We start from the raw sequence: 72089 nt of genomic DNA, 5'->3' as shown, positions 1-72089 counted from the left end.
CCTTGTACTGTGTTGGAATACTTAAGGTTGAAGTAACAAAGATCCACTTCTCAAACAATAGAAAGATGGGGGAAAGAAAAATTATATTCAGTAGAGTTGCTGCCTCACAGCGCCAGAGACCCGGGTTCGATCCTGTCCACGGGTGCTGTCTGTACGGAGTTTGTACGTTCTCCCCGTGACCTGCGTGGGTTTTTCTCCGGGTGCTCCGGTTTCCTCCCACACTCCAAAGACGTGCAGGTTTGTAGGTTAATTGGCTTGGTAGAAATGTATAATTGTCCCCTAGTGTGTGTAGGATAGTGTTAGTGTGCGGGGATCCCTGGTCAGTGCGGACTCGGTGGGCCGAAGGGCCTGTTTCTGCGCTACATCTCTAAACTAAATTTCATGTTTAAGAAGAAACTGCAGATGCTGGAAAATCGAAGGTAGACAAAAGTGCTGGAGAAACTCAGCGGGGTGAGGCAGCATCTATGGAGCGAAGGAAATAGGCAACGTTTTGGTTCGAGACTCTTCTTCAGACGGGACCCGAAACGTTGCCTATTTTTATTATTATTATTATTATTAAAGCTTTATTTCAGACACAGGTCCATATAACACATCAAACAGTACAAAGAATTACAAAAATACATTTAAAAATTGCATATTAGCCTAAAATATATATAAGCTATTGCACCAATGCCGTCTTAGCCTAGAAGTGAATCTATAGCAGCTTTTCAGAGGGCTGACTAGGGCTTCAATTATGTGGTTCTCTGACTTGTCCAGGCGACACATAAAACTAAACATCAGCTGTCTTAAGAGTGCCTCACAGGCTGGCACTCTAGTGGACACAAATAATTGACTGGCACTATGCCACCTAGGGACACGAAGTAGCAACCTCATTGCATCATTGTATGCTACCTTGAGCCTCTGCATACTCTTTTTCTTATAATTAGACCACAATTGAGCAGTATATAACGGTGTGATGTAGGTTCTGAACAGGGAACACTTCACAGAGTCAGAGCACATAGAAAACTTCCTTATAAGCATGTTGGCTTGAAGATATATTTTACAGCGCTGTCGGTAAAGGTCTTTGTCATCCTTCCAGTCATCAGATATGACATGACCTAGGTATTTAATTTCCTCACACACAGCAAGAGGACCGTCTGACAAATAAAAGGTTGGAAAAGTTGATTTCCTGTCCTCAGCGCTCCTAACTATCATTATGCGGCTTTTCTTAGCGTTATACTTAATGTCATAATCAAGGCCATACTGAGAGCACACCTTCAGCATCTGCTGCAGCCCAGCACTATATGGACAGAGCAGGACCAGGTCGTCTGCATACATCAGATGATTAACAATAGTGTTGCCCACAAGACAGCCAGTTTTTAGCCTATTTAACTGATTTGACAATTCGTCCATATAGACATTAAATAAAATAGGAGACAAAATTCCTCCTTGCCGCACTCCTTCGCTCCATAGATGCTGCCTCATCCCGCTGAGTTTCTCCAGCATTTTTGTCTACCTAAACTACATTTCAGTCATCTACATCGAACAGCACAGGAACAGGTCCTTCGGCCCACAGTGTCCGTGCCGGCCATGATAATTGAATCTCCTCGGCCTGCATGTCAACCATATCCCTTCATTCACTGCATAACTATGTGCCTATCTAAATCCATCCTCAGCACCACCAATGCATCTGCCTCCATCACCTAACCAGGCAGCGCATTGCAGGCAACCTTCTGTGTAGATAGATAGATGGCCAGAGAGTCATAGAGTGATACAACGTTGAAACAGGCCCTTCGGCCCAACTTGACCACACCGGCCAACATGTCCCAGCTACACTAGTCCCACCTGCCTGCACTTGGTCCATATCCTTCTAAACCTGTCCTATCCATGTGCCTGTCTAACTGTTTCTCAAACGTTGGGATAGTCCCAGCCTCAACGACCTCCTCTAGTAGACAGATGAAAGAATAGATAAATGGATAGATAGAAAAATAAAAAATAAAATAAAATTGTAATTTAATTTTATAAGTGCCCACACATCTCCTCTAAACTCTCACCTTCAAGCAGTGCCCTCCAGTCTTGGGGAAACTGGGGAAACAGTTTCTGACTATCGATGCCCCAGGTCTCTCCTCAGTCCCCGATGCACCAGAGAAAAGGCGGCCACGGTGGCGCAGCGGTAGAGTTGCTGCCTGACAGCGCTTGCAGCGTCGGAGACCCGGGTTCGATCCCGACTACGGGCGCTGTCTGTACGGAGTCTGTACGTTCTCCCCGTGACCCAAGCCGACCATCGACCACCCATTCATACTTGTTCAATGATAAGATGATAGAAACATAGAAAATAGGTGCAGGTGGAGGCCATTCGGCCCTTCGAGCCTGCACCGCCATTCAATATGATCATGGCTGATCATCCAACTCAGTATCCCGTACCTGCCTTCTCTCCATACCCCCTGATCTCTTTAGCCACAAGGGACACATCTAACTCCCTCTTAAATATAGCCAATGAACTGGCCTCAACTACCTTCTGTGGCAGAGAATTCCAGAGATTCACCACTCTCTGTGTGAAAAATGTTTTCCTCATCTCGGTCCTAAAAGATTTCCCCCTTATCCTTAAACTGTGACCCCTTGTAAATTGTCCCTGGTGTGTAGGATCGTGCTAGTGTACAGGGTGATCGCGGGTCGGCACGGACTCGGTGGGCCGAAGGGCCTGTTTCCGCGCTGTATCTCTCAACTGAACTAACGATAGACGCAAAATGCAGGAGTAACTCAGCAGGACAGGCAGCATCTCTGGAGAGAAGGAATGGGTGACGTTTCTGGTCGAGACCCTTCTCAGACTGAAGAAGGGTCTCGACCTGAAACGTCACCCATTCCTTCTCTCCAGAGATGCTGCCTTTCCCGCTGAGTTGCTCCAGCATTTTGTGTCTATCTTTGGTGTGAACCAGCATCTGCAGTTCCCTCCTAATCTAAAGTAAACATGGGTCCATCCTACCCTAATTCCTACCTTTGACTGATTTCTCGAGCTGGGTGGCCGAAATTTCGCAGCATGCGGTTGTATTCTTGTGGAAGTTATACTCTGAATGCATCATCTTCTGAGCGGTGTGGAACGAGAAAATACTCCTTGTACTGTGTTGGAATACTTAAGGTTGAACTAACAAAGATCCACTTCTCAAACAATAGAAAGATGGGGGAAAGAAAAATTATATTCGGTAGAGTTGCTGCCTCACAGCGCCAGAGACCCGGGCTCGATCCTGACTGCGGGCGCTGTCTGTACGGAGTTTGTACGTTCTCCCCGTGACCTGCGTGGGTTTTTCTCCGGGTGCACCGGTTTCCTCCCACACTGCAAAGACGTGCAGGTTTGTAGGTTAATTGGCTTGGTAGAAATGTATAATTGTCCCCTAGTGTGTGTAGGATAGTGTTAGTGTGCGGGGATCCCTGGTCAGTGCGGACTCGGTGGGCCGAAGGGCCTGTTTCTGCGCTACATCTCTAAACTAAATTTCATGTTTAAGAAGAAACTGCAGATGCTGGAAAATCGAAGGTAGACAAAAGTGCTGGAGAAACTCAGCAGGGTGAGGCAGCATCTATGGAGCGAAGGAAATAGGCAACGTTTTGGTTCGAGACTCTTCTTCAGACGGGACCCGAAACGTTGCCTATTTCCTTCGCTCCATAGATGCTGCCTCACCCCGCTGAGTTTCTCCAGCATTTTTGTCTACCTAAACTAAATTTCAGTCATCTACATGGAACAGCACAGGAACAGGTCCTTCGGCCCACAGTGTCCGTGCCGGCCATGATAATTGAATCTCCTCGGCCTGCATGTCAACCATATCCCTTCATTCACTGCATAACCATGTGCCTATCTAAATCCTTCCTCAGCACCACCAATGCATCTGCCTCCATCACCTAACCAGGCAGCGCATTGCAGGCAACCTTCTGTGTAGATAGATAGATGGCCAGAGAGTCATAGAGTGATACAACGTTGAAACAGGCCCTTCGGCCCAACTTGACCACACCGGCCAACATGTCCCAGCTACACTAGTCCCACCTGCCTGCACTTGGTCCATATCCCTCTAAACCTGTCCTATCCATGTGCCTGTCTAATTGTTTCTCAAACGTTGGGATAGCCCCAGCCTCAACGACCTCCTCTAGTAGATAGATGAAAGAATAGATAAATGGATAGATAGAAAAATAAAAAATAAAATAAAATTGTGATTTAATTTTATAAGTGCCCACACATCTCCTCTAAACTCTCACCTTCAAGCAGTGACCTACAGTCTTTGACATTTCCACCCTGGGGAAACAGTTTCTGACTATCGATGCCCCAGGTCTCTCCTCAGTCCCCGATGCTCCAGAGAAAAGGCGGCCACGGTGGCACAGCGGTAGAGTTGCTGCCTGACAGCGCTTGCAGCGTCGGAGACCCGGGTTCGATCCCGACTACGGGTGCTGTCTGTACGGAGTCTGTACGTTCTCCCCGTGACCCAAGCCAACCATCGACCACCCATTCATACTTGTTCAATGATAAGATGATAGAAACATAGAAAATAGGTGCAGGAGGAGGCCATTCAGCCCTTCGAGCCTGCACCGCCATTCAATATGATCATGGCTGATCATCCAACTCAGTATCCTGTACCTGCCTTCTCTCCATACCCCCTGATCCCTTTAGCCACAAGGGACACATCTAACTCCCTCTTAAATATAGCCAATGAACTGTGGCCTCAACTGCCTTCTGTGGCAGAGAATTCCAGAGATTCACCACTCTCTGTGTGAAAAATGTTTTCCTCATCTCGGTCCTAAAAGATTTCCCCCTTATCCTTAAACTGTGACCCCTTGTTCTGGACTTCCCCAACATCAGGAACAATCTTCCTGCATCTAGCCTGTCCAACCCCTTAAGTATTTTGTAAGTTTCTATAAGATCCCCCCTCAATCTTCTAAATTCTAGCGAGTACAAGCCGAGTCTATCCAGTCTTTCTTCATATGAAAGTCCTGATATCCCAGGAATCAGTCTGGTGAACCTTCCCTGTACTCCCTCTATGGCAAGAATGTCTTTCCTCAGATTAAGAGACCAAAACTGTACGCAATACTCCAGGTGTGGTCTCACCAAGACCCTGTACAACTGCAGTAGAACCTCCCTGCTCCTATACTCAAATCCTTTTGCTATGAATGCTAACATACCATTCGCTTTCTTCACTGCCTGCTGCACCTGCATGCCCACTTTCAATGACTGGTGTACCATGACACCCAGGTCTCGCTGCATCTCCCCCTTTCCTAATCGGCCACCATTCAGATAAAAGTCTACTTTCCTGTTTTTGCCAACAAAGTGGATAACCTCACATTTATCCACATTATACTGCATCTGCCAAACATTTGCCCACTCACCCAGATAGTTTGTTGTCACATGCACCTGGGTACTGTGAAATTCTTTGTCATTTCCTGCTGTACACAGATCACATAGAAACATAGAACATAGGTGCGGGAGTAGGCCATTCAGCCAGCACCGCCAATCAATATGATCATGGCAGTTTTCACCCCAGCGGTATGAACATTGACTTCTCCAATTTCAGGTAGTCCCTGCTATCTCCCTCCTTCCCCTCCCCTTCCCAGCTCTCCCACAGCCCACTGTCTCCGCCTCTTCCTTTCTTCTCCCCCCCCCCCCCAACACCAGTCTGAAGAAGGGTCTCGACCCGAAACATCACCTATTCCTTCGCTCCATAGATGCTGCCTCACCCGCTGAGTTTCTCCAGCATTTTTGTCTCCCTACAATATGATCATGGCTGATCCTCCAAAATCAAGTACCCCGTTCCTGCTTTCTCCCCATGTCCCTTGATTCCTTTAGACCCAAGAGCTAAATCGAACTCTCTCTGGAAAAAATCAAGTACGCCGCATATCTGTGGGACAACAATCCCACTTTGGCTTCCGCGCTCTACATCCTTGGGGCAGTTTACAGCAAAGACGCACGTCTCTGAGACGTGGGGGGGGGGGGAACCGGAGCACCCAGAGGCGACCCACACTGGTTCACAGGGGAGAAGGTGCAAACTCCACACAGGCAGCATCCGAGGTCAGGATCGAACCCGGGTATCTGGCGCCATGAGGCAGCGACTCTTATCTTATTTCTGACATGCCGCGTGGCTGTAGGTCCCTTTGGGCCTGTGCTATTTCCAGCTTAGAAAAAGCCTGCCACCGATAAGCGGACTAAAGTAAACAGGGTGTGTAGCCGAGACTTTTAATAGCACAAACATTGACTTAAACAAGGGCATCTAAGCGAATAATGTTCACTGCAATTCCTGTCCACTCCCATTTCCTCCTTCCCCAATCTCCGCTCTCATCCGAAGACACAAAATAAGAATCATAGATATGTTCCATTGAAGAGAGAGGCCCTTCAGCCCATCGAGTCTGCACTAGTTGAGATAGAGCTATCCAGTCTAGTCCTGCCTTCCAGCACAAGGTCTGTAGACGTGGTTTGGTTTTAGTTTAGAGATACAGTGCAGAAACCCCCCCCCGTACACTAGCACTTTCCTACACACACACACTAGACAATAGGTGCAGGAGTAGGCCATTCGGCCCTTCGAGCCAGCACCGCCATTCAATGCGATCATGGCTGATCATCCCCAATCAGTACCCCGTTCCTGCCTTCTCCCCATATTCCCTGACTCCGCTATCTTTAAGAGCCCTATCTAGCTCTCTCTTGAAAACATCCAGAGAACCTGCCTCCACCGCCCTCTGAGGCAGAGAATTCCACAGACTCACCACTCTCTGTGAGAAAAAATGTTTCCTCGTCTCCATTCTAAATGGCTTACCCCTTATTCTTACACTGTGTGGCCCCTGGTTCTGGAAACACTAGGAAAATTTACAATTTTCTACAAACCTGCACGACCCTGGAGCGTGGGAGGAAACCGGTGCACCCGGAGAAAACCCGCGCAGTCACAGGGAGAACGTGCAAACTCCTCACAGACAGCAGCCGTAGTCAGGATCGAACCAGGTCTCTGGCGCTGTGAGGCAGCAACTCTACCGCTGCGCCACAGAGCTCTTGAAGCCTTTGCCCAAGTACTGTTTTTTTTTTTCTTCTTTGAATGATTGAAAGTTTCAGCATTCAAACAGGCCCTTCGGCCCACCGAACCCATGCTGTCCCGTTCACACCAGTTCCATGTTATCCCACATTCACATCCATTTCCTGTGCACACCAGAGGGCAATTTTTACAGAGGGCCGATGAACAGAACCTGTATAAACCTGCACGCCTTTGGAATGTGGGAGGAAACCCAGCTGGTCACAGGAATGAACGTACAAACTCAACGATATTGCACCTAGGTATCGTGAAATTCTGTGTTTTTGCGCAGAATACGCAAGGAGTTGCCACGTATCTGGCGCTGAGCCCCTCATCTCGGTGGCTCCCACAACCTGCCGGGTCCCTCGTTGTTCTTGGTGCCCCCCCCCCCCCCCCACTCCGGGTCCCTCTCCACACGGCCAGTCAATAGACAATAGGTGCAGGAGTAGGCCATTCGGCCCTTCGAGCCAGCACCGCCATTCAATGTGATCATGGCTGATCATCCCCAATCAGTACCCTGTTCCTGCCTTCTCCCCCATACCCCCTGACTGCTATTTTTAAGAACTCTATCTTGAAAGCATCCAGAGAACCTGCCTCCACCGCCCTCTGAGGCAGAGAATTCCACAGACTCACCACTCTCTGTGAGAAAAAGTGTTTCCTCGTCTCCGTTCTAAACGGCTTACTCCTTATTCTTAAACTGTGTGTGGCCCCTGGTTCTGGACTCCCCCAACATCGGGAACATGTTTCCTGCCTCTAGCGTGTCCAAGCCCTTAACAATCATATATGTTTCAATGAGAAACCCTCTCATCCTTCTCATCCATCCTCAGCCCTCCCCCCCTCCCCCACCCTCCTACGGCTCGCCAGCGAGCCCTCCCTCCCCTCTCTGCTCCTTCAGTCTTCAGGTCCCGAGGTCAGGATCGAACCCAGGCCTCCGGCGTTGCAAGGCACCAACTCTACCCACAATGTCGCTGGTGAAGATGGTGGCTCCACCAACCCTTGTGATCTCCAGACCCCTGTGACCTCTGAGGGAAAGATAAGTCCATAAGTCCACAAGTGATAGCAGCAGAATTAGGCCATTCGGCCCCATCAAGTCTACTCCGCCTTTCAAACATGGCCAATCTGTCTCTCCCTCTCAACCCCGATCCTGCCAGATTAAGTCCTTTATCTTCCCTCACTTCTTTCTACCATTTACTTTGGATCTTTGACCTTGGATTTTAACCCCTCTGCTAAGGGAAAGAGATCGTCTATTTGCTCAACCCCAGCCCATTTGTGTTTGGAAACAAAGAACTGCAGATGCTGGTTCATGCACAAGGACGAAAGTGCTGGAGTAACTTGGCAGGTCAGGCAGCATCTCTGGAGAACATGGATCAGTGACGTTTCGGGTCGGGATCTTTCTCCAGACTGATTTTCGGGAGGGGAGAAGAAAGCTAGATAAAGGGACACGCCTCAATTACCTCGGATCCACAAGACAGCAGGTGCTTGAATCAGGAGTAAAGCACAAAGTGCTGGAGGAACTCAGCGGGTCAGGCTGCTTGAACTACCATCTACCTCATTTACGACTCTCAGACTATCTCTAATCGGACATTGCTGTACTATATCTTGCACTAGTTTAGCTTAGAGATACAGCGCAGAAACAGGCCCTTCGGCCGACTGCGTCCGTACTGGCCAGCGATCCCCACACATTAACACTATCCTACACACACATTAGGGACATTTATACCAAGCCAATTAACCTACTAACGTGCACGTCTTTGGAGTGTGGGAGGAAACCGGAACAACTGGAGAAAACCCGCGCAGGCCACGGGGAAAACGTACAAACTCCGTACAGATAGACAATAGACAATAGGTGCAGGAGTAGGCCATTCGGCCCTTCGAGCCAGCACCGCCATTCAATCAGATCATGGCTGATCATCCCCAATCAGTACCCCGTTCCTGCCTTCCCCCCCATATCCCCTGACTCCGCTATCTTTAAGAGCCCTATCTAGCTCTCTCTTGAAAGTATCCAGAGAACCGGCCTCCACCGCCCTCTGAGGCAGAGAATTCCACAGACTCACAACTCTCTGTGTGAAAAAGTGTTTCCTCATCTCCGTTCTAAATGGCTTACCCCTTATTCTTAATACAGTGGCCCCTGGTTCTGGACTCCCCCAACATCGGGAATATGGTTCCTGCCTCTAGTGTGTCCAAACCCTTAATATTCTTATATGCACCTGTAGTCGGGATCGAACCCAGGTCTCTGGAGCTGTGCGGCAGCAACTCTAATGCTGCGCCACCGTGCCACCCTAAGCATTATTCCCTTTATCATGTATCTGCGTTGTAATCTTGCAGTGTCTTTCCGCTGACTGGTTAGCACGCAACAAAGGCTTTTCACTGTACCTCGGTACACGTGACAATAAACTAAACTGAACTAAAGTCTGTTGTGGAACTGGGACTGGACGCTTTGGGTTGGGACCCTTCAGACTGAAACGTTGTTTGTCAATTCCCTCCCTGGACACTGCCTGTCCAGCAGAGTTCCTCTTACACTTTGTGTTTTGCTCAATATAGTCTTCCCCATTCCACAGAAAACTGTCCCGCCCGCCCAAGCTTTCTTCATCGATATACATGTTCCAGTCCAGTCAGTGTTGTCAATTCTCAGCCAGCAGCGCTGTTGAACATTCTCTGCTATCTAATGACCAGAGTTCTGTGCACCATACACCAGTGTGAAAAAAATACCGGTCCCTGTGCCCACACCACCCCCAAACTCCGTCCTGGGACCCCAACAGTCCTTTCAGGTGAGGCAGAGGTTCACTTGCACCTCCTCCAATCTCATAGAAACATAGAAAATAGGTGCAGGAGGAGGCTATTCGGGCCTTCGAGCCAGCACCGCCATTCATTGTGATCATGGCTGATCGTCCCCAATCAATAACCCGTACCTGCCTTCTCCCCATATTCCTTGACTCCACTAGCCCCTAGAGCTCTATCCTCTGTGGCAGGGAATTCCATAAATGCACAACTCTCTGGGTGAAAAAGTTTTTTCTCACCTCAGTCTTAAATGGCCCCCCCCTTTATTCTAAGAATATCTTCAAATAGAATTAAATCAAAACCATATCGGGCCCTACTTGCCAGGAATGAGTGGCGGCCAAGATAGAGAAGGGGAAACTAATTTTGTTCATACTTCTTGGAACTTAGAGTGAAGAAAATAATTATTGCCTTCATCAACATAACAATAACTGCAAGAAATATTTCTGATAAATCTGAAAATAGCAGCTCTTTCTTTCTGTTTATAGTCTATGGTTGCGCCACTTGTGGCTTTAAGTGTTATAATTTGATGCGCTAATTATACCTTCCGATCCTGTTGTTTGTGAAGGTCCATTTTATAAACCAGGACATAATGTCATAGAGTGATACAGTGTGGAAACAGGCCCTTTGTCCCAACTTGCCCGCACCGGCCAACATGTCCCAGCTACACTAGTTCCACCTTGCTGCGTTTGGCCCATATCCCTCCAAACCTGTCCTATCCATTTCTTAAACGTCGCGATTGGCCCCTCCTCTGGCAGCTCGTTCCATACACCCATCACCCTTTGGGTGAAAAAGTTACCCCTCAGGATCCTATTAAATCTTTTCACCTTGAACCCATGTCCTCTGGTCCTCGATTCCCCTACTGTGGGCAAGAGACTCTGTGCGTCTACCCGATCTATTCCTCTCATGGGTTTGTATACACCTCTGTATGATCATTCCTCGTCCTCCGGCGCTGGAAGGAATAGAGTCCCAGCGTGCTCAACCTTTCCGGATATCTAAATATATAGTCATGCACGATTTATTTCCATTCAGAAGGCCATTGGAAGCAGCAACAGCCAACCACTCTCTCGATGAGATCCCATTCCCTCACCTTTCTGCATGGCCGTCCGAAGGGGGGGTGCGTTGGGTGCGACCGCACCCCCTTTTTTCCCCCAGAGTAAGAACAAAAAAAATAAATAAATAAAAAATCGGAAAGATTTAAAAAAAAAAAAAATCGGAAAAAAATCAGCGTTTCCACTTTGGAAACGGCCAGTTCTCCATTCTCCCGTCGTCGAGTGGCCGAATCTGTACCCAGCGGCTGTAACCCCAACACCAGACAGGGCCCCTCACCGCTCCCCTCACCGCCGGGGCCCAAGCATCTCCCGTCCTTACCACCCCCACTGACCCCAGCTGGGCCCACGCCACCCCCGCTGACCCCAGCTGGGCCCACGCTACCCCCGCTGACCCCCGCTGGGCCCACGCCACCCCCACTGACCCCCGCTGGGCCAACGCCACCCCTGCTGATCCCCGCTGGTCCCACGCCACCCCCGCTGGGTCCACGCCACCCCCGCTGGGTCCACGCCACCCCCGCCACCCCCACTGGAAGAAGATTGATAGATTCTTGATTGATACGGGTGTCAGAGGTAATGGGGAGAAGGCAGGAGAATGGGTTTGAGAGGGAAAGATCTCCCAACTTCTATACTCAATACTCTGACTGATGAAGGTCAAAGTGCCAAAATTAATTTTGACCACCTGATATACCTGCGACACGACCTTCAAGGATCCGTGCAACCATCAACCATTCCTCTGCCCACCTGGCTAATTGATCCAGATCCTGCTGCAATCTTTCACAACCATCTTCACTATCTGCAAAACCACTCACTTCTGTATCATCAGCAAACTTGCTAATCTTGCCCTGTTCTATGACGTTTCACAGATTGCTGGAGTAACTTAGCGGGTCAGGCTGAGTATAGAAGTTGGGAGGTCATGTTGCAGTTGTGTAAGAAGTTGGTGAGGCCGCATTCAGAGTATTGTATTCAGTTCTGGGCACCATGTTATAGGAAAGATGTCATCAAACTGGAAAGGGTACAATGAAGATTTACAAGGATGTTGCCAGGACTAGAGGGCCAGAGCTATAGGGAGAGGTTGTGCCCAGAGTAAGTGAATCGAGGAGCAGAGGACATAAGTTTAAGGTGAAGGGCAAAATATTTAATAGGAATCTGAGGGGTATGTTTTTCACACAAAGGGTGGTAGGTGTATGGAACAAGCTGCCATAGGAGGTAGTTGAGGCAGGGACTATCACAACATTTAAGAAACAGTTAGACGGGTACATGGATAGGACAGATTCGGAGGGATATGGATCAAACGTGGGCAGGTGGGACTAGTGCAGATGAGACATGCTGGGCCGAAGGGCCTGTTTCCACACTGTATCACTCTATGACTCTATCTATCTTTCCCTCTCAAACCCATTCTCCTGCCTTCTCCCCATTACCTCCGACACCCGTATCAATCAAGAATCTATCAATCTCCTGAAAAATGTCCATTGACTTGACCTCCACAGCTGTCTGTGGCAATGAATTCCAAAGTTCACCACCCTCTGACTTAAGAAATTCCTGCTCATCTCCTTCCTAAAGGAATGTCTTTTAATTCTGAGGCTGTGGCCACTGGTCCTAGACTCTCCCACTAGTGGAAACATCCTCTCCATATCCACTCCATCCAGGTTTTCACCAGGTTGGGACAGACGGCAACAGCTTCACACCGTGTCCCAAAGCTTATGTCCTGTCCTGCATCACCCAAGGCAGCAGAGACGTTATAGGAGAGGGCAAGCACTGTAACAAAGTAGCTCACGATGGTTTGGGTAACATTCAGGAAATGTCTATGCATGCCACATCATGAATATTACTGAAGAACGGTCTTGATCCGAAAAATAATCTATACCTTTTCTCCAGAGATGCTGCCTGACCCACTGAGTTACTCCAGCACTCTGTGACATGTCACCTATCCATGTTCTCCACAGATGCTGCCTGACTCACTGAGTTACTCCAGCACTCTGTGACATGTCACCTATTCATATTCTCCGCAGATGCTGCCTGACCCGCTGAGTTACTCCAGCACATTGTGACTATTTTCCCTTCACCCAAGCCCACTCTCCCCCCTCCTTTCCTATGTTCCTTTCCACCCATAAACCTCTCTCTGCCTTTACATTTCACTCCTCTTTCAAATCTGCTCTACTTATCTACATGCATTTTTCTTCTTCACGTTTTAGTCATAGAATGATGCAGTGTGGAAACAGGCCCTTCAGCCCAACTTACCCACACCGACCGACATGTCCCATCTAAACTAGTCCCACTCACACGCGTTTGGCCCATATCCATCTAAATCTGTCCTATCCATGTATGTGTCCAAATGTCTCTTAAACATTAGGACAGTCCCAGCCTTAACTACCTCCTCTGGCAGCTCGTTCCATACACCCAGCACCCTTTATGTGAAAAAGCTACCTCTCAGATTCCTGTTAATTTCTGAAATATTGGTCATAAATTTGGTGCATAAATGCTCCAAAATAAGGCTCAGAATGTATCAGAAAGCATCTAAAACCCCTGAACTTTAGGGCCCTTAAGTGGGCCCTGGACCCTGGCATCGAGGCGCTTCGCACACATTATTTCACATTAAGTTTTTTGTAACCCTGTCATGCCACCCCCCTTTTTGAAAAGCTTCGTATGGGCCTGCTTCTGTCTCCTTCACATCTCCAGCCTCCGTTCAAGCACCTTCCAATCGAAACCACCCTCATCCAACCTCTATATCCAGCCAATTGGAGCCACACATTGTCCTGTCCCCATCTCCCCCTTCCAGCTTTCTCTCTCTCTCCCCCCCCCCCCCCCCCACCACCACCCTGCAACAGCGGTAGAGTTGCTGCCTCACAGCGCCATGGGACCCGGGTTCGATCCAAACTACCGGTGCTCTTTGTACCTTCTCCCCGTGACCTGCGCGGGTTTACTCCGGGCGCTCCGGTTTCCTCCCACGCCCCAAAGACGTGCAGGTTTTGTAGGTTAATTGACTTGGTAAAATTTGTAAGTTGGCCCCAATGTGTATAGGGCAGAGCTAGCGTGCGGGGATCGCTGGTCTGCGCGGACTCGGTGGGCCGAAGGGCCTGTTGCCGGGCTGTATCTCGAAACTAAACCACAACCAGTCGGGTCGGGTCCCAACCTAAAATGTCGCCTATCCACGTCCTTCAGAGATGCTGCCTGAGCCGCTGAGTTACTCCAGCACTTTGTGTTCTATGTTCAGTTCAGTATAAGTCTCAGGCTTGAGTCATCAATCTGAATTATTCTGACATAAAATTGTAAAGATGCAAACGGAAACAAAGTGACTGAATCTTTAACGGACCTTTAATCTATGTTCCAAAACAATAAAATATTCTCTTGTTCGTGACATTCTGTTAGCCTTTACTTAACCTCTCATGCAACTTTTACTTTCTGAAATCAGCTCGGCATATTGAGTAATTTTGTGTGGTGATGCTAACATTCAGACCATATGGGCGGCACGGTGGCGCAGCGGTAGAGTTGCCGCCTCACAGCACCAGAGACCCGGGTTCGATCCCGACTACGGGCGCTTGTCTGTACGTTCTCCCCGTGAGTTTTCTCTGAGATCTTCGGTTTCCTCACACACTCCAAAGAGGTGCAGGTTTGTCGGTTAAACCCCTGTCCCACGGTACGAGTTCATTCCAAGAGCTCTCCCGAGTTTGCCCTGATTCGAACTCGGAGATTTACGGTAATGGCCGCTCGTCGGTACTCGGGGCTCTCGTGGACATTTTTCAACCTGTTGAAAAATCTTCACGAGTCTTCCCGTGCTTACCTGCCGTTAGCGAGTCATCCTGAGTACCTGCCGTTAGCGTTACGAGCGGATAAGAGACGTCCCCGAGCTCCGACGTACCCGCTACGTACATTCTCCGTGGTTACCACGAGTTTGATATTTTTTAAACTCGGGAGAGCTCTTGGAATGAACTCACACCGTGGGACAGGGCTTCAAGGAGGGAGAGATAGATCGGTCATGATTGAATGGCGGAGTAGGCTTGATGGGCCGAATGGCCTAATCCCGCTCCTATCACTTATGAACCTATGACCATATTGACCATATTAATTGGGGAGCCTGGTCTGAGAATGAAGAGGGACATGGAGGGGGGGGTCATTGAATACGAAGGCGAGACCAAGCAGGGAGGGGAGGTCGTCGAGAACCAAGGGGGACACGGTGGGATAGGTAGCCTCCAGGAACGAGGGAGAGACCCAGCGGGGGAAGGCCTCATTGCTGCAGCGCGCGGCGGCAGGCAGTTGATACGACTGTTCGGCGAACTTGGTCGGTGTCAGGAACGTGGCAACACCCGTGAACAGCCTGGCGGAGGTCTGCTGTGTGGTTTTACCGGTTTATACACAAACTACGGGTGTCGGGGGTTACGGGGAGAAGACAGGAGAATGGAGTCGAGAAATGGGAATGTCTATAAAATTCTTAAGGGATTGGACAGGCTAGATACAGGAAAAATGTTCCTCGTGTTGGGGGGAGTCCAGAACCAGGGGTCACACAGTTTAAGAATAAGGGGTCGGCCATTTAGGACTGAGGAAAAACTTTTTCACCCAGAGAGTTGAGAATCTGTGGAATTCTCTGCCACAGAAGACAGTGGAGGCCAATTCACTGGATGTTTTCAAGAGAGAGTTAGATATAGCTCTCAGGGCTAAGGGAATCAAGGGATATGGGAAGAAAGCAGGAACGGGGTACTGATTTTGTATGATCAGCTGGTCTAAAGGTCCGAATGGCCTACTCCTGCAGCTTTTTTTACTATGTTTCTATGAGAGGGAAAGATAGATCAGCCAGGATTGAATAGCGGAGTAGACTCGATGGGCCGAATGGCCTAATTCTGCTCATTAAGCTTACAAAATTATGAAAACAAAACATTTCACTGTGCCTACGTTCATGTGACATTAAAGCCTCATTGAATTATTAAATTCAATACCAGAACTGTAAAACTATTCAAACTATTCCAATACTAGTGAGGAAAATTGTCCAGGCGTGTCCATTCATGAAACAATCCAGGATAGGGATTTGGGCTTTTTAGTTTAGTTTAGTTTAGTTTAGAGATACAGAGGAAACAGGCCCTTCGGCCCACCGAGTCCGCGCCGACCAGCGATCTCCCCCACACACTACCACTATCCTACACACACTAGGGACAACTCTACATTTATACCATGCCAATTAACCTACAAACCTGTACGTGTTTGGAATGTGGGAGGAAACCGGAGCTTCTCGGAGAAAACCCACCCAGGTCACGTGGAGAACGTGCAAACTCCGTACAGACAGCACCTGTAGTCAGGATACAACCCGGGTCTCTGGCGCCGCGAGGCAGCAACTCTACCGCTGCACCACCGTGCCGCCACCACCAGGCTTTTGTTTGCACGACTCAGAAGGTTCAACAAGCCCCGACCCGGGGTCAGATCGCTCGGCGAGGGGGAGCTGAGATTCCCCTCCCCCCCCCTATGCAGGAGCTTGATCGCCCCGACCGCAGAGGGCCCGAACGCCGCTGACTACGGGAGTCAAGATCGCCCCGTCAACGGAAAGCTCGAGGCCCCCGACTGCGGGAGATCACAGAAGGGAAGAGATTGAACTTTTCTTTCGCCTTCCATCACAGTGAGGAATGTGGAGGAGTCAATGTGGTGGATGTTTGTGTTAAAATGTATTGTGTGTGTGTTCTGTTGCTTTTTATTGGTATGACTGACTTGGCAAATGAAATTCCTCGCGTGTTGCAAAACATACTTGCCTAATAAAATATTATTGTATTGTATTGTATTATAATATTGTTTCCTTAATTTATTGATTAATTTATTTCCTTTATTCATTGTGTTACCAACGAGTTACCATGTTACAATCCTGTTATGCTGCTGCTGCTAGGAAGAACTTTGTTGTTCCGTTTGCGGTCTGTAGGACAATGAAATGCTCCTGACTCTTCTTCAAGCCAGTGTGAATAATTATCACCCCAGTCATTCTATTCTAATTCACTGGGCAAGTGACGGAGATTGCCATCAATGTCTGGGAAACGCAGCTAATGGATTCAGGCCACTTGTCACAGGAAATCTCCGGTGACCAGAATCGACCCCTGCACACCAAACCTACACCGCCCATCACCCCGGTCTGAGGTAGGGTCTCGGCCCGAAACATCACCCATTCCTTCTCTCCAGAGGTGCTGTCTGTGACGTGCAAACTCCACACAGGCAGCTTCGGAGGTCAGGACTGAACGTGGGTCACTGGGGGTGTAACTCCTTGAGCTGCGCCACTGCGCGGCTCTGGTCTCAGTCATGAAGTAATAAATTAAATCTTTGAAGTGCGGTATCGCAGCATGGAGGAATGGAGGAATCAAATTACACATGGCAAAGACAAGATGTGCAATCCTTTCACAGTTCCAGGACCTGTCCCACCCTGGCCGCTCCCTCTTCTCCCCTCTCCCATCTGGCAAGAGGTACAGAAGTGTGAAAACGCACACCTCCAGATTCAGGGGCAGTTTCTTCCCAGCTGTTATCAGGCAACTGAACCATCCTTTCACCAACTCGAGAGCGGTCTTGACCTACTATCACTCGGACTATCTTTAATCGGACTTTACTGGACTTCATCTTGCCACAAACGTTATTCCCTCTATCCTGTATCTGTACACTGTGGATGGCTCGATTGTAATCATGTGTTGTCTTTCCGCTGACTGGTCAGCACGCAACAAAAGCTTTTCACTGTACCTCGGTACACGTGACAATAAACTAAACTAAACCAAACATAGACCAAAATGCTGGAGTAATGCCCCTGTCCCACTTAGGAAACCTGAACGGAAACCTCTGGAGACTTTGTGCCCCACCCAAGGTTTCCGTGCGGTTCCCAGAGGTTTTTGTCAGTCTCCCTACCTGCTTCCACTACCTACAACCTCCGACAACCACCTGTAACCTCCGGGAACCGCACGGAAACCTTGGGTGGGGTGCAAAGTCTCCATAGGTTTCCGTTCAGGTTTCCTAAGTGGGACAGGGGCATTAACTCAGCGGGTCGGTCAGGCAGCATCTCTGAAGAAAAGGAATAGATGAAGTTTCCGGTCAAGACCACCATTCAGACCAAACTAAACAAAAGTAAAGTAAGCTAAACTTAGGTCAGCACTGTGGCGCAGCGGTAGAGTTGCTGCCTCACAGCGCCAGAGACCCGGGTTCCATTCTGACTACGGGTGCTGTCTGTACTGAGTTTGTACCTTCTCCCCGTGACCTGCGTGGGTTTTCTCCAGGCGCTCCGGTTTCCTCCCACACTCCAAAGGCGTGCAGGCTTGTAGGTTAATTGGCTTTGGCGAATAAATAGTCAATTGTCCCTGGTGTGTAGGAAAGTGCACGTGTGCGTGCGGGGTGATCGCTGGTCGATGCGGCCTCAGTGTGTCCGAGCTATATCTCAAGTAAAGCTTTTCACTGCACCTCGTTACACATGACAGTAAACTAAACTAAACCCTTCTCACTGTACCTCAGTACACGTGACAATAAACTACTCGGAACTAAACGAAAAGCCTTTCACTCTGACAATAAAATAAACATAGAAACGTAGAAAATAGGTGCAGGAGTAGGCCATTCGGCCCTTCGAGCCTGCACCGCCATTCAATATGATCATGGCTAATCATCCAACTCAGTATCCCATCCCTGCCTTCTCTCCATACCCCCTGATCCCTTTAGCCACAAGGGCCACATCTAACTCCCTCTTAAATATAGCCAATGAACTGTGGCCTCAACTACCTTCTGTGGCAGAGAGTTCCACAGATTCGCCACTCTAAACTAAACAACGTAACAAGTGAGAACAAAATCTTTCAATGCAAAGTACATTCCTCCATTCCTTTAATTTGCTGCACATCTCTTTTCCCCCAATGTTGCCCCTGTTCCTAGTTCCCCTGTACAGTGGAGGGTGAGCACTAGGACCCCGCGGGCAGCAGAAGTACAGCAGCAGGGGTGGTGCTGCATGGTTGGCATTCCTGCGGTGTGTGTATGAGGAAGTGATTCATGCTGTGCAGCCACTCCACAGCCCGTGTGCAATAATGCAGCCCCCCTGGGCTAGGTTTACACTGGGGCGTTGGGAGGGGTGGGGAGGTAGGTGCGGTGCTTTCCTGAGCCTTGTTCTGGGCAAAGATCTTATAGCGGATCTTGGTTCTGGGGAGACTCCAGTCACTTAAGCTGTGAGCTTCCACAAACCCCCTTGGGAAAAGCAGTCCATCCACTCTCTTAAAGATCCCTGTCAAAAAAGTCAAGTGTGCAGGAAGGAACTGCAGTCTGAAGAAGGGTCTCGACCCGAAATGTCACCTATTCCTTCACTCCATAGATGCTGCCTCACCCGCTGAGTTTCTCCAGCATTTTTGTCTACCTTTGATTTTTCGAGCATCTGCAGTTCTTTCTTAAACACTTGAATGTTTTTATATATCCTCTGAAAATGTCAGATGAATTTTTTGCACGGTTCATGTATTGTATATATTTATTAATGGAATAAAGTCTATTTTGAATTTTTGTTTTAAAAGTGACCTACAGTTAAACAGGAATTTTAAAAGATTATTAACTCACCTTTATTTACATTTCCATGCTCTGGAACGAACACACAGTGCAAACTGATACACATTTTAACCCCTGAAGATCCAGATAGTTTCCCAGTAGTTCAGGGAACAACTCCCAAACTCACTTAATCTGGAAAGGATGCAGCGAAGATTTACCTTCTTTACTGCCTCTTCTCGTTAGTAAAGAAAGCAAACGCAATGCTTTCAAAGGGCTAGTATGCGATACGATAATACTTTATTGTCAGAGCAAGTCTGAAATATGTTTTGCATCACAGAAGCTGCATTTACAGCATCACAACAAAGACAAGAGGGGTGAGAGAAGACCACGCATCAAGATATCAAGACAGGATCCCAAAATACCCACATTCGACAAAACATTACAATAGCAGAAAACCACATTCATGGCCCGTCAGTGTACGTTTGACCTGGGATTAAGCGCTGTGTTTAGTTCACAGATTGACTGGTGCACAAAGTAAGTAAGTAAGTAAAGGGCCTGTCCCACGAGCATGCGACTGCATGCGGCAAGCGCGACCTAACGTGGTCGCTTGAGCCGTACGGCCTCGCGGGGCAGGTCCCACTTCGATCGCCGGAGCTGTATGGAGTTGTGCGGGGCTGGTCCCGACATCGCGCGGGGCTCCGAAAAACTGACACTGTCCAAAAATTCCGCGCGGCAACGGCCTGTCGGCCCGCAGCCGCTTTGAGGCCGTACGCAGCGCCTTGATGGGTGTACGCAGCGTCTTGACACCGTATGCAGCGTCTTGACGGCGTACGCAGTGTCTTGACAGTGTACGCCTAGCGCGTGGCGTTGTGCGATGACGTCACCGCCTGGCGTGCCGTTGCGTGATGACGTAACCGCCCGACGCCGTGCGACTTCCAAATTCAGTCGGCCCGCCTCCTGCCCAGCTGATTGGTGAGTATGATGTCGGGACCAGCTCCGCACAACTCCAGACGGCTCCGCGGTTCGAAGTGGGACCGGCCCCGCGAGGCCGTACGCCTCAAGCCACCACGTTTGGTCGCGATGGACGCATGCAAACGCATGCTGGTGGGACAGGCCCTTAAGTTTATTGGCCAAGTATTCACATACAAGGAATTTGCCTTGGTGCTCCGCCCACAAGTAACAACATGACATACAGTGACAGTTACGAATGACTCAGAAAACACTAAACATTAATAATAATAAAACATTAATGATAAAACACCATTGATCAAGCATGTGAACCAACAAAATACCAGATCAAAGGGAGGCTACAGATTTTTGGCACAAAGGGCCCCTCATTAAATTTAGGAACCCTATATATCTCCGGTTTGATGGTAACAAATTGTACTCACTAGTCAGAACGTGGTTGGTGTCAGACGAAATGTTATTGGCCATCCTGAGTATGTTTTTAAGGTAGGATGATAGATACATTTTTTGTAGTGGTTGACCTATAATCTTTGAGCAGAAACAGGGATGTGAAGTTGAGGCTCCATAAGGCACTGGCAAGGCCGCATTTGGAGTATTGTGAGCAATTTGGGGTACCGTATCTGAGGGAGGGTGTGCTGGGTCCAGAGGAGGTTTACGAGAACGATCCCTGGAATGAGTGGGTTAACGCACATGATGAGCGTTTGACGGCACTGATGAGCCTACAATTAGCCTACACAAACCCGTATGTCTTCGGAGTGTGGGAGGAAACCGGAGCACCCGGAGAAAACCCACGCAGGTCATGGGGAGAACGTGTAAACTCCCTACTCGCTGGAGTTTAGAAGAATGAGGGGCGATCTTATTGAAACGTACCAAAGAGTGAAAGGCCTGGATAGAATGGATGTGGAGAGGATGTTTCCACTAGTGGGAGAGTCTAGGACTAGAGGTCACAGCCTCAGAACAAAGGACGTACCTTTGGAGAGGAGACGAGGGGGAATTTCTTAAGCCAGAGGGTGGTGAATCTGTGGAATTCATTGCAACTCAGCGGGTCAGGCAGCATCTCTGGAGAAATAGAACAGGTGACGTTTTGGGTCGGAACCCTCCTTCAGTCTGTGCTGGTCTATGTACTATGAGATAATGTGTTTGAACTTTGTCTGAGGGCCTATTAATACCCATCTCTGTGGGGTTTGAGTCCATTAGACAATAGACAATAGGTGCAGGAGTAGGCCATTCGGTCCTTCGAGCCAGCACCGCCATTCAATGTGATCATGGATGATCATCCCCAATCAGTACCCCGTTCCTGCCTTCTCCCCATATCCCCTGACTCCGCTATTTTTAAGAGCCCTATCTAGCTCTCTCTTGAAAGTATCCAGAGAACCTGCCTCCACCGCCCTATGAGGCACAGAATTCCACAGACTCACCACTCTCTGTGAGAAAAAGTGTTTCCTCGTCTCCGTTCTAAATGGCTTACCCCTTATTCTTAAACTGTGGCCCCTGGTTCTGGACTCCCCCAACATCGGGAACATGTTCCCTGCCTCTAGCGCGTCCAAGCCCTTAACAATGACCCATGGCACAATGTCAATGGGTATCTGAATTGTTGGATCTAATTCTGGGATGGCGAGAGAAATACCCATCTCTGGAGAAAACATGTTGAAAAATCTTCACGAGTCTTCACGAGCTTACCGCATTTCCCGAGTACCTGCCGTTAGCGTTACGAGCCGCTAAGAGACATCCCCGAGCTCCGACGTACCCGCTACGTACATTCTACGTGCTCACCACGAGTTTGATTTTTTTTTAAACTCAGGAGAGCTCTTGAATTACCTCATACAGTGGGACAGGCCCTTTAGATTTAGCTCTTAGGGCTAAAGGAATCAAGGGATATGGGGAGAAAGCAGGAACAGGGTACTGATTTTGGATGATCAGCCATGATCATATTGAATGGCGGTGCTGGCTCGAAGGGCCGAATGGCCTACTGCTGCACCTATTTTCTATGTTTCTGTTTCCATCACGTGAGCAGTTCTTTGGAATTTACCCGAGGAGATAATGAGGTGCTTACACCAATTCACATTTTTGGAATTCCTGAGGGGATTCTTCAGATAGAATCAAGGACAAAGGCTTCATGACACAGAGGGCTGTGGATGCCAAGTCAATGGATATTTGTAAGGCAGAGATAGATAGATTCTTGATCAGTACGGGTGTCAGGGGTTATGGGGAGAAGGCAAGAGAATGGGTTTGAGAGAAGATAGATCAGCCATGATTGAATGGCGGAGTAGACTTGATGGGCCGAATGTTTCAGAACAAGAGTCGTCGAGTATAGGAGCTAAGAGGTCCTTCTGCAGTTGTACAGGGCCCTAGTGAGACCACATCTGGAGTATTGTGTGCAGTTTTGGTCCCCCAATTTGAGGAAGGACATTGTTGCTATTGAGGGAGTGCAGCGTAGGTTTACAAGGTTAATTCCCGGGATGGCGGGACAGTCATATGTTGATAGAATGGAACGGCTGGGCTTGTACACTCTGGAATTTAGGATGAGAGGGGATCTTATTGAAACATATAAGATTATTAAGGGTTTGGACACGCTTGAGGCAGGAAACATGTTCCCGATGTTGGGGGAGTACAGAACCAGGGGCCACAGTTTAAGAATAAGGGGTAAGCCATTTAGAGCGGAGATGAGGAAACACTTCTTCACACAGAGATTTGTGAGTGTGGAATTCTCTGCCTCAGAGGGCGGTGGAGGCCGGTTCTCTGGATACTTTCAAGGGAGAGCTAGATAGAGCTCTTAAAGATAGCGGAGTCAGGGGATATGGGGAGAAGGCAGGAACGGGGTACTGATTGGGGATGATCAGCCATGATCACATTGTATGGCGGTGCTGGCTCAAAGGGCCGAATGGCCTACTCCAGCACCTATTGTCTATTGTCTATTGACCCAATTCTGCTCGTATAACTTACAAACTTATATCCAAGCAATGGGAGAGAAATACAGCAGTCTGAAGAAGGGTTCCAACTTGAAACGTCACCCATCCTTTTTCTCCAGAGATTGGAATAGTTTAGATTAGCGTTGAGATACAGCGCGGAAACAGGGCCTTTGGCCCACCAAGGCCACTCCGACCAGCGATCCCCATTTCACTAGCACGATCCACATTAGGGACAATTTACAATTTTTACCAAAGCCAATTAACCTACAAACCTGAGTGTCTTTGGAGTGTGGGAGGAAACCGGAGCACCCGGAGAAAACCCACGCAGGTCACGGGGAGAAGGTACAAACTCCGTACAGACAGCACCCCACGTTAGTATCGAACTCGAGTCCCTGGCGCTGTGAGGCAGCAACTCTACCGCTGCACCACCGTGCTGCCCCTTCCAAAGGATTAGGACGGGAACCTTAAGGAGAATAATTTGGAGGTTAAAGGAAAAGAGGACGGGACTGACTAAATCCTCTACCACGAGCTAGCATGGACTCAATGGGCCAAATGGCCCCCATCCATTATTCAACCCTTCAAGCCTGCTCAGCTGTTCACAGAGGTTGATGCATAGCCCCTTCACACATCCATTAGGACGGCACAGCAGCGCGGCAGGTAGTGCCGCTGCCTCACTGCGCCAAAGGCCCGGGTCCGATCCTGACCTCGGCTGCTCTCGGTGTGGAGTTTGCACGTTCACCCCGTGGGTATCCTCCTTGTGCTCCGGTTTCCTCCACCATCCCAAAGATGTGCGGGTTTAGTTTAGTTTAGTTTACAGATACAGTGCGGAAACAGGCCCTTCGGCCCCACCGGGTCCGTGCCGGCCAGCGATCAATCCCCGCACACTAACACTATCTTACACCCACCAGGGAACAATTTTTACATTTACCAAACCAATTAACCTACAAACCTCCACGTCTTTGGAGCGTGGGAGGAAACTGAAGATGTCGGAGAAAACCCACGCAGGTCACAGGGAGAACGTGCAAACTCCGTACAGACAGCACCAGTAGTCGGGATCGAACCCGGGTCTCCGCCGTTCGCTGTAAGGCAGCAACTCTACCGCTGTGCCACCGTGCTGCCCATAAGGGCGTTTGTAGATTAATTGGCCTCTGTAAGTGTGTGGGATAGAAATAGTGCAGGGGGGGATCGCTGGTCGATGTTGACTCGGTGGGCCGAAGGGCTTGTTTCCCCACTGTGTCTTTAAACTAAACTCAACTCGGGTTAATTGATTTGTAGGTTAATTTTGTAGGTTAAATGTCCAACTGCAAATTGCCCCCAGTGTACAGGGAAAGTGAGGTAACAGAACTAGTGTGAATGGGTGAGCAATGGTTGGCGTGAACTCGGAGGGCCTGTTTCCACACTGTATCTCTATATTAAAACCTTTTCCTACTGGAGAGTTATAGAGTGATACGGCGCGGAAACAGGCCCTTCGGCCCAACTTGCCCACACTGGCCAACATGTCCCAGCTGCACTCGTCCCACCTGCCTGCGCTTGGTCCATATCCCTCCAAACCTGTCCCTGTCCTATCCATGTACCTGTCTAACTGTTTCTTAAACATTGGGATAGTCCCAGCCTCAACCACCTCCTCTGGCAGCTTGTTCCATACACATGTGTGAAAATGTTACCCCTCAGATTCCTATTAAATCTTTTCCCCTTCACCTTGAACCTATGTCCTCTGGTCCTCGATTCCCCTACTCTGGGCAAGAGACTGTGTGCATCTACCCGATCTATTCCCCTCATGATTTTGTACACCTGTATACGATCACCCCTCATCCTCCCTCCTGCGCTCCAAGGAATAGAGTCCCAGCCTACTCAACCTCTCCCTATAGCTCACACCCTCTAGTCCTGGCAACATCCTCGTAAATCTTCTCTGAACCCTTTCAAGCTTGACAATATCTACTTCAGAACTTTGGTGAAGGAAGGAATATCATCACAGCTTCTGTCTGACAATGATACTACCTGGATAAGGCAGTTTAGATGGAGCTTAGAGTGGTGAATCTCTGGAACTCTCTGCCACAGAGGGTAGTCGAGGCCAGTTCATTGGCTATATTTAAGAGGGAGTTAGATGTGGCCCTTGTGGCTAAGGGGATCAGAGGGTATGGAGAGAAGGCAGGTACGGGATACTGAGTTGGATGATCAGCCATGATCATATTGAATGGCGGTGCAGGCTCGAAGGGCCGAATGGCCTACTCCTGCACCTAATTTCTATGTTTCTAACCTGTGTCTCTTCAATCACCTCCGATATACATTTCCACAGTGACACGGTGAATCACGAACAAAAATGATGGTGATTCTAACACTGTGCTACCAATCATTCTCTTCATGTTTTGACATGCCCACTGAGTTCATTTAGTATAGTTTGGTTTAGTTTAGAGATACAGCGCGGATATAGGCCCTTCGGCCCACCAAGTCCGCGCCGACCAGCGATCCGCGAAGGGCCTGTTTCCACACTATATCTCTCAAATAAACTAAACCAAAGCAACTAGGTGTTCACTTGAGTTGCCAACACAAAGAGGGGCGTACTATAGATGGGTAGATAGACACAAAAGGCTGGAGTAACTCACCAGGTCAGATAGCATCTCTGGAGGAAAGTGCCTGAAGAAGGGTCGCAACCTACTCCTTCTCTCCAGAGGTGCTGCCTGCCTGACCCGCTGAGTTACTCCAGCTTCTTGTGTCTATCTGCAGCTTAAGCCAGCATCTGCAGTTCCTTCCTGCACATACTATCGATGGGGAGTTGGTGGTTGGCATGGCCTTAGTTTCTGGAAGCTTCCATGACTTGGTCGCCTGATAATCTGTGGCTCCAGCTTCTAACCTTTTCCTGAAGTTTCGCAACGAGCGGGATTGTGTTGTCCGAACTGTCAAAGCAGTCGAGAGATGTGCAAGTCATCATCACCCTCTCTCCAGTATCCTTGCCTGCCACATTGTGATAATCAGCTCCAGGCTGCAATAGGATGCCCCTTACTGAACATTGGGCAGCACAGTAGCCAGAGACCCCGGTTCGATCCCAACCTTGGGTGCTGTGTGTGTGGAGTTTGCATGTTATCCCTGTGACTGCCTGAGTTTCTGAAGATAGGCACAAAAAGCTGGAGTAACTCAGCGGGGCAGGCGGCATCTCTGTAGAGAAGGAATGGGTGACATTTCGGGTCGAGACCCTTCTTCAGACTTCAAACTCCAGTCTGAAGGAGGGTCTCGACCCGAAACGTCACCCATTGAGTCCGAAGAAGTGTCTCCACCCGAAACGTCACCCATTCCTTCTCTCCAAAGATGCCGCCTGTCCCGCAGAGTTACTCCATCATTTTTGTGTCCATCTTCGGTTTAAACCAGCATCTGCAGTTCCTTCCAACACTGCCTGAGTTTTCTCCGGGCGCTCCGGTTTCCTCCCACATCCCAAAGACGTGCGGGTTTGTAGGTTAATCAGCCCTCTGTAAATTGCCCCCATAGTGTGTAGGGAGTGGATGAGAAGGTGGGATAAACATAGAAACATAGAAAATAGGTGCAGGAGTAGAGGCCATTCGGCCCTTCGAGCCTGCACCGTCATTCAATATGATCATGGCTGATCATCCAACTCAGTATCCCATCCCTGCCTTCTCTCCATACCCCCTGATCCCTTTAGCCACGAGGGCCACATCTAACTCCCTCTTAAATATAGCCAATGAACTGGCCTCAACTACCTTCTGTGGCAGAGAATTCCACAGATTCACCACTCTCTGTGTAAAAAATGGTTTTCTCATCTCGGTCCTAAAAGACTTCCCTCTTATCCTTAAACTGTGACCCCTAGTTCTGGACTTCCCCAACATTGGGAACAATCTTCCTGCATCTAGCCTGTCCAACCCCTTAAGAATTTTGTAAGTTTCTATAATCAATCTTCTAAATTCTAGCGAGTACAAGCCGAGTCTATCCAGTCTTTCTTCATATGAAAGTCCTGCCATCCCAGGAATCAGTCTGGTGAACCTTCTCTGTACTCCCTCTATGGCAAGAATGTCTTTCCTCAGATTAGGAGAGCAAAACTGTACGCAATACTCCAGGTGTGCATAACATGGAACTAGTGTGAATGGGTGGTCGATGGTCAGTGTGGACTCAGTGGGCTGAAGGGCCTGAAAAAACAGTCAAGATGATGCCCGACCCAGGCCACTCTCTGCGTGCTGGTCCCAGATGTGAATCTGCAATCAATCGCTCCCCTCTATTCAACCTCTAAGCCAGCATCAGCCTTACTTACTCCAGCTATGCTCTTCTTCCCATTGTCCTGTATCTGTACAATGTGGGCGGCTCGATTGTAATCATGTACAGTCTTTCCCCTGGCAGGTTAGCACGCAACAAAAAAGCTTTTCACTGTACCTCGTTACATGTGACAATCAATTAAACTGAACTGTTTCCATGTGGAGGAAGGAAATGCAGGTGCTGGTTTAAAAGTAGATAGACACAAAAAGCTGGAGTAACTTAGCAGGACAGGCAGCATCTCTGGAGAGAAGGAATGGGTGATGAGTCTGACCCGCTGAGTTACTCAGCACTTTGTGCCCATCTTTGGTATAAACTAGCATCTGCAGTTTGAAGTCTGTCAGAAGAAGGGTCCCAACTAGAAACATCACCCATCCTGTATCTCCAGAATGCTGCCTGACCCACAGAGTTACTCCAGTTACTCCAGCACTTTGTGTCTACCTTTGGCATAAACCAGCATCTGCAGTTCCTTCCTGTACAGGTCCAATTCTTTGTTTCCAAACTCCACCTCTATGCATGTTCTCCAGATATGTTGCCTGACCTGTTGAGTTACTCCAGCATTTTGTATCTAACATTGGTATTTAAATCATTATCTACAGTTCGACACTTCAACTATCCATGTTTACCAGAGATGCTGCCTGACCCGCCGAGTTACTCCAGCACTTTGTGTCTTTTCCATTGACAGTTCCCTAACGAGAGAGAAAGAAAGAAAAAGAGAGAAAGAAAGAAAAAGTGAGAAAAAAGAGAGAAAAAGAGAGAGAGAGAAAAAGAGAGAGGGAGAGAAAGAGAGGGAGAGAAAGAGAGAAAGGGAGAGACACGAGTTAGAGTCTATACATACTCTCTCGAGAGTGTCGCCACCCACGCTATTTACGCTCGCTTGTCGTCTACTCTTCTCTCATCCCTCGACCCTCGCTCCCTCTCGTTTCCCCTCCTCTCCCTCCCTCCGTTTCTCTCGCCCTCTCTCTCTCAGCCTCTCTCTCTCCCCCCTCTCTCTCTCCCTCTCTCTCTCCCCCCTCCCCTCGCTCTTCCCCTCTCCTCCCCCCTCCCCCTCCTCCTCCTCTCTCTCTCCCTCCCTCGCCCTCCCTCTCTCTCTCTTCTCTCTCTCTCGCTCTCCCTTTCCCCCTCTCTCTCTCCCCTCTCTCTTCCCCTCTCTCTCCCTCTCTCTCCCCCCTCTCCCGCTCTCTCTCTCTCTCTGCCTCTCTCCCTCCCTCTCGCCCTCCCTCTCTCCCCTCCCCCTTCTCCCCCCCTCTCGCTCCTCCCCCCTCCCCCGCTCGCGTCTCCCTCCCTCCCCTCTCTCCGCTCCCCGCCCCCGCGCTCGCGCTGTCCCCCCCTTTCCCCCCGCCCCTCCCTCCCTCCCCCGCGCTCCGCCCCCGCCCGCTGCGCGCGTGCCCGCGCGCCCCCCAGCCCCCCCTCGCTCTGAAACGAAAGAGATAGAGAGGGAGAGAGAGATGGGAGAGAGAGAGAGTGTCTCTTTAGGACCCTGAGCTCCCCGGCAGGACGCCCTTGAGAAGCTCACCAAATAAGGGAAGCGCCCGGTTGAAAGCAAAAGGGGGGGTTGCGTGGCGATTAACATTCATGCAGGAATCAGCGTAGGTTTGTATGTGTGAGCGCACAGGGGTGTGTGCAGAGCCCAGCCCAGCCCAGAGAGAGCGAGGGGGGAGAGAGAAAGAGTAAAAGTAAAAGAAAAAGCGAGCCCAGAGAGCGTGTGTCCCCGCTTGTCCCGGCTCTGCCGCCCTCCTTGTCTCCAGCTCCAGCTCCAGCTCCACGGGACAATGTCCAGCAAAGACGGCGCACTCCAGGAGAAGTACAAGCTGGTGGTCGTGGGAGGCGGAGGGGTGGGCAAAAGTGCCCTCACCATCCAGTTCATCCAGGTAAAAAGAAACAAAAAACAACTTGCGAGGCGAGAGGAGAGAGAATTGCGGGGGGGGGGCGGAAAAAAAACAAACAACAAAAAACTTCTGAGAAAGTTTGGAGAAAGTTTTCCCAAACTTTTTCTCCTGGGACTTGGCGGCCGGAGTGAAGTTTCACGGGTCTGTCTCTGTCTCTCGGGCTGCGGGGACACTTTAAAAACAGCCTTCCTTTCCAAGAAAAATATTTGTAATAAGTAAGGCATCGCCTCTAGATGTTAGTTGTGTGCGGTTGTTGTAGCTGTGTTGTGTAAGAGTGTCTTTAAATTTACTTTGAAGAGGCCTTTCCTAGGTCGGGCAGTTCTGAAGAACTTTTTTTTTAAAAATCTAAACGTTTTTTTAAAAAATCCACTCGTTCAAAAGACATTTTTCTTATACGATGTAATGGGGTAATGTAATTTGAAAACTGGAGGCATGTGTTGAGTTGTGTTTTGGGTGGACTGCTACTGTTGCTTTTATTGTTGAGAGTGTGGATGTGGGGTTTAAAGGTGATAATATTCTTAGGCAGAGTGTCTGGGTGAAGTGTTGAGGGTACCTTAACCATATGTGGCTGGTGCATCCTTCCATGTGACCGTGGGGAGAAGGTTGAGCCATTAGTCAGAGGCCTGGCCAACAGAAACAAAATGTTGGAAGCACTCAGCAGGTCGGGCAGCATCTGTGGGGAGGGGAAAGAGTTTCTGTGACCCCCCACCGGCACCAGAATCGAGTGGCTTTTGGAATTTCTGTTTTAGTTTCGGGTTTTCAGCGTTTTGCTCTGAAATGTGAAACATAGAAAATAGGTGCCGGAGTAGGCCATTCGGCCCTTTTGTGCCAGCACCGCCATTCAATATGACCATCCAGAATCAGTACCATGTGTTGTTATATACTCTTGCTCCATTTCATACCCCCGTGGTCTAGTTTAGGTCATTGTTGACGTATACCGAGGTATTGCCGTCTGAAGGAGAGTCTCGACCCGAAATGTCACCCATTCCTTCCCTCCAGAGATGCTGCCTGTCCCGCTGAGTTACTCCAGCTTTTTTGTGTCTATCTTCAGTTGTAAACCAGCGTCTTCAGTTCCCTTCCTGCAGCGAAAAGATTTCTTGTTGTGCCCTCTCCAGTCAGCGTGAAGATCGCACTTGATTCTACGGGACGGGCAGCATCTCTGGAGAGAAGGAATCGGTGAAGTTTCGGGTTGAGACCCTTCTTTTGCACAAACAACAGACAGAAGAAGGGTCTCGACCCGAAACGTCACCTCCTCCTTTTCTCCAGAGATGTTGCCTGTCCTTGCTGAGTTACTCCAGCGATTTGTGTCTACCTTCGGTGTAAACCAGCATCTGCAGTTCCTCCCTACGCTTGCCTGATCACAATGTCCACGGTGTACAGATACAGGATGAAGGGAATAACATTTGGTTCAAGATAAAGTCCAATCAAAGATAGTTGGGAGGTCGATAGAAACATATAAAATTATAAAAGAACTGGACAAGCTAGATGCAGGAAAAATGTTCCCAATGTTGGGCGAGTCCAGAGCCAGGGTCCACAGTCTTAGAATAAAGGGAAGGCCATTTAAGACTGAGGTGAGAAAAAACTTTTTCACCCAGAGAGTTGTGAATTTGTGGAATTCCCTGCCACAGAGGGCAGTGGAGGCCAAGTCACTGGATGGATTTAAGAGAGAGTTAGATAGAGCTCTAGGGGCTAGTGGAATCGAGGGATATGGGGAGAAGGCAGGCACGGGTTATTGATAGGGAACGATCACAATGAATGGCGGTGCTGGCTCGAATGGCCTCCTCCTGCACCTATTTTCTATGTTCTATGTTTCTATGTCTCCACTGTGGCCAGGGCTGTATGTTAGTTCTTGATAGGATGGTTCAGTTGCCTGATTACAGCTGGGAAGAAACTGTCCCTGAATCTGGAGGTGTGCGTTTTCAAACTTCTGTACCTCTTGCCCGATGGGGGAGAGCAGAAGAGGGAGTGACCGACTGTAATGCATCTTACAGTACATACCCGATTGCCTTTATATTTCTTTGTGGCCTAGTTCCTTCGGTTTTTCCTATTGAAATCCGACAGTGCCCTCCATAATTGTTGAGACAAAGACCCATCATTTATTTATTTGCCTCTGTACTCCACAATTAGAAATTTGTAATAGAGAAAAAAATCACATGGTTAAAGTGCACATTGTCAGATTTTAATAAAGGCCATTTTTTATACATTTTGGTTTCACCATGTAGAAATTACAGCAGTTTTTATACATAGTCCCCCCATTTCAGGGCACCATAATGTTTGGGACACAGCAATGTCATGTAAATGAAAGTAGTCATGTTTAGTATTTTGTTGCATATCCTTTGCATGCAATGACTGCTTGAAGTCTGCGATTCATGGACATCACCAGTTGCTGGGTGTCTTCTCTGGTGATGCTCTGCCAGGCCTGTATTGCAGCCATCTTTAGCGAATGCTTGTTTTGGGGGCTAGTCCCCTTCAGTTTTCTCTTCAGTATATAAAAGGCATGCTCAATTGGGTTCAGATCGGGTGATTGACTTGGCCACTCAAGAAATGACGAGCTTTGAAAAACTCCTTTGTTGCTTTAGCAGTATGTTTGGGATCATTGTCTTGCTGTAGAATGAACCGCCGGCCAATGTGTTTTGAGTCATTTGTTTGAACTTGAGCAGATAGGATGTGTCTATACACTTCAGAATTCATTATGCTACTACCATCAGCAGTTGTATCATCAATGAAGATAAGTGAGCCAGTACCTTCAGCAGCCATACATGCCCAGGCCATAACACCCCCACCTCCGTGTTTCATAGATGAGGTGGTATGCTTTGGATCTTGGGCAGTTGCTTCTCTCCTCCATACTTTGCTCTTGCCATCACTCTAAGTTAATCTTCATCTCATCTGTCCACAAGACCTTTTTCCAGAACTGTGGTTGCTCTTTTAAGTATTTCTTGGCAAACTGTAACCTGGCCATCCTATTTTTGCGGCTAACCAGTGGTTTGCATCTTGTAGTGTAGCCTCTGTATTTCTGTTCATGAAGTCTTCTGCGGACAGTGGTCATTGACAAATCTACACCTGACTCCTGAAGCAAGTTTCTGATCTGTCAGACAGGTGTTTGGGGATATTTCTTTATTATAGAGAGAATTCTTCTGTCATCAGCTGTGGAGGTCTTCCTTGGCCTGCCAGTCCCTTTGCGATTAGTAAGCTCACCAGTGCTCTTTCTTCTTAATGATGTTCCAAACAGTTGATTTTGGTAAGCCTAAGGTTTGGCTGATGTCCCTAACAGTTTTATTCTTGTTCCTCAGTCTCATAATGGCTTCTTTGACTTTCATTGGCACAACCTTGGTCCTCATGTTGATAAACAGCAATAAAAGTTTCCAAAGGTGATGGAAAGACTAGAGGAAAGACTAGGTGCTGGGAGCTCTCTTATACCTGCATTAAGTAGACAATTAAACACACCTGAGCAATTACAAACACCAGCCATGTGTCCCAAACATTATGGTGCCCTGAAATGGGGGGATTATGTATAAACACTGCTGTAATTTCTACATGGTGAAACCAAAATGTATAAAAATGGCCTTTAGTAAAATCTGACAATGTGCACTTTAACCACATGTGATTTTTTTTCTATTACAAATCTCAAATTGTGGAGTACAGAGACAAATAAATAAATGATGGGTCTTTGTCCCAAACATTATGGAGGGCACTGTATGTGATTGTCCTTTTGGATTTGGGCATTGGTAGGAGGACTATCCTTTGTTGCCCACTCCTTGTTGAGTCTGAAAGTTAACTTCCACCATGTACGGTGGTGTTTATACTAGTCAACGTGCTTCTAACTGGCGCAGCGGGTAGAGCTGCTGCCTCACCACGCCAGATACCCGGGTTCACCCTGACCTCGGCTGCTGTCTGTGTGCAGTTTGCACGTTCTCCCTGTGACCTGCGTGGGTTTTCTCCGGGTGCTCCGGTTTACTCCCACACTCAAAAGACGTGCAGGTTTGTAGGTTCACAAAATTGCTGGAGAAACTCAGCGGGTGCAGCAGCATCTATGGAGCGAAGGAAATCCTTCGCTCCATAGATGCTGCTGCACCCGCTGAGTTTCTCCAGCAATTTTGTGTACCTTCGATCTTCCAGCATCTGCAGTTCCTTCTTGAACAGGTTTGTAGGTTAATTGGCTTCTGTAAAAATTGGAAATTGGCCCTCGCTTGTGTGTGTGTGGGATAGTGCTAGTGTGCGGGGATCGCTGGTCGGCGCAGAATCGCTGGGCCGAAGGGCCTGTTTCCGCGCTGTATTCTCTAAACTATTCCAAAGACGTGCAGGTTTAATTGGCTTCTGTAAATTGCCCCCTGCGTGGAGGAAGTGAAAGTGGGATAATGTGGGCTTAAAGTGGGCTTAAAGATAGCGGAGTCGGGATATGGGGAGAAGGCAGGAACGGGGTACTGATTGGGGATGATCAGCCATGATCACATTGAATGGCGGTGCTGGCTCGAAGGGCCGAATGGCCTACTCCTGCACCTATTGTCTATTGTCTAACATAGAACTAGTGAACGAGTAATTGATAGTCAGCATGGCCTCGGTGGGCCGAATGGCCTGTCTGCATGCCGCATCTCTAAACTAAAGTAAAAGTGTTATTGGGGAGTGGAGTTCCAAGTTTGGACTTGTGGCGTCAAAGCAAGGAAACGGTCCCTTCGTCACAACCTGTCCATGCTAGCCCAGTCGATGATGAAAGATATGTGACTTGGAGGGGACTCTTCAGGTAGTCCTGATCCCATGCCCCTCCTGCCCATTCCTCTTTGATGGTAAAAGTTACTTTACTTTAGAGATACAGTGCGGAAACAGGCCCTTCGGCCCACCGAGTCCACACCGACCAACGATCCCCAGACACGTACACTATCCTACACACACACACACACTTGGGACAATTTACAATTTTTACCAAACCCAGTTAACCTTCAACCCTGCACGCCTTCGGAGTGTGGGAGGAAACCTGAGCACCTGGAGGAATCCCACGCAGTCACACTGGGGGACCGTACAAACTCCATACAGACAGCACCCGAGATCAGGTTCGAACCCCGGCCTCTGCCGCTATAAAAAGTCACCTCGAGATTCCAGCATCTGATGATCATAAGTGATAGGAGCAGATTTAGGCCATTCGGCCCATCATGCCTACTCTGCCATTCAATCATGGCTGATCTAGCTCCCCCTTCCTAACCCCATTCTCCTGCCTTCTCCCCATAACCCCTGACACCCGCACTAATCAAGACTCTATCTATCTCTGTCTTAAAAATATCCATTGACTTGGCCTCCACAGCCTTCTGTGGTAATGAATTCTACAGATTCACCACCCTCTGATTAAAGAAATTCCTCCTCATCTCCTCCCTAAAGGAACGTCCTCTGGTCCTAGACTCTCCCACTAGTGGAAACATCCTCTTCACATCCACTCTATCCAGGCCTTTCATTATTCAGTTAGTTTCTATGAGGTCCCCCCCCCCCCCCCCCCCATCATTCTTCTAAACTCCAGCGAGTGCAGATAGGCCCAGTGCCGTCAAACGCTCATTATATGTTGACCCACTCATTCCTGTGACCATTCTCGTTAACCTCCTCTGGGCCCTCTCCAGCGCCAGCACATCCTTCCTCGGATACGGGGCCTTGTGCCACCGTTAAACGATGCCTTCCAAGAGGGGAGTCTTGGGAGTCCTGGGTAGGGGCAGTGCTCGGGGGGGGGGGGGTGTGTGGACTGGGTCAGGCAGGACCCCAAATCTTCTCACTGTACTTCGATGCCGGTGACAATAATGAATGAACCAAACTGAAGTAAGGTGACCCGAAACAAGATCGGGGATGTTCAGCGGCATCTGAGCCTCGACGGCCATGTTTAAATACGAGCCATTGTGCAACGTTTCCGAAGCCTTCCGAGCTCCTCGAAACGCTGCGACTCTACCGCAGAAGCCTGTGGTAAAGCCCTCTTGGAGTCGTGGAGTCATACAGTGTGGAGACAGGCCCTTCGGCCCAGCTTGCCCACATTGGCCAACCTGTCCCAGCTACACTAGTCCCACCTGCCGGCGTTTGGCCCAATCCTGTCCTATCCATGTAGACACAAAATGCTGGAGCAACTCAGCGGGGGAGGCAGCATCTCTGCAGAGAAGGAATGGGCGACGTTTCAGATCGAGACCCTTCTTCAGACTATCTATGTACCAGTCCAACTGTGTCTTAAATGTTGCGATTGTCCCTGCCTCAACTACCTCCTCGCTACCAGTTTGTTCCACACACCCACCGCTGTGTGTGTCTCTCTCTGTATCTCTCTGTGTGTCTCTCTCTGTCTCTCTCTCTGTGTGTCTCTCTATGTCTCTCTCTATGTCTCTCTCTGTGTGTATCTCTGTGTCTCTCTCTCTCTCTGTCTCTCTCTCTGTGTCTCTCTCTCTGTGTCTCTCTCTCTGTGTCTCTCTCTCTGTGTCTCTCTCTCTGTGTCTCTCTGTGTGTGTCTCTGTGTCTCTCTCTCTGTGTCTCTCTCTCTGTGTCTCTCTCTGTGTGTCTCTCTCTCTGTGTCTCTGTGTCTCTCTGTGTCTCTCTCTGTGTCTCTCTCTGTGTGTGTCTCTGTGTCTCTCTCTGTCTCTCTCTGTGTCTCTCTCTGTGTCTCTCTCTGTGTCTCTCTCTCTGTGTCTGTATAAATGTGTAAAAAGTTACCCCCTCACATTCCTATTAAACCTTTCCCCCTTCACCTTAAACCTACATCCTCTGATTCCTCGATTTCCCCTCCTGTGGACAAGAGAATGTGTGGTGGTGCATCTACACGATCTATTCCTCATAGAAGAATCAGTCCCCAGCCGCAAACGGCAGCAAGCATTTTTTTTTTTTCTGTGTGTCTCTTTTTTTTTCAAAAACCACTGTGCATTTCCTGTTTTTCTACCTTTTATTTTTCGTGAATGGCAACCGTGCGCTCAGGGTTGGGCCGCGCCTGGTTGTGTGACCCTTGACCTATTCAGGATCTGGGCCTTGCTCTGCGCCCCCCCCCTCGATCGCCCTGTGGCAAGTTTCCAGCACTTGGGTTCGAAAGTCCCACATGGGTGGGAAAGCATTTCATTTTCCTCCCGGCCTATCCTTAACTCGCCAAACGACAAGCCTAAGCACCTTGTTAGAGGAGGAGGGGGGGGGGGAGCGGGTGGGTTCTTGAAGTGTTGTCAAAAGTTGAGGGGGTTGTGTTTGATTGAAGATTGCTCTTTGCATTTGTGCTAACTGCAAACTCACCCAGCACTGCAATTAAGGCTTCTCTCTCCCAGTAGATCTAGAGTTGTTTACAGAATTTGTATTTAAATTCTGCTGTGGCGCAACAGCAGGCTGCAGTCGGTGAGTGAGCGGACAACTATTTAAAGAGCTTATCGGGTAGAAAAAGAAGTGTTTGCGTAATCGATGGGAGGGTTAGACTGCAGAACAAGATCAGAAGGGTCTCGACCCGAAACGTCCCCCATTCCTTCTCTCCGGAGATGCTGCCTGGCCCGCTGAGTTAAGGGCCTGTCCCACTGTACGAGTTCATTCAAGAGTTCTCCCGAGTTTCCCCTGATTCGAACTCGGAGAATTACGGTAATGGCCGCTCGTAGGTACTCGGGGCTCTCGTGGACATTTTTCAACATGTTGAAAATACTTCACGAGCTTACCGCGTTTCCCGAGTACCTGCCGTTAGCGTTACGAGCCGCTTAGAGACGTCCCGAGCTCCGACGTACCCGCTACGTACATTCGACGTGCTTACCATGAGTTTGAACTCGGGAGAGCTCTTTGGTAATCTCGTATAGTGAGACAGGACCTTTACTCCAGCATCTTGTGTCCAAGATCAGGCTGCAATCTAATGAGTTGACAACTTTAGACAGATACGAACTGCTGGAGTAACTCAGCGGGGCAGGCAGCATCTCTGGAGAGAAGGAACGGGTGACGTTTCGGGTCGAGACTCTTCCTCAAACTTGATTAAACTAGTGTAGAGATACAAGGTGGAAAATGGCCCTTCGGCCCACCGAGTCTGTGCCGACCAGCGATCACCCGTACACTAGCACTATCTTACACACACTTGGGGACAAGTTAAGGTCCTGTCCCACTGTATGAGGTAATTCAAGAGCTCTCCCGAGTTTAAAAAATCAAACTCGTGGTAAGTACGTAGAATGTACGTAGCAGCTACATCGGAGCTCGTGCATGTCCCGTAGCGGCTCGTAACGCTAACGACAGGTACTCGGGAAACGCGGTAAACTCGTGACGTTTTTTCAACACTGTGAAAAATGTCCACGAGAGCCCCGACTACCTACGAACGGCTATTTCCGTAATTCTCCGAGTTCGAATCAGGGGAAACTCGGGAGAACTCTTGAATTAGCTCGTACAGTGGGAGGTTACAATTTTACAGAAGCCAATTAACCTAGAAACCTGCACGCTTTTGGAATGTGGGAGGAAACCAGAGCACCCGGAGAAAACCCACATGGTCACACATGGAGAACGTACAAACTCCGTATAGACAGCGGCCGTGGTCAGGATCGAATCCCGATCTCGGGCGCTGTGAGGCAGCAGCTCTACCCGCTGCACCACCGTGCCGCCCCTGGAGAACGTGAATAGATGATGCTTCGGGTTGTTAACCTTCAAACGTTACCGATCCACGTTCTCCAGAGGTGCTGCTTGATCTGCTGAGTTACTCCAGCACTTTGTGTCTTTTTTTGTAAACCTGCATATGCAGTTTCTTGTGTCTACACTCATTCTCTTGCGACTGATTGATGGGGGAGAAAGCTGGAAATGAGGATAGGCTGGGTTGCTTTTTAGTTTAGTTTAGAGATACAGCGCGGAAACAGGTCCTTTGGCCCACCGAGTCTGCGCCGACCAGCGATCCCCGCACATTAACACCACCCCCCACACGCACAGACAATTTACACATACACCAAGCCAATTAACCTACAAACTTGGTAGTGTGGTAGTCTTTGGAGTGTGGGAGGAAACCGAAGATCTTGGAGAAAACCCACCCGGTCACGGGGAGAACGTGCAAACTCCGTACAGACAGCACCCGTAGTCAGGATCGAACCTGGGTCTCTAGCGCTGTAAGGCCGCAACTCTACCTTGTTTTGCTTATTGAACATAGAACGTTGACAAGTTCAGACACAAAGTGCCGGAGTTACTCAGCGGGTCAGGCAGCATCTTTGGAGAATAGGGAGAGGTGACGTTTTGAGTCTGAGTTTACAGAGAGAGAGAGAGAGAGAGAGATTAGAGGCACACAGCCAAGAAACAGGCCCTTCGGCCCAACTTGCCCATGTCGATCAACGTGCCCTATCTACACTGGTCCCACCTGCCTGCATTTGGACCATACCCCTCTAAACCTGTCCTATCCATGTACCTGTCGTTGTTGTTATAGTACCTGCCTCAACTACCTGTTCTGGCACCTCTGTCTATATACACACCACTCTTTGTGTGAAAAAGCTGCCCCTTGGGTTACATAGAAACATAGAAAATAGGTGCAGGAGGAGGATATTCGGCCCTTCGAGCCAGCACCGCCATTCATTGTGATCATGGCTGATCATCCCCAATCAATAACCCGTGTGCCTGCCTTCTCCCCATATCCCTTGATTCCACTAGCACATAGAGCTCTATCTAACTCGCTCTTAAATCCATCCAGTGACTTGGCCTCCACTGCCCTCTGTGGCTGGGAATTCCACAAATTCACAACTCTCTGGGTGAAAACGTTTTTTCTCACCTCAGTCTTAAATGGCCTCCCCTTTATTCTAAGACTGTGGCCCCTGGTTCTGGACTCGCCCAACATTGGGAACATTTTTCCTGCATCTAGCTTGTCCAGTCCTTTTATAGTTTTATATGTTTCTAATTAGGGTTCCTAATTAAATCTTTCCCCTCTCCCGTTAAACTGTCCTCTGCTTCTTGATTCCCCTCTCCTGGCTAAAAGAACCTGTGCTTTGACCCTGCCTATTCCCGTCATTATTTAATACTCTGCTATAAGGTCACCCCTCATCCTCCTGCGCTCCAAGGACCAAAGTCCCGGCCTGCTCAACCTCAGGCCTTCGAGTCCTGGCAACATCTTTGTAAATCTTCGCTCCACTCTTTCCAGCTTGACAACATCCTTTATACAAGGGGGGGGGGGGGGGTGACCAAAACTGAAGATAATACTCCTAATGTGGCCTCACCAACGTCTAGTACAACTGTATATAACATCCCAGTTCCTTCCTACACATCCCAACCACCTCTTGCTTTATCTCCAGAAATGCTGCCTGACCCACTGAGTTACTCCAGCGCTTTGAGTCTATCTGTACTCGATACCCTGACTGATGAAGGCCAATGTACAGAAAGCCTTCATGATAGCAGAGTCAGGGGATATGGGGGAGAAGGCAGGAACGGGGTACTGATTAGGGATGATCAGCCATGATCACATTGAATGGCGGTGCTGGCTCGAAGGGCCGAATGGCCTACTCCTGCACCTATTGTCTATTGTCTCTGACCATCTGAGCTACCTTCCCAGCTGTTATCAGGCAACTGAACCATCCTGCCACAACCAGAGAGCAGTCCTGAACTACTATCTACCTCATTAGTGACCCTCGGACTATCTTTGATCAGACTTTGATCAGATCATTGCTGGCTTTACCTTGCACTGAATGTTATACCCTTATCATGTATCTGTACACTGTGAACGGCTCGATTGTAATCATGTATTGTCTTTCCGCTGACTGGTTAGCACGCAACAAAAGCTGTTCACTGTACCTCGGTACACGTGACAATATACTCAACTGTAATCTGTACCTGTGATGCCACTTTTCGGGAAGTGATGCTACTTTCAGGGAATTGCAATTTAATTGAACTTTGCTACAATCCGAATTGAGTTTAAGGTGTGGCACGTCAGATAACGTTCCAGAAACCAACACTCTCTGTGTTTAAACAAAACTTGTCTGACACATATCCGTTAAACTTTGACCCTTTTACCTTGAGGTTTTGCCCTCCATTCAGAGAGTCGTAGAGTGATACGGTATGGAAACAGGCCCTTCGGCCCAACTTGCCCACCCTGGCCAACATGTCCCAGTTGCACTAGTCCCACCTGCCTGCGCTTGGCCCCTATCCCTCCAAACCTGTCCCATCCATGTACCTGTCTAATTGCTTCTTAAACGTTGGGATAGTCCCTGCCTCAACTACCTCCTCTGGCAGCTTGTTCCATACATCCACCACCCTTTGTGTGAAAAAGTTACCCCTCAGATGCCTATTAAATCTTTTCCCCTTCACCTTGAACCTATGTCTTCTGGTCCTCGATTCCCCTACTCTGGGCAAGAGACTGTGTGCATCTACCCGATCTATTCCTCTCATGATTTTACACACCTCTATAAGATCACCCCTCATCCTCCCTCCTGCGTTCCAAGGAATAGAGACCCAGCCTACTCAACCTCTCCCTAAAGCTCACACCCTCAAGTCCTGGCAACATCCTCGTAAATAAATCAGTCTTTGAGATTTCCACCCTGAGGAAAAAGGCTCAGGCTGTCTACCCTATCTATGCCTCCCAACAACTTAAATCCATTCACCCATAGATTGCTCTGTTTGCCTGGAAGATTTTGTTTTCATTCAGGGATGTCTCCATGTTATAATTCTCTGTTGCGATCAAATTCTGCAGAGTGGTGCCGGCTTGATGGGCTGAATGGTCTTTTTTTTAAAAGTAGTAAATATTCTTTGGGCTTTGAGGTCAGGGGATATGGGGAGAAGGCAGGAACGGGGTACTGATTGGGAATGATCAGCCCTGATCACATTGAATGGCGGTGCTGGCTCGAAGGGCTGAATGGCCAACTCCTGCACCTATTGTCTATTGCCTATTGATTGCCTCAACTCAGCACACCATCCTTGCTCAGTGCCAGGAGTTGCTGCCTCACAACGCCAGAGACCCCGGGTCCGATCCCGACTACGAGCGCTGTCTGTGCACAGTTTGCTGGTTTAGTTTAGAGATACAGCGCGGAAACAGACCCCCATCGAGCCCGTGCCGACCAGCGATCACCCCATACACTAGCACTATCCTGCACACACCAGGGACAATTTACAATTTTTACCGGAGCCAATTAACCTACAAACTGCACGTCTTTGAAGTGGGGGCGGAGACCTGGTTCTTGGTCCTCCAAAATATTCCACATGGAATTTAAACTGGAGGTGGTAAAGGGCTCACGGAGAAAACCCACTCGGTCAGGGGGAGAACGTGCAAACTCCGTACAGACAGCACCCGTTGTCAGGATTAAACTTGGGTTCTCGGCCCGTCTCCTTTCAACCAAAAGGTGGGGGGGGGGGGGGAGTTGCTTACTCATTGTGGGATCTTGCTGTGCGTGCATGGTGGGGGGGTTTTTGGTTGCTTGCACAGTTTAAGCGTTTCAGACATTCATCTGCTTGCTCTGTTCCCCAGGGCATCGCGAGGCGGTGATAAGATAATGTACAAATGCAACATTCCTAAGGATGCGATTCCAGTCAGTGGGGGGGGGTTGGTTAAACAGCGCAGTGATCGCCGGGTGCCAATGGCCAGAGATGAACCCTGGGGTTGGGGTGGGGGATGAGTGTGGCATAGCGGTTACATTCCCAATCTCATCATAGTTTAGTTAATGATAGACACAAAATGCTGGTCTAACCGGGTGCTCCGGTTTCCTCCCACACTCCAAAGGAATGCAGGTTTATAGGTTATAACTGGCCTCGATAAGATTGTAAACGGTACCAAGCGTGTGTGTGTGTGTGTATGTAGGAAAGTGTTAGTGTGCGGGCATCGCTGGGCGGCGTGGACTCGGTGGGCCGTGGGGCCTGTTTTTCTGCACTGTATCTCTAAACATCCAACTCACGCAAGTGTCCACGGACCCGTTAGATTTAGCTCATGGGGCTAACGGAATCAAGGGAGGTGGGGAGAAAGCAGGAACGGGGTACTGCCGTTGGATGATCAGCCACGATCATATTGCATGGCGGTGCTGACGGTTCGGGTCGAGACCCTTCTTCAGACTCTATAAAAGAGGTGGTGCAGCAAACACCACCGCAGGGGCATTTGGAGATTTATGCAGACGTTGGGCAGGGCAGAAGAATTTTAGCCCGCGGGCAAAGTCTGGAATTAGTTTCTGACGAGCTTAATTGTGGGGAATCGAATGGTGAGGGATTGAAAGAGAAGTTTTGAATCCAGATTTTACTTTACTGCAAGCCTGCTCTTTAGAATGGTATGGAACTTTGTCACAGTCAAATTCATTGTTGTTCTTCTTCTTGCGTATGGCGTGCACAGCCTAAAGTTGTAAAGGGCCTGTCCCACTTGGCCGTCATTAGTACATCACAAAATCTTGCGACGCATTGTGTGGCTGAGCGTCACTCCCTATGTCATCGTGCACCATGCGTGTGTTGTGACCCGTAAATGTCGTCGCATAAATTAGCGCGCAAATGACACCCAAATGGGACAGGCCCTTAAGACGTCTTGTCCTGTTTGATCTTCTGTTTGTGCACGCCAGGTTGATTGCATTTGTCGAAACAGGGTGGACCACGCGAAGGTTTCAATCTCCCACCCCAATTCATTGTTGTGTACAGTTCAGTTCAAGTATCACGATACACAAGCACGTAGATGCATCTTAGATAAGCATCTCAGATACAGTACAAGTATATAGTAGTACTACATTGAGGCAGTGTACAGATTTGGCTCCATTTTCAAGTCCCAGTTGTTGTAAGTGCAGGGTTCCTGACCTGACCATGTAGGCCCGTTGCCATGGCGACGTTGCAGGGTCGGCCTGGCCAAGCGTGGTCGAGGGGCCCTCCGCCGCTGCTCCACCGCTGTAGGCCACGTCCGGTCCACGTGCTCGGCCTCTTGGAGCAGCCGCAGGGCCCACTCCCCCGTTCAGGCCCTGCACTGCCTCCCGTCGCCAGTCTGCTCACCGACCGGCCCTCAAGGATTTGTTTTGGCACAATCCCCAACCCACCCCCCCCACATTCCCGTATTAGGAATACTCTACTCCACTGAGCTGTGTTCTTCCAACATTTCACTGCCCACGTGGGTTTTTAGATCACTGGGGACTGAAGGATCAGACAGGGTAATGGCTTTGGAGATGCAGAGCGGGAACAGGCCCTTCTGCCCCACAGACCAGCGATCGCCCTGTGGACTGACACTATCCTACACGCACTAGGGACAATTTTACCGCAGACAGTTAACCTACAAACCTGCACGTCTTTGGAGTGTGGGAGGAAACCGGAGCACCCGGAGGAAATCCACGCTGGTCACGGGGAGAATGTGCAAACTCCATACAGGCAGCACCCGTAGTCAGGATCGAACCCGGGTCCCTGGCGCTGTAAGGCAGCAACTCTACCGCTGCCCAACCATGACTTGTGGAACAGGCTAAGAGATCATAAGGAACAGAAGCAAGCGGTCTATTTCATTCCAGATTCAGGGACAGTTTCTTCCCATCTGTAATCAGGCAACTGAACCATCCTACTACAACCAGAGAGCGGTCCTGAGCTACTATCTACCTCAGTGGAGACCCCGGGACCATCTTTGATCTGGCTACACCTTGCACGAAACGTTATTCACATAATTCCCTCTATCCTGTATCTGTACACTGTGGATGGCTCTGTTGTAATCATGTATTGTCTTTCCATTGACTGGATAGCACGCAACAAAAGCTTTTCACTGTACCTCGGTACACATGACAATAAACTAAACTCAAACATTTGATTCTACAATCCTGTCTGTCTGAAGAAGGTTCTTGACCCGAAACGTCACATATTCCTTTTCTCCAGAGATGCTGCCTGACCCGCTGAGTTGAGTTACATATTCTGCTGTGCTGCAGCAAGGAAAGGGCCTGTCCTACTTGCCGATTCAGTGTCGCCAAAAGATTTTGAGCATTTCAAAATCCTGCAGCGACAAAAAAAATGTTGCGACACTTGAAAAAACACCGCGCGTCGATACGTCATCACGCCACGTATTTTTCGGTGACCTGATACGTCAGTCAATGATGCCGGCAGACGCCGAAAAAAAATCCACCAAGTGGGACAGGCCCTTATGAATTTCATTGTTCTGTCTGGGATATATGACAATAAAACACCATTGACTCTTGAGTTAAGGGGCTGTCCCACTGCGGCGACCTAATCTGCGAGTTTAGACGAGTTTGCCCTCGGCTCAAACTCGCAGCATGGTCGACACGTGGTCCGAGGAGGTCCTAAGAGGTCACTGGAACTCTCCTTCATGCTCGAGGGAAGTTCCCGAATACTCGCGGCCTCAGCTAGGTCGCGGAAAATGTTTCAGCATGTTGAAAATTTTTCCACGAGGAAAATTTGGTCGGCACGGTTCTTTTTAACTCGTAGTGCAGTGGAGTGGGGTCGCTATTTAGTTACAGGCAGTCGAGGGCAGCCGTAGGCAATCTCCTTCGCTGACTAGGCATTTTAATTGGCTCATTGGAGTTTTCAGGACCAACGAAAACTGAACGGTAGGTTAAATGCCCGCTAAACTTTATTAAACTTCTTAAAAGTGTCTCCACTCCTTCTCCCCTTCTCTCCCCCCTTCTCTCCACTTCTCTCCCCCCCCCCCCCCCCCCCCATCCGCACTCTCTAAAGGACTTACCGTACACTGTGCAGCCGTCTTTTACCCTCCTCTTCATCGTGGGTGTGAATTTCAGACAGCGCTCCCCCGCTTTCCCTGACCCCTGCCTTTGTGGGGGGTGTGTGCGCGCGTGCGAGTGCATGCCCGTGCGCGCGTGCGGTCGATCCAGCTCGAGGTTTTCCAGGCGAGTGCCCTCGAGTTGAAGGTCGACGACACTCTTCTTAACTCACGGATTAGGTGGCCGCAGTGGGACAGCCCCTTTACTCCAGCTTTTTGTGTCTCTAATCCAATCATACAATTTGATTGATCCAACAACATGGCTTCGTGTTAGTTCTACCTGGAAGTTTAGCAACCTTGTGTAGGAAGGAACTGCAGATGCTGGTTTAAATCGAAGATAGAGTCAAAAATCTGGAGTAACTCAGCGGGACAGACAGCATCTCTGGAGAAAAGGAACAGATCATGTTCGGGGTCGGAACCCTCTTCAGCCTGAGAGTCAGGGGAAAGGGAAACGAGAGATATAGATGGTGATGTAGAGAGATAAAGAACAATGAATGAAAGATCTGCAAAAAAGTAACGATGATAAGGGAAACAGGCCATTGTTGGCTGTGGGCCAGGTGAAAACGAGTTACAAACTCAACAAGATGACTTTGAAGCTGGGACGACGGGTGGGGGAGGGATGGAGAGAGGGGGAAAGCAAGGGTTACTTGAAGTTAGAGAAGTCAATGTTCATACCGCTGGGGTGTAAGCTGCCCAAGCGAAATATGAGGTGCTGTTCCTCCATTTTACGCTGGGCCTCACTCTGACAGATAGGTCAGTATGGGAAGGGAAGTTAAAGTGAGTAGGAAGGAGCTGGTTTAAACCGAGGATAGACACAAAATGGTGGAGTAACTCAGTGGGACAGGCAGCATCTCTGGAGAGAAGGAATGAATGGGTGATGTTTCGGGTCGAGACCCTTGCAGGTCTCTCCAGAGATGCTGCCTGTCCCGCTGAGTTACTCCAGCATTTTAATAGTCAATAATCAGATTTATTGGTCACAATACACAATGAAGTGCAGTGAAATGAAGTGGGAATTAAAGTGTTTGGCAACCGGGAGATCAGGTAGGCCCAGTCAACCCTGGTGGTTTTCAAACACACGTTAAAAAATCAGACATAAGTTGCAAAAAACAAGCTCTTCAGACTGAATGATAAAACTCTGTGTACACTTGCTGAGGACAGTGTGGCTTACTGAAGGTTTCAGTACTGTTTGATGTGGTTTTGGGCTATTAAGGCCAGGAAGCTTCAAAGTTTAATCTGCCTGATCTACAATTTGTTTACTGTGTTCTAACTGCCTTTGTACATGGTTGGGCCTTTCCCCTTCGTAAATTCTAGGGATTTGATGGTGCTGATAAAGACCTTAACCCTGAGGAAAATAGTGGAGGGGGCGATACGGTGGCGCAGCGGTAGAGTCGCTGCCTTACAGCGCGTGCAGCGCCAGAGACCCGGGTTCGATCCTGACCACGGGTGCTGTCTGTACGGAGTTTGCACGTTCTCCCCATGACCTGTGTGGGTTTTCACCGAGATCTTCGGTTTCCATCCACACTCCAAAGACGTGCAGGTTTGTAGGTTAATTGGCTTGGTATACATTTTTTTTTTTTTTGTCCCTCGTGTGTGTGTGTGTAGGATAGCGTCAGTGTGCGGGGATCGCTGGTCGGTGCGGACTCGGTGGGCCGAAGAGCCCGTTTCCACGCTGAATCTCTAAACTAAAACTAAACTCACCCGCGCACGTTGCAGGAAGTTTACAGTATCTACAATATCTGATTTTTACCAGCGCCAATTAACCTACAAACCTGTACCTAAGTTCATTAGCAGCAGCATTAGGCCATTCGGCCCATCTAGTCTACTCCGCCATTCAATCATGGCTGATCGATCTTTTCCTCTCAACCCCATTCTCCTGCCTTCTCCCCATAACCCCTGACACCTTGAAACCCCTGACATCTTAATCAAGAATCCGTCTTGAACATATCCATTGACTTGGCCTCCACAGCTGTCTGTGGCAATTAATTCCACAGATTCACCGCCCTCTTTAATCAAAGAATCTCCTACCCCCTGGTCCTAGACTCCACAATCCACTCTATCCAGCCCTTTCATTATTCGGTAAGTATCATAGAAACATAGAAAGTAGTTGCAGGAGTAGGCCATTCGGCCCTTCGTGCCAGCACCGCCATTCAAAATGATCATCCAAAATCAGTACCCTTTTCTGCTTTCTCCCCACATCCTTTGATGAGGACCCCCTTCATCTTTCTAAACTCCAGCGAGTACAGGCCCAGTGCTGTCAAACACTCGTGTGTTAACCCAATCATTCCTGGGATCATTCTCGTAAACCTCACGTATATCGAAAAAGGTAATTGATGGTCAGTGTAGACTAGATGGGCTGAAGGGCCATTTCTCTTGCTGTAGGTCTCTGAGTGTGTTGGTGGTTTTGTGGGCCTCGGAGTTTACAGATACAGCGCGGAAACAGGCCCTTCTGCCCACCGAGTCCGCACCCACCAGCGATCCCCGCACACTAACACTATCCTACACACACTAGGGACAATTTACATTTACAACAAGCCAATTAACCTACAAACCTGCACGTGGGAGGAAACGAGAAGATCTCGGAGAAAACGCACGCAGGTCATGGGGAGAAGGTACAAACACTGTACAGACAGGCACCCGTAGTCGGGATTGAACCTGGGTCTCTGGCGCTGTGAGGCAGTAGCTCTTCTGCTGTGCCACCGTGCTGCGCTTACTTTGTCCCTTACATCTGTTGCGTTGGTTGAATGTGTTTCTATTCTCCGTTGCCTCTGCAGCTCAGACAGAAGCTGTGTACACCCAGACTGGGAGTAGGCTGCGCTTGTTCACATTAACACCTGGGCCCGACCTGTTCAGGCTGGCTGGCAGGAAAAGGCCCTCCTCTTGTGAGAAATGTGTGGGAAGGAACTGCAGACGCTGGTTTACACCGAAGGATAGACACAAAATACCGGAGTAACTCAGCGGGACAGGCGGCATCTCTGGAGAGAAGGAATGGGTGACGTTTTGGGTCGAGACCTTTCTTCAGACTGAGAGGCGGGGGAGAGGGAGACTAGAGATATGGAAGGGTGAGGTGTGAAAGGGCTGTTGTTTTCACAACTTACCCTTCCATATCTCCCTACAGTCTGTTCCCTCTGTAACCTGCCTTTTGAAAACCCGTCTCCCTGATTGAATGCCATTAGCCATACAGCTGCAGGAAACCTTGATGCACTTGAAGGACCTGGATCTTGGCAGTAGGTCCATGGTTAGGCAACGAATGGTTTAGTTTAAGAAGGAACTGCAGATGCTGGAAAAATCAAAGGTAGATAAAAATGCTGGGGAAACTCAGCGGGTGAGGCAGCATCTATGGAGCAAAGGATATAGACAATTGACAATAGACAATAGGTGCAGGAGTAGGCCATTCGGCCCTTCGAGCCAGCACCGCCATTCAATGTGATCATGGCTGATTATCCCCAATCAGTACCCCGTTCCTGCCTTCTCCCCATATCCCCTGACTCCGCTATTGTTAAGAGCCCTCTCTAGCTCTCTCTTGAAAGTTTCCAGAGAACCGGCCTCCATCGCCCTCTGAGGCAGAGACTTCCACAGACCAATAGAAACGTCACCTATTCCTTCGCTCCATGCCTCACCCACTGAGTTTCTCCAGCATTTTTATCTACTAATGGTTTAGTTTAGATTTGTTTCGAGATACAGCGCGGAAACAGGCCCTTCGGCCCACCGAGTCCGCGCCGACCAGCGACCCCCCGCACACTAACACTACCCTACACACACTATGGACAATTTACACTTATATCAAGCCGATTAACCTACAAGCCCACACGTCTTTGGAGTGTGGGAGGAAACCGAAGATCTCGGAGAAAAGGCACGCAGGTCACAGGGAGAACGTGCAAACTCCGTACAGACAGCACCTTCAGTCAGGATCGAACCCGGGTCTCTGGCGCTGTGAGGCAGCGACTCTACCGATGTGCCACCGTGCCGCCCTATGGTTGGGTTAACGTATGATGGGCGTTTGACGGCTCTGGGCATGCACTCGTTGGAGTTTAGTAGGGAAGAGGGGGGGGGGGGGGACCTCATTGAAACTTCTCAAAGTTACCGAGTTACTCCAGCTCTTTGTGTCTCTAGCTTCTCCCAGCCGTCCCCTTCCTGAGAGGGTGACTCTACCATTGCTTGCCCTCAGCTGAGTGGCTATGTGGAGCTGGCCCATCCCAATCAGACGTGGGTCATGGAGTGATACAGCAGGGAAACAGGCCCTTCAGCCCAACCTGACCAACATGCACCAGTCCCACCTGCCCACATTTGGCCCCTATCCCTCTAGACCAACCCTATCCATGCACCTGCTTAACTGCTTCTTAATTGTTGCGATAATCCCAGCCTCAACTACCTCCTCCGGCAGCTCGTTCCATACACCCACCCCCCACCTGTGTGGAAAAAGTTACCCCTCAGGCTCCTATTAAATCTCTCTCCCCTCACCTTAAACCTATGTCCTCTGGTTCCCGATTCTCCTACTCTGGGAAAGAGACTGTGCGTCTGCCCCATCTCCGTCCTAATTTTGTACACCCCTATCAGATGGCCCCTCATCCTCCTGCGCCCCAAGGAATAGAGTCCCAGCCTGCTCAACCTCTCCCTGTAGCTCAGGTCCAGGCGACCTCGAGTCCTGGCAACATTCTCCTCAATCTTCTCTGAACCCTTTCCAGCTTGACAACATCTATCCCATAGCTTGGTGCCCAGAGCTGAACACAATACTCTAGATGTGGCCTCTTCTACAACTGAAACATGACCTCCCAACCTCGTTGCTCAGTCCTCCTACTGTGTAGGCCAATGTGCCAAAAGCCTTTTTGACCATCCTATCTACCTGTGATGCCACCTTCAATGAACTGTGAAAATATATACATCTTCTAGATGCACTGGGGCGCATCCTCAGTGATGTGATCTGGGGTCATCGTGTCTCACAACATCAGACACCCTCGCCCAGGCGACCCAGCCGGGGTTGATCAGGCCCTGACTTGCGCCCCAGCAGCAACCGCCCATGGATCAGCCATCTTAGTAACCACTCTGCAGGGGTTGGGAGACTCTAGTGCATGGAGGGACTGGGCTCTGTGGGGTGAGTCCTGGCCGGGCTCCTCCTGCGTCTCACCAGGTTCAAGGCACCTCTTTCTCCCCCTCCGAGCATTTCATTCTCGCATGCTGGATTTTTAGGCCAAGGTGGTTCATTAGGCCTTTCCGTAGCATTATTGGGTGACTTTCTAACGAAAGACACAGACTGGGGTGCTAACCCAGCCTGTCCCGGGTGCCGTCAACAGTTTCTCCAGTAGTCACCAAACTATTCTTGGTTGTCACTGTGTACCTGCACTCCTAGATCCCTCTGCTCTACACAACTAGATCCACAAAATGCTGGAGTAACTCAGCGGGACAGGCAGCATCTCTGGAGAGAAGGAAGGGGTGACGTTTCGGGCCGAGACCCTTCTTCAGACTGAAACCTCTGCTCTGCAATGCTACCCTGAGCCCTACCGTTCCCTGTATGGGTCTTGCCCGTATTAGTCTTCCTGTGGAGCTAGGACAAGAAGGTGAAAATACCCAGCCCTGGAGGGAGAGGGTTGACAGTGTAAGGAAGAACTGCAGATGCTGGTTTAAATCGAAGGCAGACGCAGAATGCTAGGCGAGGCAGCATCTCACACCTCAGCGGGCCAGGCAGCATCTCTGGAGAGAAGGAATGGGCGATGTTTCGGGTCGAGACCCTTCTTCAGTCTGACTCCTTGTTATATAGCAGGCGGCAGGTCGGGGAAATGAGCAAATTGATGCAAACGTAAGCCGTTGCCCTGGCAACCATCCACAGCCAGGAAGTGAGTCATCCACAGGGCTAGTTGGAAAATCTGAAGCCGTGTTTAGGTTAATGAGTTATTATTAATAATCATTTAACATCGACACGGTGTCAAGATGTCTTGTTGAACCAACCGCCTCTTAACTCCTGATCCAAGGGTCTTAAATTGGACCAGTTTGCCCAGTTTCTGGGCACATTTATAAGAATAAGGGGTTGGCCATTTAGGACTATGACGAGGAAATTTATTTTCACCCAGAGAGTTGTGAATCTGCGGAATTCTCTTGTGAACGTTTAGTGCAAGCAAAGCCCAATTAAAGATATGTTCGAATGTCTCCAATGAGGTAGATGGGAGATCAGGACCGCTCTCGTGGTTGGTAGGGATGGGTTCATAAGTCATAGGAGCAGAATTAGGCCATTCGGCCCATCGTCTACTCCATCATTCAATCATGGCTGATCTATCTCCCTCTCTCAACCCCATTCTCCACCCTTCTCCCCATAACCCCTGACACCCGCACTAATCAAGAATCTATCTATCTCCGCCTTAAAAATATCTATTGACTTGTCCTCCACAGCCGTCTGTGGCAATGAATTCCTCAGATTCACCGCCCTCTGGCTAAAGAAACTCCTCCTCATCTCCTTTCTAAAGGAAAGTCCCTTAATTCTGAGGCTGTGACCGCTAGTCCTAGACTCTCCCACTAGTGGAAACATCCTCCCCACATCCACTCTATGCAGGCCTTTCACTATTCGGAAACTTTCAATGAGGTGTCCCCTCATCCTTCTAAACACCAGTGAGTACAGGCCCAGCGCCGACAAACGCTCATCATGTGTTAACCCACTCATACCTGGGATCATTCTTGTAGACGTCCTCTGGACCCTCTCCAGAGCCAGCGCATCCTTCCACAGATATGGGGCCCAAAATTGCTCACAATACTCTTGAAATAAATGCGTTTGCTTTCTTTACTAGCGAGAAGAGAAGGTAAATATTTGCAGCACCCTTTCCGGCTTAAGTGCGTTTGTGAGTGGTTCCCTGAACTACTAGGAACCAATCTGGATCTTCAGGGGTTAAAATGTTTAGACCTCCACTCTATCCAGGCCTTTCACTATTCGGCAAGTTTTAATGAACCCCTAAAGGGAATAATGCCTAGTGCAAGACTACAGGTGCAAGCGCCACGGTGGCGCAGCGGTAGTGTTGCTGCCTCACAGCGCCAGAGCCCCGGGTTCGATCCCGACTACGGGTGCTGTCTGAGCGGAGTTTGTACGTTCTCCCCGTGACCTGCGTGGGTTTTCTCCGAGATCTTCAGTTTCCTCCCACACACTCCAAAAACGTGCAGGTTTGTAGGTTAATAGGCTTGTTATAAATGTAAAAAATGTAAAAACGGTTAGACAATAGACAATAGGTGCAGGAGTAGGCCATTTGGTCCATTGAGCCAGCACCGCCATTCAATGTGATCATGGCTGATCATTCACAATCAGTACCCCGTTCCTGCCTTCAAGTCAAGTCAAGTCAAGTTTATTTGTCACATACACATACGAGATGTGCAGTGAAATGAAAGTGGCAATGCTCGCGGACTTTTGTGCAAAAGACAAACAACCAAACAACCAAACAAACTATAAACACAATCATAACACACATATTCTTTTACATAATAAATAATGGAAGGAAAAACGTTCAGTAGAGTTAGTCCCTGGTGAGATAGGCGTTTACAGTCCGAATGGCCTCTGGGAAGAAACTCCTTCTCAACCTCTCCGTTCTCACCGCATGGCAACGGAGGCGTTTGCCTGACCGTAGCAGCTGGAACAGTCCGTTGCAGGGGTGGAAGGGGTCTCTCATGATATTGTTGGCTCTGGAGCTGCACCTCCTGACGTATAGTTCCTGCAGGGGGACAAGTGAAGCTCCCATAGTGCGTTTGGCCGAACGCACTACTCTCTGCAGAGCCTTCTTGTCCTTGGCAGAGCAATTCCCAAACCAGATGGTAATGTTCCCGGACAAGATGCTTTCCACCGCCGCTGCGTAGAAGCACTGGAGGATCCTCGGAGACACTCTGAATTTCCTCAATTGCCTGAGGTGGTAAAGGCGCTGCCTTGCCTTACTCACGAGTGCCGAGGCGTGTGATGCCCATGTCATATCCTCGGAGATGTGGACTCCCAGATATTTAAAACAGTTGACCCTATCCACAGGATCCCCATTTATCCTCAATGGAGTGTAAGTTCTCGGATGATGTGCCCTCCTAAAGTCCATGATTAGCTCCTTCATTTTTTTGATGTTCAAGAGGAGGCTGTTATCCTGGCACCAGAGTGCTAGACCAGCCACCTCCTCCCGGTAGGCCTTCTCGTCGTTGTCTGAGATCAGGCCCACCACCACAGTGTCATCAGCAAACTTAATCAGCAAACTTAAATTTAAACTTAAACAGCAAACTTCTCCCCATATCCCCTGACTCCGCTATTTTTAAGAGCCCTATCTAGCTCTCTCTTGAAAGCATCCAGAGAACCGGCCTCCACCTGAGGCAGAGAATTCCACAGACTCACCACCCTCTGTGAGAAAAAGTGTTTCCTCGTCTCTGTTCTAATTGGCTTACCCCTTATTCTTAAACTGTGGCCCCTGGTTCTGGACTCCCCCAACATCGGGAACAGTGTTTGCGTAGAGTCGTGCGAGGATCGCTGGTCGGCACGGACTCGGTGGGGCCGAAGGGCCTGTTTCTGCGCTGTATCTCTAAACTAAAACAAAAGACAAAATCTGGCTAAGGGTGGTAGGAGTAGAGGTCATGGCCTCAGAATTAAAGGACTTTCCTTTAGAAAGGAGATTAGGAGAAATTTCTTCAGCCAGATGGTGGTGAATCTGTGGAATGAGGTAGATGGGAGGTCAGTTGCTGGAAGGATGAATTGTTTTGTTTGAGATGTTCACCGTTTAACCATGGACCTGTTTGTTCCTGATTGCAGTCGTACTTCGTCTCGGACTATGACCCAACGATCGAGGACTCCTACACCAAGCAGTGCGTCATAGATGACCGGGCCGCGCGGTTAGACAGTAAGTAACTTTATAACAAGAGGAATCGAATATAGGAACAAAGAGGTCCTTCTGCAGTTGTACAGAGCCCTAGTGAGACCACACCTGGAGTATTGTGTACAGTTTTGGTCCCCTAATTTGAGGAAGGACATTCTTGCTATTGAGGGAGTGCAGCGTAGGTTTACAAGGTTAATTCCTGGGATGGCGGGACTGTCGTATGCTGAGAGAATGGAGCGGCTGGGCTTGTACACTCTGGAGTTTAGAAGGATGAGAGGGTTTCTCATTGAAACATATAAGATTGTTAAGGGTTTGGACACACTAGAGGCAGGAAACATGTTCCCGATGTTGGGGGAGTCCAGAACCAGGGGCCACAGTTTAAGAATAAGGGGTAAGCCATTTAGAACGGAGACAAGGAAACACTTTTTCTCACAGAGAGTTGTGAGTCTGTGGAATTCTCTGCCTCGGAGGGCGGTGGAGGCTTTCAAGAGAGAGCTAGATAGGGCTCTTAAAAATGGCAGAGTCAGGGGAGATGGCAGGAACGGAGATGATCAGTCATGATCACATTGAATGACGGTGCTGGCTCGAAGGGCCGAATGGCCGACTCCTGCACCTATTGTCTATTGTCTTTCCAGGTCTTTCACTATTCTGTAAGTTTCAACTGCAGTGAGTACAGGCCCAGTGCCGTCAAACGCTGAGTTGAAGTGTTTGAGTGGGCCTGACGTCCTGGTTTGTGTTTGATGTTGAACACATTGCTTGTGTGGGTGAGCTGACGACTGATGACCTCATGGTTAAATCTCCTGAGTTCCAGACCACTGAGACCAAACATTCAGTCAGTGTTACCGACCTCTGCACATTGTGTTTGGCAGTTTAGTTTAGTTCAGCCTAGTTTAGAGATACAGCGTGGAAACAAGCCCTTCGGCCCACCGAGTCCACACCGACCAGCGATCCCCGCACACTAACACTACCCTACACACTCTAGGGACCATTTTCACTTATTCCAAGCCAATTAATTAATTTACAAATCTGTACGTCTTTGGAGCATGGGAGGAAAATGTAGATCTCGGAGAAAACCCACGCAGGTCACGGGGAGATCGTGCAAACTCCATACAGACAGCACCCGTAGTCGGGATCGAACTTGGGTCTCTGGCGCTGTGAGGCGGCAACTCTACTGCTGTGCCATCGTGCCGTGCCACTCTGTCTATGTGTGAGCGCGTGTATGTGTGTGTGTCTGGCAGTGGGCTGGCTCTCATCTCCTGGTGACTCTGGACAATAGTGTGTGTGTGAGAGTGAGTGTGTGTGTATGTGTGTGTGTGTGTGTGTGTGTGTGTGTGAGAGTGAGTGTGTGTATGATAGTGTGTGTGTGTGATAGTGTGTGTGTGTGTGTGTGTGTGTGTGTGTGTGTGTGTGTGTGTGTGTGTGTGTGTGTGATAGTGTGTGAGAGTGAGTGTGTGTGTATGATAGTGTGTGTGAGTGTGTGTGAGGTAGTGTGTGTGTGAGATAGTGTGTGTGTGTGTGTGTGTGTGATAGTGTGTGTGTGTGTGTGTGTGCGCGATAGTGTGCGCGGGAGATGTGTGGTGTCTGCTCTGTGTGTGCTGGTGTGTGTTCGTGTGTGTGTGTGTGCTCCGTGTGCTGTGTGTGTGTGTGTGCGCTCGATGGTTGTGTGTGTGTGTGCGTGTGTGATGCGGTCGTGTGGGTGTGGTGTGCGCTCGTTGGTGTGTGGTGCGTCTGTGTGTAGTGTGGTGTGCTCGCGCGCGCGCGTGTGTGGTGTCTGTGATAGAGTGAGTGTGAGTGAGTCAGGCAGTGTGCTTGCTTGCTCTGAGCTCCAGGCCTGTTTGAGCAGCAGTCTGTTACTCATCAGGAAAGATTCTGTTTTTCCTGCTCGCTCCTGCCACGGTGCATATCTTACCATGAAGGAATTTTAATTCTGTCAGTGTGGGGTAACTTCCTTGGCTGTAACCATGGAGACCGTGCCTGCAACTTGTCTGTGCTGGTAAATGCTTCTACAATTCCCTGCACACTGTCTTCAGATGAGAAATGCAGTGAATGATTTACCCTTGGGTGAAACTGGTTGCATTTCCCTGGCACCTGACACCTCCCCCTCCGTGTCCCTCCACACTTTGCCGCCGGTGAGGTCGCAGTTCGTTGTGTGCGAGGCCCTCTTGACCAGATCGGTGCCTGAAAACCATAGCTACCCAGCGTGGAAACAGGAAGGGTCTCGAACCGAAACCTCACCTATTCCCTTTTCTCCAGAGGTTAGAAACATAGAAACATAGAAAATAGGTGCAGGAGTAGGCCATTCGGCCCTTCGAGCCTGCACCGCAATTCAATATGATCATGGCTGATCATCCAACTCAGTATCCTGTACCTGCCTTCTCTCCATACCTCCTGATCCCTTTAGCCACAAGGGCCACATCTAACTCCCTCTTAAATATAGCCAATGAACTGGCCTCAACTACCTTCTGTGGCAGAGAATGTAAAGATCCACTATTTCCGCTGTGGAGCCAATTTCCATCTTAAATTATGCCAGAATGTAAAATCCAGATGAATGTAGAATTTTGTGAGTTGTGAATATTTATATAATTTCCACGTGTTCATGTTATGAGGACGAGAGTCTGAGTACTCTCAGATCGACCATGTCATCATTTAGTTTATTGTCACGTGGACCGAGGTACAGTGAAAATCTTTTTTGTAGCGTGCTATCCAGTCTGCGGAAAGACGATACGTGATTGCAAGAGAGCCGTCCACAGTCCTCAGTCTGTTCTCTGGCTGCTTGCCCCATATACACACCCTCTTGCCCCATATACACACCCTCTTGCCCCATATACACAACCCCCCCCTTGTCCCATATACACCCTCCCCCTTGCCCCATATACACACCCTCTTGCCCCATATACACACCCTCTTGCCCCATATACACACCCCCCCCTTGTCCCATATACACCCTCCCCCTTGCCCCATATACACACCCTCTTGCCCCATATACACACCCTCTTGCCCCATATACACACCCTCTTGCCCTATATACACCCCCCCCCTTGTCCCATATACACCCTCCCCCTTGCCCCATATACACCCCCCCTTGTCCCATATACACCCTCCCCCTTGCCCCATATACACCCCCCCCCTGTCCCATATACACCCCCCTTGTCCCATATACACACCCCCCCTTGCCCCATATACACACACCCCTTGTACCATATACACACCCCCCCATGCCCCATATACACACTCCTTGCCCCATATACACACCCCCTGCCCCATATACACACACCCCCTGCCCCATATACACACACCCCCTGCCCCATATACACACACCCCCTACCCCATATACACACCCCCCTGCCCCATATACACACTCCTTGCCCCATATACACACTCCTTGCCCCATATACACACCCCCTGCCCCATATACACACACCCTCTGCCCCATATACACACACCCCCTGCCCCATATACACACACCCCCTGCCCCATATACACACCCCCTGCCCCATATACACACCCCCCTACCCCATATACACACCCCCCTGCCCCATATACACACTCCTTGCCCCATATACACACTCCTTGCCCCATATACACACCCCCTGCCCCATATACACACCCCCCTGCCCCATATACACCCCCCCCCATGCCTCATATACACCCCCTTGCCCCATATACACCCCCCCTGCCCCATATACACACCCCCTGCCCCATATACACCCCCCTGCCCCATATAGACCCCCTTGCCCCATATACACACTCCTTGCCCCATATACACCCCCTTGCCCCATATACACACACCCCCTTGCCCCATATACACACTCTCTTGCCCCATATACACACTCCTTGCCCCATATACACCCCCTTGCCCCATATACACACCCCCCTTGCCCCATACACACCCCCCCTTGCCCCATATACACCCCCCTGCCCCATATACACCCCCCCCTGCCCCATATACACACTCCTTGCCCCATATACACCCCCCTGCCCCATATACACACTCCTTGCCCCATATAACTTGGTTTGGGAACAGCTCCATCCAGGACCATAAGAAATTGCAGCAAATTGTGGACGCAGCCCAGACCATCACTCAAACCAACCACCCATCCACTGACTCCATCTACACCTCACGCTGCCTCTGCAAGGTCAGCAGCATAATCAAGGACCAGTCTCACCCCCGGTCACTCCCTCTTCTCCCCTCTCCCATCGGGCAAGAGGTACAGAAGTGTGAAAACGCACACCTCCAGATTCAGGGGCAGTTTCATCCCGGCTGTTATCAGGCAACTGAACCATCCTATCGCAACCAGAGAGCAGTGTTGAACTACTATCTTCCTCATTGGCGACCCTCGGGCTATGCTTGATCGGACTTTGCTGGCTTTACCTTGCACTAAACGTTATTCCCTTATCATGTATCTGTACCTTGTGGATAGTAATCATGTATTGTCTTTCTGCTGACTGGTTAGCACGCAACAAAAGCTTTTCACTGTACCTCTGTACATGTGACAATAAATAGACAATAGGTGCAGGAGTAGGCCATTCGGCCCTTCGAGCCAGCACCGCCATTCAATGTGATCATGGCTGATCATCCCCAATCAGTATCCCGTTCCTGCCTTCTCCCCATATCCCCTGACTCCGCTAACTTTAAGAGCCCTATCGAGCTCTCTCTTGAAGGTATCCAGAGAACTGGCCTCCACCGCCCTCTGAGGCAAAGAATTCCACAGACTCACAGCTCTCTGTGTGAAAAAGTGTTTCCTCTTCTCCGTTCTAAATGGCTTACCCAATATTCTTAAACTGTGGCCCCTGGTTCTGGACTCCCCCAACATCGGGAACATGTTTCCTGCCTCTAGCGTGTCCAAACCCTGAACAATCTTATATGTTTCAATAAGATACCCTCTCATCCTTCTAAACTCCAGAGTGTACAAGCCCAGCCGGTCCATTCTCTCAGCATATGACAGTCCCGCCATCCCGGGAATTAAGCTTGTAAACCCACGCTGCACTCCCTCTGAACTGAACTGAACTGATATACCCACCACCCTCGAACCAGAAAACATACCAAACTCAATCCATGTACCACACTTACCCCATATACCCTCGATCCATATACCATCCACCCTCCCCGCATGTACGCACCGCTGTTGATCCGTATTCTCACCGATATCTCTCCATCTATTCTCTTTCAGTTTTGGACACGGCTGGCCAAGAGGAGTTTGGGGCCATGAGGGAACAGTACATGCGGTCGGGGGAAGGGTTCCTCCTGGTCTTTGCCATCAACGATCGGGGAAGGTAAGGTGACCTCCTGGCAATCCCTGTTCCAAGGGTGACCTTAGTTTAGAGACACAGCGCAGACACAGGCCCTTCGGCCCACTGGGTCCGTGCCGGCCAACGATCCCCGCACACTGACACTATCCTACACAAACACACACAAACACACACACACTAGCGACATATTTTTACATTTGTACCAAACCAATTAACCGACAAACCTGCACGTCTACGGAGTGTGGGAGGAAGCCGAAGGTCTCGGAGAAGACACACGCAAACTCCGCGAAGACAGCGCCCGTTGTCGGGATCGAACCCGCATCTCTGGTGCTGTGGGGCAGCAACTCCACCGCTGCGCCACCGTGCCACCCCCATAAAGGAATGATTTATGTCAATGTCGGTTTGTCAAGGAGGACTCTCTCGAACTTCTACAGGTGCACAGTAGAGAGCATGCTGACCGGTTGCATCGTGGCTTGGTTCGGCAACTTGAGCGCCCTGGAGAGGAAAAGACTCCAAAAAGTAGTAAACACTGCCCAGTCCATCATCGGCTCTGACCTCCCTTCCATCGAGGGGATCTATCGCAGTCGCTGCCTCAAAAAGGCCGGCAGCATCATCATCAAAGGACCCACACCATCCTGGCCACACACTCATCTCCCCGCTGCCTTCAGATAGAAGGTACAGGAGCCTGAAGACTGCAACGACCAGGTTCAGGAATAGCTACTTCCTCTCAGCCACCAGGCTATTAAACTCGGCTCAGACAAAACTCTGAACATTAATAGCCCATTATCTGTTTATTTGCACTTTATCAGTTTATTTATTCATGTGTGTATATATTTATATAATGGTATATGGACACACTGATCTGTTCTGTATTCATGCCTACTATGTTCTGTTGTGCTGAAGCAAAGCAAGAATTTCATTGTTCTATCTGGGACACATGACAATAAACTCTCTTGAACTCTTGATTTATTTTCCCCCTCTCACGTTGGCGTTGCAGCTTTGACGAGATCAGCAAGTTTCACCGGCAGATTTTGCGCGTGAAGGACAGGGACGAGTTTCCGATGATCCTCATTGGGAACAAGGCGGATCTCGAGCACCAGAGACAGGTCAGTGTCGTCTGGGGTGAGAGGGGGGGGCGGGCGGTTCAACATTTGTTTTTTTTCCCATGTATTTTTTCTCCAAGATGGCTTTTTTTTTACCGCTTGTCAGTCTCTGAAAGTACAGGGGCCTCCCCGACTTACGTAATAGGTGACTTATGTAAGCAGTTCTCTCAGACCACTGATGCTGTAGTGGTCTCCACGTTGGAGCTCCCCCCCCCCCCCCCCCCCCCACACACCATAGTCTCTGCCTCGAATATCCTCCATGGTCCCACCATGGAGCTACAACCTGTGGTCTCTACGTCGGAGCTCCCCCTCCATAGTCTCTGCCTCGGATATCCTCCATGGTCCCACGATGGAGCTACACCCGTGGTCTCCACGTCGGAGCTCCCCCTCCATAGTCTGCCTTGAAGATCGTCAATGGTCCCACCATGGAGCTACACCCGTGGGCTCCACGTCGGAGCTCCCCCTCCATAGTCTCTGCCTCAAATATCCTGCATGGTCCCACCATGGAGCTGCAGTCGTGGTCTCCGCATCGGAGCTCCCCCCCCCCCCCCTCCATAGTCTCTGCCTCGAATACCCTCCATGGTCCCACCATGGAGCTACAGTCGTGGTCTCCACTTCAGAGCTCCCCCTCCATAGTCTGCCTAAAATATCCTCCATGGTCCCACGATGGAGCTACACTCGTGGTCTCCACGTCGGAGCTCCCACTCGGTGTTCGCGTGCACAGCAGCACTTCCGTTTCCAACGCACGCTAGGCTCCGCGGGAGGTAACCCTGACGTAAGTCGGGGCGCATCTATGACTTTTAAATGGTGTTCTAGTTCCCAATCAAACGATTTCAGCCCGCACAAGGCATATAGTGTTCCCCTAATTCATCAATCGCCTCGTATCCAATTCACGTCATGGAAAGGGGTGATCCAGCGGAATTGCCCGCTCTTTGGTGGCAAGAACAAGAAGGCGGACTGGTGACTGAATGGTGTCAGAATAGGAGAAGGGGAGGTGCAACGAGACCTGGGTGCGCTTGTACATCAGTCACTGAAAGTAAGCATGCAGGTACAGCAGGCAGTGAAGAAAGCTAATGGCATGTTGGCCTTCATAGCAAGAGGATTTGAGTTTAGGCGCAAGGAGGTCCTAATGCAGTTGTACCTGAGGAGACCACACCTGGAGTATTGTGTGCAGTTTTTCTCTCCTCATTTGAGGAAGGACATTCTTGCTATTGAGGGAGTGCAGCGTAGGTTTACAAGGTTAATTCCCGGGATGGCGGGACTGTAATATGCTGAGAGAATGGAGCAACTGGGCTTGTACACTCTGGAGTTTAGAAGGATGGGAGGGGATCTTATTGAAACATGTAAGATTGTTAAGGGTTTGGACACACTAGAGGCAGGAAACATGTTCCGGATGTTGGGGGAGTCCAGGGGTCACAGTTTAAGTATAAGGGGTAGGCCATTTAGTACTTTTTCAGCCAGAGAGTTGTGAATCTGTGGAATTCTCTGCCACAGAAGGCAGTGGAGGCTGATTCACTGGATGTTTTCAAGAGAGAGTTAGATTTAGATCTTCGGGATAACGGAATCAAGGGCTATTGGGGAGAAAGCAGGAACGGGGTACTGGTTTTGGATGATCAGCCATGATCATATTGAATGGCGGTGCTGGCTCTAAGGGCCGAATGGCCTACTCCTGCACCTCATTTCTGATTAAGTAACGGTTTTGTTTTGCAGGTGACGAAAGAGGAATCTGACAATCTTGCCGGGCAGCTCAGAGTCACCTACCTGGAAGCATCGGCAAAAATCCGGTTGAATGTAGACAATGCGTTTCACAATCTGGTGCGGGCCATACGGTGAGTTATTTGAAAAAAAAAATCAAAAATAATTTATTCAGTTACGATACCAAATAATATTTAAAAACCCCAAACCGTGGCAGCATGTGTTCCGCCATAATACCAAATCACCAAATTACTATAATACAATCCTTATTGATGATACAGTGAGTTCTTTAGCCAGCCTTCCTTCAGTCAGTCAGTACGCCAATTTTAGTTTAGTTTAGAGAGACGGCATGGAAACAGGCCCTTCGGCCCACCGAGTCCGCACCGACTAGTGATCCCCGCACACCGACACAATCCGACACACACTAGGGACAGTTTATAATCATAACAAGCCTTCACGTCTTTGGAATGTGGGAGGAAATTGGAGCTCCCGGAGAAAAAACACGCACGCACACGCGCACATACATCTGTGTACACGCAAATGTATACACACGTACACGCACACGTACACGTACACACACACGTACTTACACACACACACGTACACATACACACACGTACACACACACACACGTATACACACACGTACACAAACACACGTACACACGCACACAACGTACACCACGCATACACACACACACGCACACACGCACGCACACACACGTACGCACACACACACACACACACGACACACACACACACACGTACACAAACACACATACGCACACACACACGCACGCACACACATACACACACACACACACACGTACACAAACGCACACACGTACACACACACACACACGTACACACACACACACACACACACGTACACACACTGACCAACACACACATTTAACACACACACACGTACACACACGCACTGACCCATACACACACACACACACACACACGCACACACACACACACACATACACACACGTACACACACACATACACACACGTACACACACACGAGTACATACACACACGCACACACCTCCATGGGAGAGGTGGACCATGGGCCTTGTTTTGGTGCCAATGACTCTACTCTAATACCGGGTTTCACTGACGTTGTATTTCCTGCCGCAGGAAGTTCCAGGAGCTGGAGAGCCCGCCGAGCCCCCAGCCCAAGCCCACCAAGCGGGAGTCCAGCGGCTGTCCGTGCCTCCTCCTGTGAGACCCTCGCCCAGCCCCCACACTGGGCCTCACCTCCAGCCTGGGCCCGGCACCTGCTGCTCTCGACTTCCTCCACAACAACCTACTGACGACACCTCCACACCCAGCAAACACACTGGCTTGGATGAAGACTGCTCCCTCACCCCTCCTTCCCTCCATCCCTCCCTTCCCCCCCATATCCACTCCCCCCTACCCCCCCACGCCCTGGCTCCACCCCCATCACCACCCACCCTCTCGCCCCCGCTCAGGAACAACACACGCCATTCGGCCCAGCGGTACTAGCCCACAACTATGGAGACCACGGCCTTTGTTGACTGGATGAACCTCTTCCACAGCCCATCTCCCTTCGAGAAAGAAAACGTCTCGGGCGCTGATTCTATATTTTTTACCCGGAGAGGATCGGACGACAGGGAAACCCTTCCGGGAAAAGCGAGAGCGGGAGGGAATGCCGGAGAGAGGGTGGGGAATGTTGGACTGAGGAGGCGTTGAGTTTGGAGGAGGGGATGTTTTGAGACCAGCCTTGGTCCCACTCAACTTAACACTACGGGTCACTAGATCACTGAACGCAATTTTTTCCACTGCCCTTTGGAGCGGGGAGCAGTTGGGACCATCCACTTCTGCGGGAAAACGGGAATTCCAGGAAGGCCACTTGTTGGTTTGGGAGTCTGTTGTCTTCACTCTCGTTGCAAACATAGGCCAAAGCAAAGTAAAAGCCCCCCGCACGCTAACTCCACCATCTCCTGGTTGCCAAACACTTCAACTCCCCCTTCCCATTCCCACACTGACCTTTCTGTCCTGGGCCTCCTCCACTGTCAGAGTGAGGCCCAGCGCAAATTGGAGGAACAGCACCTCATATTTCGCTCGGGCAGCTCACACCCCAGCGGTATGAACATTGACTTCTCCAACTTCAAGTAACCTTTGCGTTCCCTCTCTCTGTCCCGGCCCCATCCTAGTCGTACTGCCCGTTCCACTGTTCACATCCATCAATCCAGATATCGTTATCTCCTCTTCCACAGCCAACAATGGACCATTGTGGGCTCCACCGTTCCTTGGTCATCGTTGCCGGCTCTGATTTGTTCTGGACTTTTTCTTGCCTCTAGCTTCCCACCCCCCCACATCAACTCTCAGTCTGAAGAAATGTCTCGACCCGATACGTCACCCATTCCTTCTCTCCAGAGATGCCGTCTGTCCCGCTGGGTTACTCCAGCGTTTTGTGCCTGTCTCCGGTGTAAACCAGCATCTGCAGTTCCTTCCTACGCACTAGCACTGAGGACATGGCTAGTCAAACCCATTCCATGTCGGCACTTGGCCTTACGATCTTATACAGAACGGGAGATTACATTAGGAAGGTGACAGATACTGGGATGGGTTGGTGTATAAAGGGGCTGTCCCACTGTACGAGCTAATTCGAGAGTTCTCCCGAGTTTCCCCTGATTCGAACTCGGAGATTTACGGTAAAGGCCGCTCGTCGGTACTCGGGGCTCTCGTGGACATTATTCAACATGTTGAAAAATCTTCACGAGCTTACCGCGTTTCCCCGAGTACCTGCCGTTAGCGTCACGAGCCGCTAAGAGACGTCCTCGAGCTCCGACGTACCCGCTACGTACATTCTATGTGCTTACCACGAGTTCGATTTATTTTTTTAACTTGGGAGAGCTCTTGAATTAGCTCTTACAGTGGGACAACCCCTTAAGGCTATGCAGAGAGAGTTTCATTAGTGGACACAAGGGAACTGCAGATGCTAGTTTACACCAAAGATAGGCACAAAGTGCTGGAGTAACTCGGCGGGTCAGACCGCATCTCACAGAGTCGCACAGCGTGGAAGCGGGCCCTTCGGCCCAACTTGCCCACACCGACCAACATGCCCCATCTGCACTAGTCCCACCTGCCTGCCTTTGGCCCACCTATCCCTCTAAACCTGTCTGATCCACATCAGGGTTTAAATGTTTCCTGAACATTGCGACAGTCCCTGCCTCAACTACCTCCTCCGGCAGCTAGTTCCATGGGTTGTGTGACCCTTCTTCAGGCTGTCCAAGTTTCTGAACTCTAAATCGTCGCTGATCCTTTTTCTCCAGAGATGCTGCCTGACCCGCTGAGTCACTCCAGCACTTTGTGTCTACCTTTTTAGAGAGTTTTATCATTCCACCTTGTGACTTGAGAGATAATATCTGATTGAATTTGAATTCTAATTATTGTAAGTTGCAACCCAGCGAAATGAATATTGATTTTCCCTCATTTTAACTACTCCCTGCATTTCCCCTCTCTCCATCCCTCCCCCACCCTAGTCATAAGTGATAGGAGCAGAATTAGGCCATTCGGCCCAGCGAGTTTACTCCGCCATTCAATCATGGCTGATCTATCTTTCCCTCTCAACCCCATTCTCCTGCCTTCTCCCCGTGACCCCTGACACCCGTACTGATCAAGAATCTGTCAATCTCCGCCTTAAAATTATCCACTGACTTGGCCTCCACAGCCACCTGTGGCAATGAGTTCCATAGATTCACCACCCTCACCCCATCAAAGGCCAACATCGTCCCCACCCCCACCCCACTCGCCTTTGTCACCCAACGTCCCCACAGACTCTCTCATTATCTCTCCCATTAGTTTTGCCGTTGTCCTGCCTAGTTTCACTGTTTGTGTCCTCTCGTCATCGCCTCACCCACAGCCAACAATGGAGCATTGTGGGCTCCACATTTCCACATTTCGTCGGAGCTGGCCCAAATTTGTTCCCCTCGGGCCTTTTGTTTCTTTTGTTTTCTGCCCCTTTGCGCGCCTCTGGTCTTCCTCCCCTCCCCCGGCTCTCCATCCGAAGGAAGGTCTCTTGCCCGAAACGGCGCCCATTCCCTCTCTCCAGAGGTCGGTTCTCCGCCCGACCCGCTGCGTTGCTCCGGCTTTCCCTGCCTGCCACCCGCTGTTGAGATTGTTGGCGTCGGGAAGGAACTGCAGATGCTGGCTTGAACCAAAGATGGGCACGAGATGTCGGAGTAACTCAGCGGGACGGGCAGCATCTCTTTCACCGAGAGGAAGGAATGACTACGGGTGCAGACCTTGTCGAAGGAAGAGATTGTTCCCTGGTTGGATGAGGCCTGCCGAACCATGTAGGCCCGATTTGGAGTGCTCGCTGGAATGGCGTCGCACTGCAGAACGTTGGAACAGACAATGAATTGGTTGAATGCATGATCATCGCTGGCAGAGCCTCCAAAACTGGAGGGGGGCCTTGGATTTAGAGAGGGGCGCAGAGCTAAAGAAGGGGACTAAACTAACTATGATGGTCTTAACATTCCACTATTTCTTCCATTCCAGGGGCCTATCACCTGAATTTTTTTTCTCCCATCCTGCCCATTTGTGTACACGGTCTATCCTGTTGAGAATCTAGGCGGCCCATCCCTCATTGATCTTACCCAAGTATCTTAGTTTAGTTTAAGAGAAACAGCGCGGAAACAGCCACCTGTGTCCTCTGGTCCTCGATTCCCCTACTCTGGGGACTTGCACGTCCAAGGAGTCTACCCGATCGATTCCTCTCATGGTTTTGTACACCTCTATAAGATCACCCCCTCATCCTCCAGCGCTCCAAGGAGTAGAGTCCCAGCCTGCTCAAACATCTCCCTGCAGCTCAGACCCTCGAGTCCTGGCAACAGGGAATCTTCTGGAAACATACAATTTTTAAGGGGTGCAGAAAAAAATGTCCCCGATGTTGGGGGAGTCCAGAACCAGGGGTCACGGTGTAAGAATAAGGGGTCGGCCATTTAGGACTGAGATGAGGGAAAAAATGTTTTCACCCCCTCACCCCCCTGAGTCCTGGCAACAGCCTCGTACATCTCCCGTTTACATCTGTCTGTTTGCCACCTCCCAAAGCCACTCCTCTCCTTTCTTCACGTGAGGAGACTGAGGAAAGGCCCCCACCTGAAACATGCAGCGGCAGAGATGCTGCCTCACGGCGCCAGAGACCCGGGTTCGATCCCGACCGTGGGTGCTGTCTGTACGGAGTTTGCACGTTCTCCCCGTAACCGCGTGGGCCATTGAAACTGCCCTCCGCCATTCAATCATGGCTGATCTATCTCTCCCTCTCAACCCCATTCTCCTGCCGTCTCCCCGTAACGGTGGCGCAGCGGTAGAGTTGCTGCCTCGCAGCGCCAGAGTCCCGGGTTCGATCCTGCCCACGGCTGCTTGTCCGTACGGAGTTTGTACGTTCTCCCCGTGACCTGCGTGGGTTTTTCTCCGAGATCTTCGGTTTCCTCCCACACTCCAAAGACGTGCAGGTTTGTAGGTTAATTGGCTTGGTGTAAAATATACATATATTTTAATTATCCCAAGTGCGTGTAGGATAGTGTTAGTGTGCGGGGATCGCTAGTCGGCGCGGACTCGGTGAGCCGAAGGCCCTGTTTCCGCGCTGTATCTCTAAACTAAACCATTCCAGTAGAGCCATTCTGAGGGGTGCGGATCGGAAGCAAAGGATGTTCTCTGGGATTAAATGGTGGAGAGTAGCTTTGTGTCTTTGTGTGGGGGGGGGGGGAGGTTTGATTGTAGGTTGTATGAAGGTGCCGCCATTTTGTGACCTGCATTGGCAACCATTTTGTGACCTGCATCGGCCGCCATTTTGTGCCCTGCATTGGCCGCCATTTGGAGATGTCTGGAATGGTTCCCCTTCTCCCTCCTCTTACCTCCTCCACACACCCACGCCCACGGTTCCTCACTCCTCACCCGCGGCACAGTTGGCCACCCAAACTCTTTCCACTTTTAATCCTTCAACCTTTTAACTATTGTTAGATACGGCTCTTGATGTATAGTTAGAGGTACAATGTGTTTATATTGGAGCAAGGACTACACACGTGCCCGAGCGCAAACTGGGGCCGTGTAGCACCTCTATGTAAATGTTCTCTCAAAGTCATTAAAGTGCATTTGTAATAAACTTGTTCCCTCTGGTTGTCGTTTGGGAATATCCATCCAAGGTTTGGGAATTTTTAGCCTCCCAACACAGCGGGTGTAGCTGCTACATCACAGCGCCAGTGACCCGGGTTCGATCCCGACCTCGGGCGCTGTCTGGGTCTCTGTGTGTGTGTGTGTGTGTGTGTGTGTGGCTGTGCGTGCATGTGTGTGTGTGTGTGTGTGGCTGTGCGTGCATGTGTGTGTGGTGTTAGCACCTTCTCCCCATGACCCGTGTGGGTTTTCTCCGGGTGCACCGGTTTCCTCCCACACCCCAATGATGTGCGGGTTTGCAGGTTAATTGGCTTTGACAAAAATTGTAAATTGTCTCTAGTGTGCAGGATAGCAGTGCTAGTGTACGGGGTGATCGCTGGTCGGCACGGACTCGGTGGGCCGAAGGGCCTGTTTCCGCGCTGTGTCTCCAAAACGAAAACTAAAACCCCGTGGGTTTTCTCCGGGTGCTCTGGTTTCCTCCCACATCCCAAAGCCGCGCGGGTTCGTGGGTTAATCGGCCCTCTGTGCGTAGGGAGTGGGTGTGAAAGTGGGATCGCGAAGATCTCGTGTGAACGGGCGTCCGATAGCCAGCGTGGACAGCGTGAGTCGAAGGGCCTGGTTCCACGTTGTGTCCTTCAATCAGGCAGAGTTGCTGCTTCACAGCGCCAGAGACCCGGGACTGATCCTAGCTACGGTTGCTGTCTGTGTGGAGTTTGCACGTTCTCCCCGTGGCTGCGTGGGCTTTCCCCGGGTGCTCCGGTTTCCTCCCACGTTTCGAAGGCATGCAGGTTTGTGGGTTAACTGGTTTCCGTAATTTGTCCCTAGTGTGTAGGATAGAACGGTGGGCCGAAGGGCCTGTTTCCATGCTGTATCTCTAAACATTGAAGCCAGCTTCTCATTCAAACTTTGGAGGTGAAATCGTTCATTCTTCAACCCATGTTGTTGCCACTAAAGGCACGTCACACATTCTCAAAGCACAGTGACTGGATTGGCCACAATGCTACAATTGTGACCACACAAGTGCTTTATAAAGGTTTAATATAACCTGGCTGTGCCTGTAATAATGTTCCTTTATTTTTGGTGGTGTATCTGTGGTGTTCTTTGCCACAGAAGACTGTGCCACAGATGTTTTTAAGGCAGAGGCAGATAGATTCTTAATCGGTACGGGAGTCACGGGTCATGGGGCGAAGACAGGAGAATGGGGTTGAGAGATTAGCCATGATTGAATGGCGGAGTAGACTCGATGGGCCGAATGGCCTAACATTCTGCTCCTATCACTTATGACCTTATGGCACAAAATGCTGGAGTAACTCAACAGGACAGGCAGCATCTCTGGAGAGAAGGAATTAAGTGGCAGAAAAGACTTGATGGGCCGAATGGCCTAATACTGATCCTAGAATCTATGAACATGAACTTATTCAGTAGATGTGGACCTCAAAGGCTAATGCAACATATAATTGCCAATCCCAATTGCTAGTTGGAAATGGTGATGAGCTGCTTCAATACAGAAGATAGGACAGGCCCTTCGGCCCACAAGGTCCATGCCAGCTGATGCCGAGTTAAACTAATCTCACTCTGCTTGCATGTGATCCGTATCCCTCCATTCGAGGCAACTGAACCGTCCTCTCACCAACTAGAGAGCGGTCCTGACCTCCCATCTACATTGAAGACCCTCGGACTATCATTGGACTAGCGACCTCCACACGGCAACTAATATAAGCGGAGGTAAGGTAAGGTGAGGTAAAGTAAGCTCAGGTGAGGTAAGGCAAGGTGAGCTAAGATAAGGTAAGCTGAGGTATATTAAACTAAACTAAGCTCCCCTTCTCATGTTGCTAAGTGCACAAGTTGGGTTAGGAGGGAGAGATAGATCAGCCATGATTGAATGGCGGAGTAGACTTGATGGGCCGAATGGCCTAATTCTGCTCCTGTCCCTTATGAACAAGTGTGCACACTCCCTTATGAACAAGTGTGCACACTCCCTCGCTTTGCACAATCACTGTTGTACAGACCTCATTGAGATTGTAGAAGGGCCACGACCCGAAACGTCACCTATCCATGTTCTCCGGCGATGCTGCCTGAGTTGCTGAGTTCCCCCAGCACTTTGTGGCCTCACTTCATCAGGTTCTTCTTCAACTCACCTCCAGTCGAGAGAACTGAGCCCTAGCCTTGTCCGACATTCCTGACGGGCAAAGACTTCCCGGTGAGGTTTCACCTCGTGAATCATAGAAACATAGACAATAGGTGCAGGAGTTGGCCATTCGGCCCTGCAAGCCAGCACCGCCATTTAATATGATCATGGTCGATCATCCAAAATCAGTGCCTCGTTCCTGCTTTCTCCCCATATCCCTTGATTCCATTAGCCCTAAGAGCTAAATCTAACTCTTGAAAACATCCAGGGAATTGGCCTCCACTGCCTACTGTGGCAGAGAATTCCACAGATTCACAACTCCCTGGATGACATTTTTTCTCCTCATCTCAGTCATAAATGGCCTACCCCTTATTGTTAAACTGTGGCCCCTGGTTCTGGACTCCCCCAACATGGGGAACATTTCCCCTGCATCTAGCCTGTCCAATCTCTCTCTCAAACTGTCCAAACTGCTCTCCTCAAAGTCCTCAACGACCTCCTCACCTTTGCTGACACTGGTTCCCTCAACATCCTCATCCTCCTCGACCTGAGTGCAGCCTTCGATACAGTGAACCATAACATCCTGCTTACCAGACTTGGGGACCTTGGCATTGAAGGTTCTGCACTCAGCTGGCTCTGTTCCTACCTTTCCAACAGATCCCACTTCATCTCTCTCCACAACCACACCTCTGCTACAGCCACAGTCACTCAAGGCGTTCCCCAAGGCTCCGTACTCGGCCCCCTCCTCTTCATCATCTACATCCTCCCCCTTGGTCAGATACTCCGCCACTTCAACCTGGACTTCCACTGTTACGATTGATGACACCCAGATCTACCTCGGCACCAAATCCCCCCACAACCCCCCCCCCCCCCCCCTCTCCCATATCAACTCCTGTTTGTCAGCTATAAAAACCTGGATGCAACATAACTTCCTCAAACTCAACAGCGATAAAACAGAATTCCTCCTCATAGGCTCCAAATCCACACTCAGCAAAATCAATAACCCCACTCTCACCATCGACGGCACCACTGTCTCCCCATCTCCCAGGCCCGCAACCTTGGCGTGATCTTTGATTCCACCCTCTCCCTTGAGCCTCACATCCGCCATGTCATTAAAACCTCCTTCTTTCATCTCCGCAACATCGCCAAACTCAGACCCTCTCTCACACCTCCCGCTGCTGAAAGACTCATCCATGCCTTCATCTCCTCCCGACTGGACTACTGCAACTCACTTCTCCTTGGCATCAGCTCCACCTACATCAACCGACTCCAACTGGTCCAGAACGCAGCCGCCCGACTCATCACCCACACCAAATCCTGGTATCACATCACTCCAGTCCTCAAAAAACTTCACTGGCTTCCCATCTCCCACCGGATCACCTACAAAATCCTGGTCCTCGCCTACAAAGCCCTCCACCATCTGGCCCCCCCATATCTCACTGACCTCCTCTCCCCCTACCAACCCTCACGGTCCCTCAGATCCACATCAGCCGGTCTCCTCTCCATCCACAAGTCCAACCTCCACAGTTTTGGGGACAGAGCCTTTTCCAGGGCAGCTCCCAGGCTCTGGAACTCCCTCCCCCAACTGATCCGCAATTCCGTGTCCCTCACCATCTTCCAGTCCCGCCTCAAGACCCATCTCTTCACCTCTGCCTATCCTTAGCCCCACGTCCCCCTCCCTTTTCATCTGTGCTTGAATTGCCTCATATTGTGTTTTTGAATTGAATTCTGTCTTTACTTTGTGTACTAGTCATGTCTCTACTATTTATTTCATTCCCCTTACATGCTTTTCCTCTACCTGCTAAATTTTTGTAAGGTGTCCTTGAGACTCTTGAAAGGCGCCCATAAATAAAATTTATTATTATTATTACTAATCCTTTAAGAATGTTGAAGAAGGGTCTGAAGAAGGGTTTCGGCCTGAAACGTTGCCAATTTCCTTCGCTCCATAGATGCTGCCTCACCTGCTGAGTTTCTCCAGCATTTTTGTCTACCTTTAAGAATGTTATATGTTTCTATAAGATATCCTCTCATCCGTCTAATCTGCCCCGGTCTCTTAGCCCAGGGTGTGACGTGATTCCTT

General features: G+C 49.7%; 1 protein-coding gene and 1 long non-coding RNA gene across 2 annotated transcripts; one reads left to right on the top strand and one right to left on the bottom strand.

Moving 5' to 3' along the window:
* Positions 1-20792: 20792 nt before the first annotated feature.
* On the bottom strand, positions 20793-21090 carry LOC116966898. The gene is made up of 3 exons (XR_004410087.1): positions 21080-21090; positions 20870-20874; positions 20793-20826 (listed from the first exon to the last, which is right to left on the bottom strand). It is a non-coding gene; the product is annotated as an uncharacterized LOC116966898 (long non-coding RNA).
* Positions 21091-28931: 7841 nt separating this feature from the next.
* LOC116967088 (ras-related protein R-Ras2-like) lies at positions 28932-63766 on the top strand. The gene is made up of 6 exons (XM_033013559.1): positions 28932-29288; positions 53621-53708; positions 58856-58958; positions 59932-60040; positions 61748-61866; positions 62881-63766. Exons 1-6 carry the CDS (start codon positions 29190-29192, stop codon positions 62966-62968), a joined length of 606 nt encoding a protein of 201 aa, XP_032869450.1. The 5' UTR covers positions 28932-29189; the 3' UTR covers positions 62969-63766.
* Positions 63767-72089: the final 8323 nt, after the last annotated feature.

The sequence above is a fragment of the Amblyraja radiata genome, chromosome 38 (genome assembly GCF_010909765.2).
Source record: "Amblyraja radiata isolate CabotCenter1 chromosome 38, sAmbRad1.1.pri, whole genome shotgun sequence".
In the NCBI taxonomy this organism is placed as follows: domain Eukaryota; kingdom Metazoa; phylum Chordata; class Chondrichthyes; order Rajiformes; family Rajidae; genus Amblyraja; species Amblyraja radiata.
The sequence above is the reverse complement of the archived record's forward strand: the minus strand, read 5'-3'. Positions and strand labels throughout refer to the sequence as shown.

Coding starts and splice junctions, on each gene's coding strand:
- LOC116967088 (XM_033013559.1), top strand. CDS start 29,190: ATGTCCAGCAAAGACGGCGCACTCCAGGAGAAGTACAAGCTGGTGGTC. Junction 58,959..59,931: donor GCCATCAACGATCGGGGAAG/GTAAGGTGACCT, acceptor TTGGCGTTGCAG/CTTTGACGAGATCAGCAAGT. Junction 60,041..61,747: donor ATCTCGAGCACCAGAGACAG/GTCAGTGTCGTC, acceptor TTTGTTTTGCAG/GTGACGAAAGAGGAATCTGA.